General features: G+C 34.0%; 6 protein-coding genes across 7 annotated transcripts; 3 read left to right on the top strand and 3 right to left on the bottom strand.

Moving 5' to 3' along the window:
• The first annotated feature begins 18,845 nt into the window (after positions 1–18,845).
• Positions 18,846–20,949, top strand: LOC147382211 (uncharacterized). The gene is made up of 2 exons (XM_086429107.1): positions 18,846–20,565; positions 20,801–20,949. The coding sequence occupies exon 1, from the start codon at positions 18,886–18,888 to the stop codon at positions 20,551–20,553; it is 1,668 nt and encodes a 555-aa protein (XP_086285233.1). The 5' UTR covers positions 18,846–18,885; the 3' UTR covers positions 20,554–20,565; positions 20,801–20,949.
• A 27,847-nt stretch (positions 20,950–48,796) lies between these two features.
• Positions 48,797–52,286, bottom strand: LOC147382210 (phosphoinositide phospholipase C 6-like). Its single transcript, XM_086428948.1, has 5 exons — positions 52,072–52,286; positions 51,664–51,860; positions 49,907–50,042; positions 49,496–49,645; positions 48,797–49,260 (listed from the first exon to the last, which is right to left on the bottom strand). The coding sequence occupies exons 1-5, from the start codon at positions 52,186–52,188 to the stop codon at positions 49,255–49,257; spliced, it is 606 nt and encodes a 201-aa protein (XP_086285074.1). The 5' UTR covers positions 52,189–52,286; the 3' UTR covers positions 48,797–49,254.
• Positions 52,287–52,363: 77 nt separating this feature from the next.
• On the bottom strand, positions 52,364–54,109 carry LOC147382209 (uncharacterized). Of its 2 annotated transcripts, XM_086428946.1 has the most exons (6): positions 53,974–54,109; positions 53,635–53,873; positions 53,337–53,537; positions 53,165–53,257; positions 52,956–53,063; positions 52,364–52,868 (listed from the first exon to the last, which is right to left on the bottom strand). In XM_086428946.1, the coding sequence occupies exons 1-6, from the start codon at positions 54,107–54,109 to the stop codon at positions 52,503–52,505; spliced, it is 1,143 nt and encodes a 380-aa protein (XP_086285072.1). In that variant the 3' UTR covers positions 52,364–52,502. The 2 variants fall into 2 exon arrangements, with proteins under 2 accessions (XP_086285072.1, XP_086285073.1); XM_086428947.1 differs by lacking the exon at positions 52,956–53,063.
• A 122-nt stretch (positions 54,110–54,231) lies between these two features.
• On the bottom strand, positions 54,232–59,617 carry LOC147382208 (uncharacterized). Its single transcript, XM_086428945.1, has 3 exons — positions 55,187–59,617; positions 55,004–55,103; positions 54,232–54,924 (listed from the first exon to the last, which is right to left on the bottom strand). Exons 1-3 carry the CDS (start codon positions 57,766–57,768, stop codon positions 54,232–54,234), a joined length of 3,375 nt encoding a protein of 1,124 aa, XP_086285071.1. The 5' UTR covers positions 57,769–59,617.
• Positions 59,618–60,667: 1,050 nt separating this feature from the next.
• On the top strand, positions 60,668–61,762 carry LOC147382207 (uncharacterized). Its single transcript, XM_086428454.1, has 3 exons — positions 60,668–60,952; positions 61,078–61,599; positions 61,685–61,762. Exons 1-3 carry the CDS (start codon positions 60,668–60,670, stop codon positions 61,760–61,762), a joined length of 885 nt encoding a protein of 294 aa, XP_086284580.1.
• Positions 61,763–64,934: 3,172 nt separating this feature from the next.
• Positions 64,935–66,578, top strand: LOC147382206 (uncharacterized). Its single transcript, XM_086428452.1, has one exon. The coding sequence runs from the start codon at positions 64,935–64,937 to the stop codon at positions 66,576–66,578; it is 1,644 nt and encodes a 547-aa protein (XP_086284578.1).
• The last annotated feature ends 5,511 nt before the right edge of the window (positions 66,579–72,089 follow it).

Below are 72,089 nucleotides of genomic sequence, written 5' to 3'. Positions count from 1 at the left end.
GGGAACATGAGAAATCTGTTCGATTAGAATCAGTTGGATTAAATAAATTGTAGAAAAATCTATAAGAATGTAAAATTGGCGAGATCAATTGTATTTTTCACTGACTTCCATGGGTTTCCACGAAATTTTTTTCAAAATAAACAAAGCGGTTTAAATACTTTTTTGAGAATTATTTTCAAAGAAAATTGTTACCAAAATTATAGCTGAAAAGTTTTCTTCTGTTTTATATAGAGCTTTAACTAATCAATTCTTCAAATTTTTAGGAGTTCCCACAGTCTATATTGAAGTATTTTGAGTCTATTTTCTTAGAAAATTAACCCCATTTCATTATTGATATATTTATTAATTGATCTAGAATTTTTGTCAAGAATGTAAGCGTAGGACAGCAGAAACTGATTTTGTACTATACTTTATTTGTGAATTTATTTAAAAAAAAAGGTTTAGAAAAAATTTCTCTCATGTATTTTTCTTAAAACTATAACTTCTTGAATTTTCCAAACATATAAGCCACATAAACTTTCACTGATAATTGATTATTTTAAAAATCTGCGAACTTGGGGTTACATTTTCTAAAACAGAAATATGGGTTTGTAAATATTGAGTAAAAGATACGTATAAATTAGAAAATAAAAATTATAAAAGTTTTCTGTATTTTTTATTGTTATATAATTGAGTAAAAAATGTGTAAGAAAAAGAATCATGACCATTCGAAACATAAATTTTAGGTCATAGATTTTAGAGTGACCAAAGGTCAAGCTGTGAAAATTTTGTTTTGCGCTTTCTTTCTTTTTTTAGAAGAGAAGTTAAAACTTGAGTATCAAGAATTACCATTGAACTATAATAGTAGATCTCAAAATTTTCTCTCACCCCTGGATTTTGGATTGTGATTTAGACCATGGGTGATGGGTATGAACTTCCTGAACCAAGGGTGTGACACTTATTATCCAAGCTCTTCATAAATTCTTCTATAACATGTCCTACCTCACTTTCAAATCAAATCTCTCTTCCGTTTGATCTAAATAAAATCACATATAACGCTATGTGATTCTTAAGTTCATATAACATTCATCTTCGAAACCACCCAACAAGAATGGTATCCCAAAGAAAAAGTTGAAAGAAGTAAAGCAACCAAATTTACTCCATGAGGAGTGCAAGTATCATTCGTTTTGCTCCACTTGTTGTCCCAAGCCCAAACCACAGTTGGTGAAATAGTGATCCTTGACTCTACAATTTTTTATCTTGGGAATTGTCCGTCTTTTAATATGATAGTGTTGAGAAAGGGAAAAAACTACAATAAAAGTTGGTCTGGTAATAGTCTCCAATAAATTCAAGGGAATTTCACATCGAAGATTGAGATCAAGGAGTATTTCATCACATTCAAAAATAAAGGGATATATCAAATATTCATCAAAATATGGCGGGATATGTCTAAATTACCCATTATTTTCATCCTTGCCTTAATCATTTGAAGAAAATCCTAGACTTATTTACTCAAAAGTCTCTCATTTTCTATCTCCTAAAAAGGTCGTATATTTCATTAAGGTTTGAAGGTTGAAGTAGATATAATATCTTAAGGTTGAAGATGATTGTTTTGAAGAAATTAAATCTAGGGCCGAAGATGTGACTGATTTTGAGGGAAAAAAATAGAAGGGTATTTCAAACCTTAGGACAACATGGTCAAAATTTGTATTTTGCACTATTAATGTCAAAGTCATTTTTAATGTATTTAGCAATGGCTTTTTAATCGTTTAAAAAATAAATTGTGAACCAAAAACACTTTTTTTATTTAATAGTCTAGAAATGTGTATTCTCCCGAATAATAAGATGATTTTACAATATAATTAGATAACTGCTCTCTCTCTCTCTCTCTCTATATATATATATATATATTTAGGGATTGAAGAGCTTGAAGATGATTATTTTTTGTGAAAAGATCATATGTTTTTACTACAAATTAAAAAAATGGCATTATTGTCATTTGTTAGTAGTTTATTAGAGAAGATTTAGATCAAGTGGAGCATGTGATCAGTTTGGAACACAATTGTATTCCAACTATTCTGGAAAGGGAATCTTTATAATATTTAAAGAATTGAGGGGCAACCATGTCCTTCTGGGGGGGGGGGGGGCCTTGTCCTGTATAAGGGTATATGAACATCCTCAAACAAAACAAACAAACAAAAAAAAAAAAAAAAAAGAAAAAAAGAAAAAAAAGAAGAGTGATTCTATATGGACGTTGTTTTTGGCCAACGCCCCTTTCTCTTTCTTGCCCATAGTGAAAAAAAGCATACTTTCTGATTTGATCACCTTATGACATTCAAAAACATGATCCAATGCAATGGAGTTGTATAGGAAAAAATTATATGAATTAATTTTTTTTTTAAATGGTTATTTTTTACTATTGAATATTATTTTTAAATTTGCGTGCTTAGTTGCTGTCCATTTTGACCACGTTGGATCAAGTTTGAAAAAATAATATATTTTTTAATTTCCTCTCTTTTTACTATGAATATTTTCAAGAAATCTAAAAGGCTATGTTAGATTGTTAATCTGATAATCAATGTGGGTCCAACGACCCTTTTTAAATTTTGAAGTCTACAAAAATAAGTATGTGGGCAGCGGGCAAGAGAGAGAATCTCTCTCTTGCTGATGTCATTGCTGTGATGAGCCAACACATCATAGGGTGTCTGGGCGTTGGTAAAAAACGATGTCTATTTAGCATTTCTCAAAAATAACAAACAAAATAGCCTAAAGAGTTGTCTTGGATGAGTCAAATAAAAATATTAAATTTAAAATATTGCTGATGTCATTGCTACATGTGAGCCAACACGTCATAGGACGTCTGGGCGTTGGTGAAAAACGACGTCTATTTAGCATTTCTCAAAAAAAAAAAAAAAAACATAACAAAATAGACTAAAGAATTGTGTTGGATGAGTCAAATAAAAATATTATATTTAAAATATTTTAAAAATATTAACTTTTTGACATGTCAAGATGCATTTTCGAGCTCATGATGAACAAAGTAGATGAGTTGATTAATTAATTTGTGGCATTGAATTAATGACTTGATTCCATTTAATTTTGGTCCCTACTCACCTCAAAATCCATTCAAGTTAAGTCCAGTTGGAAAATTTATTAGTTAACTCAATGAATTTTAAAACTCTAGTTTCAGCAATGAAATTGTTAGTGAATCCAAAGAATATTTGACATGAGAGGGCACTGAAGCAACCAGTTTCAAATTTTTTTAATGAACATTCACCAAGGATGGGGTAGGTGCAATTGCAATTGCAATGAGGCAGGTAGGCTTAAAAGAGTACTAATGAGGTCTTTCGTTTTGATACATCTTTTTCATGTTTTCAATGCACTTCCAGATTTTGGAATTAGTGTCATATTTTGAAATTAATTAACAAGATTTTTTATTCTAAAGTATTACAGGCTTTCCTTGAGATCTACACCAAAAGGAACATTAAATTATATAATAAACAAAGGTCATACCAACTCCAAATTTAATATTTGTTTTATTTATTATTATTTTTAGATATTTAAAAGAAACAACAACTCTTTTACAAGATGATTGAAGGGAGAGGAAAGTTCGTCTGCCAATTAGGATGTTTTGCGAGAATTTTTTCTAACATAGGAATTATCCTATGCCCTAAAATTTACCTTAAATTCTCTGTCAGCATGAGCTATCAATAATTTTTTTGTCATCCTTTCAAAGTAGGGGTCAAATAGGAAATTGTCCTCAAGTTGGAAACTGGGAAAATGGAGAAAAATCCATTGAATGTTTAGGTCTATGTTATTGAAATGTGAGAAGAAAAAGACTTGCTTGTTTGATCCATCAAAGCAAGGAAAATGACGATCCATTCATGTTTCAATGCAACATCCCATGATGATGATAATATGTATTCATGTTGGGACACGTCGTATCCCACAAAGGGATTGAGGTAGATAAGGCAAAAATCGACCTTATCGCTAGTCTACCTCCCCATAAAATTATAAAGGAAGTCCACTCTTTCTTTGAGCATGCAGGTTTTTACAGGTATTTCATTAAGGATTTTGAAAAGATTTTTAAATCCCTATGTGATTTACTCCTTAGAGACGCCACTTTTGAACTCTCAGCAGTTTGTGTAAATGTGTTTTACAAGCTGAAAACTGAGTTAACTTCAACATCTATCATCTAGCCACCCAACTAGAATATTCCCTTTGAGGTGATGTGCAATCATCTGATTATGCGATAGGAGCTGTTCTAGGGCGGGGAGTTGACAAACTCCCCCATGTCATTCAGTATGTGATTAGAGTCTAAAAAGTAGTTTCTAGAGCCCTTATTGCATGAACTTTATGGATAAATTGCACACTAAATCCTCTCATTAGACATAATGTATGGTTAGTTCATATTTATCATTGATTTTCATTAAATAATGTAGATTGGAATTCATTGTTGCTATTTTCGTGTAATTGAAAAAATTCTCAAAGTTTCAAGGCGAATCAAAAAAATCTGAAGATACCACTGTGATCCAAGATTCGAAATAAGACGAAGGACCAGAATTCAGGCCTATTGGGCTAAATTTTACCGCGGCACCTTGGCCAACGATGACGTCACGGTAATGTCGGTGAGTCAAACCTCAAAATTCACACAAAAGATTTGCGGCTGAATACCATTTGTATTGAAATAAGGTTTTTGAGTTATTATAATTTTGAAAAATTTTCAAAGTATGTGATTTTGAAAAGTCAAACCTCAAAGTAATTTTGAAAAGTTCAAAATCCTAAAAACCCTAATTCTACTAGAAACCCTAATCTAGCTTCTATAAATAAGAAACCAAACCAGAGTCAAAGGGCATCTCATCTCCCTTGAGATCAACTTCTTTTCTTCTATTCTTTTAGTTTTAGGTTTTCATATTTTTTATTTCTTTCTTAGTTGAAGATTGTAAGGAGACTCTATCAGTTTCAGAATCAAGAGCAATAAAGAAGAATTCTTTTCTCTTATCTTTATTCTATTTTCTTTTATGTTTATTTTATTTATTGTTCTTGTGATGTCTATCGATTAAACCCTCTGTTCGATCGATCGAGAAAATCAGAGCAAGCTTTTATTAATATCTTTTCCATTCTCATAATAATGCCTTATCGTTTTATTGTGATAATCTTAAGTAAATATTATTGGATTTAATATTACTTGTTCCTTAGTTTTGATGGTTTATTCTTTGATAAGTTCAAGATAAACCATGCTTTACAGAGAATAGTCAATATATTTATCCAGTAATATCGACTTAATACATTAATCACATACTTTAAATTTTATTTATAATATCACCGCTAAATCTTTCGATCAACAAATATTAGCTTTGTTTAGTGGATCAAGATAAACAGAGGACGGTAAAATTATTGATAGAACTTATGATAGTGGATCCGACTGATCTACACTTCTTCATAGTATTTTATCACTTTTCTTTTAGTGCTTTGTTTTAGATAATTTCTTTAAAAAACTGTTTTTAATCGTTTACTTAAAATTGAATTGGATTTGAAGTAAAATAGAGTATCGGATTAACGTTGTCTTTGTGGATCGATCCTTTCTTGCCAAGGTCTTAGTTTTGTTATTTTATTTTTATTATAATCTACAATTCGAACAAATTGACGCTGTTACCGGGGACAACGATGTAATCCAATATCTTTTATCAGAAAATTTGATTTGATTTTCTATTGATCAAAATTTTTATTTTAGAAAAATTTTAAAAAATTCCGTTGGATTCCTGAAGTCAGTACAAACAAAACCCTTAAATTTGAATGAATTTCATCAAAATTTTATCGCGGCACCTTAGTTAACTAGGGCATCGAAATCGAACCTTGAGATTCGGACTTAAATTTTTTTATAGAATTTTTCTTCAGACTTTTGGATCTCAATGAACATATAAGTTTTTTGAAATTCTAACTTTGATTTTTCTCATATTTTCAGTCGAAGGATTCAATGAGGAATAACGTAGTTGGAAAGTTTTATTCCACCACCCAAATCCGATTCTTTGATGAAGAAACAATGATTTTTCTCTCTTTTTTAGTTTCTATTTAGAGTAGATTTGTAGTAGGATTCTCTTTTAGAATTTTTAAAATTTTAGAATTTAATTTTAACTATTCTAAGAATGCTCGGACTGTAATAGAATTAGGGGAGGACGATAGTGAAACGTAACTGTCTTAGCACCTCAAGTTCGTACATCGAGTTTGATATTGGTTGTCCAAGTCTACTCAACTCGCTAATCCCCCGTCTAGAATGAGAGGTAAGATTTTAACCCCCATATAACTCGTGCAAATGGATTTCTGTATTAACTAGTAAAAATGGCACTCTTACGAGGATGACACAAATAAGATAAGAATCGAATTTCATCACGAAATTCTTGCTCTATTAGGAAATTAATTCAAACAAGCCAAATTTAATTTAAAATCTGATCAGACTCGACCATACGTCTCATCGAGCTCAATAGGCAAAGCTAATCCGAGTTACCCAATTACACTTCTCGATCAAGATCGGTGCCTAAGCAAGATCCTGCCCCGCTATACCCTAATGTACTAGGGGGATAGACTACGTCTATTCTAGACAAAGAGGTGATTTTAGAGTGCCCTTGCTTCGCATTGTGCACCACTTCTCATCTAAGGGTTAAACTGGTTGACTTTGATATCATACAACTAAGTTGGAAACTTAGATTATTCCTTTGAAACAGTTAGGGACTGTCTAGTCTGTAGAACCCATAAAATACTGTGTGAATTTCTCCTTATTTTCTATGCAAGTCCATAGTGTTGTTTATAAGCAAAAGTAAATATAGAATCTTAAGCAGATTTGCATCATTATGGAGTTTAGGAAATAATCATGGACCCCATGCGTCTTATGTGATAATTATGGTCATTCTCTCGAGTGTTGTCCGAATCTGCCTATTGTACGCGTTATGCAAGCCAATAGGTATAATTCTCAAAATTCTTATTACATACCGACACCTAGACAATTGGTTTCCCTAGGATACCATACCTTGTCAAAATGAGTTCACTCAGGGTAGTAACTTTGGCAGCCATGAGGATTTCTATATTCACGATACCTCAATGATAGATCCAACCATAATCCCACAATAATCCTATGATCTTCAATAATTTTTTAATTATAGAGCTGTTGAGCTTGAGTCAACATCCACTCATTCATATTTGTCATTTTCTCTAACTTCATCATTAGAATCCTTCATGATTGAGTTGTTAAATCAACAACAATAGCTCATCCAACAACAACAACTTCATCAACAATAACAGGACATGAATCAAGTTTTAATCAACTTAGAGAAAATTGATTAATTAATCTCATAAATTCCACCATTCTTTCAAAATAACCTTAGTGGTCAGTTCCACTTTTTTGAGGATTTCGATGATTGTCTATCAATAACTGATAACCCCTTCTCAATTGAAGTCAAAACACAAATCAATGAGGTTACAGTTCCAACCAAAGCAACGATGGAAGTCCAACTAGGCCATCTCATTATGCCCTTAAAAGAAAGAAAAAATGGTTAATTTTCAAATGAGATAATCCTCAAGAGTCAAGTTTTATTTCAAATTCCCAATAAGTAAGATGATTGTACAAATTTGGCAAATGATACTGATCCACCATTAGAAGAGAATGTTGTCAAAGAGAAATCAAGGATCAACTATAATTTGTTAGTTACACCAATTCTGAACACTGCCAATCCAACCTCGTACCTCATCTAATATATCCTTTAACAAGATTGTTAAGACCCTACTTGTCTTACAACTTTCATTCTCTTTGGGAATACGATGGTTAAAAACTGTTTTGAAAATGTGATGACATTAAGAACTGAGGATAAAAAAGGAATGTTGATCATTTTACAAAATCAGTTTCATATCCTTATGATGATCCAAATCTGCCTGACCACTATTTAGGGTAAGAAGTCGATCTCCGCGTCCATCAAATTAGATGCTAGGAAAATGCCTAGGAATCAGACTTTTTGATAGGTCCGACTGAAGATGTTAAATTTAGCACTGTTTGAGAGGCAAACCATGTGTTTTTGTTTTTTAAGATGAGTAGTATAGTTAGGATTTTTTTTACTTTCACATAGACTTTAGTTTCCATTCTTTCTCTCAATTTGAATTCACCAAAAACGGGTAAAAGGGTTAAAAATTGTCAAGAATTTTATCGAAAAATTTAATTTTCACTTTGAAAATTTCCTAGAAAATTTATTTTCTTAGGATTTTTCAAGGAAGAAAATTTATTTTCTTGGCAAAATTCAACTTAAAAAATGCTTAAACCCTAATCCCTTTCTGATTATCTTCTTCTCCAAGCCAATTCTCAACCAAACCAATCAATCAGTGTTACTTGAACTGCAGATTGGTCAGCAATTATTGATTAAGTAGCAGAGATAGATAATGAACTACATTGATGAAAAGAAGGCACGTGCAAGTGTACATACCATCTCACAGTTCAAATTCAAATTAGGATGAGTTTAAATTTTAGATTATGATGTTTTTAATTTCTTAGTTAGGTTATTTTTTAATTCTTAGGTAGGATTTCTTTATACAAAATTGTTTCAGAAATTATCATTGTTATAACTTTCATTCTTTTCAAATTAGTTGTAACTAAAATTTGCATATTAATCTATTTCAAGTGCGATCTAACCTTTTTTTTTAATCTATTTCCTTATTGCTTGCATATTGAGGATAATATTTCATTTAGGTTTTAGAGTATTAGGTTAGCTCACAACTGTATTGTTAATTTATTTGTATATTTAAAAAAAAAATTTAATACTTTTGAAATATTTTCTTCAAAATCCCTATATGTAGTGTTTACATATGAATTTCAAATCTCAGGCTTATGTCCCAATTTTTGAGCATGTGTTCTTTTTGTTTCTCATCAAGAAAACCAAAAGATTACTTGAAAATTCATGACACTTCTGATTGAACAAAAATGGGTTTTACGGAACAAGAGTCGACTCTCTTCTCTGTCTAGAGTGTTAGGGGAAATCGAATATAGTAAACTATGACTTATTTATCCTTTGGTTGGCTGGTTAGAAGAAAAATAGAACTGGATTTAGTACGATTTGGACAACAACCATATGGTTAGATTGGATACATTGAAAATGACTATCTACTTTTTGTAAAAAGAACACAAAAAAAGTGGTGAAGTATGAAAAAGTTGAAAAAAAATAAAAATCAGAAAGATGTGAAAAAGATCAAAGTAGAGCAAAAATACTTGAACTGAAAAGGTGCAAAAAGAAAGAGTTCAATGAGATCAAATAGTTTTAGTAGGGTGAAAGCCATCAATGGTAATGTAAAACCCAAATTTTTTATTCGTATCTCGAGGAAGAAAAATTAATGGAATTTTGAGAAAATCTTGAAAGTGGGACTTAGGGTAAAATTGTAGGATTTTGTTCTATCCATTTTTAATAAAATCTGACCTCACCATTGGATTCAAAATGGTCGAAAAACATATTTTAGTCTGTAAGCACGCTCAAATGCGAGTCTGAACAGAAAAATTACAAAATCCTTGATTACTGAGTCGGACCAGGCTAAAATAATGATTTTTTGATAGAGCAAGAATTTTTAAAATTCGATCATGTCATTGGGTTCATAACAAAAAATTATAGAAAATAAAATATTTATTTGTCATTTTTGGAGCATAGAAAGTCGAATTATCGTCAAAAATGAAAATGACGTCAATTTTAGGGTCCCATCGAGCCAAAAACGTAAATTTTTGTTAGAGACAGCATTTGTAGAAATTAACTATACCATTAGATCCAGAACAAAAAATTATACAAATTAGAGTATTCACTCGTTACTTTTGAAGTCCGGACGGTCAAGTTATCGTCAAACGAAATAATATGCAAAATACCGAAATTATCTCAAAAGTTTATCTAAATAAATTTTAAATTTTTTTTACTATTCATCTTTGTTTTAAACAACCCAAAAATAGTCTACGAATTTTTTTTATTTTTAAATTTAAAACTCAGATCCGTCGCGAACGGGCCATCGTTGACTTCCGCCGAACAAAGGAAAAAGGTCCGCAGCCTCGACATATACAAAACCCACTCAACTTCTTTCGTTTCATATTCTCTTTCACCTTATATCATCAAAAATCATTCGTATATATATACGGGGGTTTCGTAACTTCGATCTCGGATTTCGCCTGTTTCGGGGTCAAACCGTCCTTCGCCGTAGAAGGAAGAAATGACAACGACATCGAGATCTTCGTCAAATATAGAGCTGCAGAGCTTGAGTCAACATTTAATCCTCTCCGCCAACTTCATCATTAGAGTCTATGATGTCTGAGTTCTTAATTCAACAACAATAGTTATTAAATCAACAACAACAATTCATCCAATAATAATAGCTCCATTAACAACAATGGGATATGGGTCAAGTCTTAGTCAACATAGGAACTCAATTGAGTCACCTAGCACTATCTTTAGAAGAAAGAAAATTTGATAAATTTGAAAATGAGGATATCTCAGTCCCAAAAAATCCACCATTCTTTCAAAATAATCGTAGCGACCAATTCCACTCTTTTGAAGATTTCGATGATTGTCCATGTATAATTGATAATCCTGTATCAATTGAAGTTTAAATTCAAATCAATGAGGTTACAGTTCAAACAGAAGCAATGATAGAAGTCCAACTAGGTCAGCTTACTATGCCCTTAGAAGAAAGAGAGAATGATCCATTTTCAAATGAGATAACCCCTGAGAGTCAATCAATGTTTCGAATTCCTAATAAGCTAACCAATTGTACAAATTTGACTAAGGAAATTGACCCACCATCAGAGGAGACTGTTGTCCAAGAGGAATCAAAGCTCAATTCTAACTTGTTAGTCACACTAATTCCGACCACTAGCGATCCAACTTCATACCCCATCCAGCCTATCCTTTCACAAGATTATAAAGATCCTACCTCTCTTATAACTTCCATTCTCTTAGGAAATATGATGGTTGAAAACTGTTTCAAAAATGTGATGATACTAAAAACTGAGGATAAATGAGGGATGTTGATCATTTTCAAAAATTATTTTCATGTTCCAATGATGATCAAATCTGTCTACCTATCATTTGGAATTGAAAGTCGATCGTTGTGTCTGTCAAATAAGATGCTAGAAAAATATTTAGAAATCAAACATTTTGATAGATCCAGCTGAAGACGTTAAACTTAGTGCTGCTTGGGAGGCAACCCATGTGTTTTATTTTAATAAGTAGTGTAGTTAGGAAACAAAATTTTCTAAAAAAAAAAAAAAATTCCAATCCTAATATCTTTCTCATTCTCTTTCTTTTCAAGTCAACTTTCAACCAAACCAATCAATCAGCGTTACTAGGACCGCAGACTGGTCAACAGTTGTTGATTAAGTAATAGAGACAGATGTTGGCCTATATTAAGGAGATGAAGGCACAAGCTACTGAAAGTTCGGATTCAGATTAAGATGAGTTTAATTATTAGATTATGATGTTTTAAGGTTATTTTTTTTTAATTCTTAGGTAGGATTTCATTTATGCAAAACTATTTCAGAAATTATAATTGTTATAACTTTCAATCTTTTCAGCTCAGTTGTAATAAGATTTTGTATATTAATGCCCAATCCATTTAAGGTGTGATCTAACATTTTTCTCTCTTTCCTTACTGCTTGCATATTGAAGATATATTTCATTTAAGTTTGAGGGTATTAGGTTAGCTCACAATTGCATGTTTAATTTATTTTTAAAATTTAAAAAAAAATAAAAAAAATAAAAAAAAGTAAAAATATTTAACTATTTCGAAATATTTTTTTCAAAATCTTTGTATGTACTTTTTACATAAGAATTTCAAATCTCAGGCTCATATCCTAACTATTGATCATAAGTTCTTTTTTATTATTCCTCATTAAGAAAATCACGAAAAGATTATATTGAAAAATTCACTTATGATTGAGTACTTGGAAAAAATAAGAATTTGTGGAAATAGAGTTGACCTTCTTATCTGTCTAGAGTGTTAGGGAAAACCTAGTCTATTGAACTATGACTTTCTTGTCCTTTGGTTGGTTGGTTAGAAGAAAAATAGAACTGAGATTAATATGGCTTGGACAACAACCATAGGATTAGACTGATTACCTTAAAAAGGGCTACCTGCTTTTTGAAAAGAAACATCAGAAAATGGTGAAGCGTGAAAAGTTGAAAAAATAAACAGAAAAATACAAGAAAGATGTTAAAGATGGCTAGAATTGCAAGAATGAAGAAAAGTCAAATGAGACCAAATAGTGCAGTAGGGTGAAAACCGTCAATGCTAAAAACGTGAGTAAGTTGGAATATCACAGATAAAGCCCCTTAGAGGTATTAAAGTGAACATACACATCTCTCACTACCTCAGACATGATGCTTAGTTTCGAGTTATAACTTAGGTAGAATCGACTATTCTTAACAGTTAGAAGGTGTAATCTTGTTCCTAAAAAGAAAAAATATTTTTAAAATAAAAAAACATTTTGCAAAGGCATTCAAGTTATTTTTGAAAATTTCTAAACTGAGGAATAGAAACTTAGAACTTTGTTCAAACGTAAATGACCTTTGACTGATTTGTGAAATATCGTTATGTTAGCCTTACATACTTTAATTTTGATTTTGATATTTATGTAAAGTATTGGAATTTTATGGGTATATTCTCTGTAAATTCTCACGAGTCAAACTCGTCCATTAGGGGTAACTTAGGGGTTTAAGGGCTTATTATATATGCTAAATGCAGTCGAGAAACTTACGAAAGAAGAGTTTTATTTAAGTTTAATTTTTCTTAGGACTAGCAGACACTGAGGAGCAAGTATTGCGTACTAAGACAACCTTTTGGTTAAGGTGCTATGGAAACATCACAATTCAGAGGAAGCTATGTGAGAGTTAGAGTACGAGATCTAAATCAAGTATCCATCTCTTTTCGATAATCAAGGTATGTTTTAATTTTGAGGGCAAAATTTTCTTTAAGGAAGGTAGGTTGTAAAGCCTGGCCCAAATTATGGGTCCAAGTGAACCATATTATTTTAATTGGTTACTTTCTATAACTATTAGTGTATGTGACACCCTTTTTTATTTATTTATTTATTATTATATTATTTTGAAGAAATCTAACATAGTCCAACAAATAGATGGCATTTCTAATATAAATACTAGATGATTGAGGGGTAGTTTGATCAAGGGCATTTAAGTAATTTTCATAAGTTTATTTTGTGGGTGGAGAAATTGAGGGACGTGCCTTATTTGTAGTTTGAGGAGTAGTCACCTAAAGTGTAGGCACTCATTATCCCTAATCTCTCCACTTTTTCAATTTTGGATATTAAGTTTGAGACACTTCTCTCTATTAGAATGTTCATGACTTTTAACAAATTTATGAAAGGACTTGATGAAGACACTTGACATTAGAGGTTAAAGTCCTTGAGTAAGTTTAAAGAGAGATTGAGAGATTTGACAAAATCCAATCGAAGTGGTGTTTTGGTAGACCCATGTTTCCAAAAATACAGTGATTTAGGAGAATTGGATTTGAGACAATGGAGAGGGATTAAAATATTTTTTTTATTAATACATTTAAATCACCTTTTCTTTTTATCACATATATTATCCTCCTCTTCGTTCTTCAATTCATACTATACTTCTAATATGTGGCTGAAATTATTTTTAGAAGATGAGCGGCTTAAAACTGTAGCGAACGCGTAAACAAGTAAAAATTTTCCATTCCAAAAAAATTAGGTAGGTGGCTTCTTTCTCTCTAAAAATTATGTTCTTAGTATGAAATGGGTGTGAATCAAACAATAGAATGTAGGATTTTCTCTGATTTCTTTTTTTTTCATGAGAATGTTGTTGTTGTTTTTTTCTTTAGTTTTAATTTTTATATATGTTTATATGTGTGTTTTACAAATACGTTTAATTACTTATGAGGTTGAGGATCTTTGAGAGGAAATATTCACCATAAAGGGAATAAGTTGCATAAAATGTTCTTAGATAAAAGAAAATACCCTCGAGGAAGATATCGTGTTTTGGGATTGGGAGTCTGGCGGAATTGGTGTAAAAATTGGCAAGGAAAGCTTGGCCGAACTGGTGTGAAAATCAAGCCTTGTACATTTCACTATATTTATTTTTAGAAAATAATTAAAATTATACTTATTTTTGTATTGATGATTTTTATGAATTTATTGAATACGTTCAATGTGTTTTGAAGCATGCCTTGTTTTCTTAATATTTTTATAGTCTTTGAAAAGAAAGGAAGATCCTATTGAGTCCTAGGACTCTTGGTTGTTTACCAATTTTTTTTTTCCAGATATTAAATAGACGACGATGATGAGCAAGAAGACTATTAGAAGAAATTTCTTGTCCTAATTTTAATGTAGTATTTAAAAATATATATATTTTTTATTTTCATGTATTTCTCTTGGAACTATTTGGTTGTAATAATTAAGTTCAAGAAATTATGTAATAAGTTTAAATTTAATTCATATTGAAGGATTTAATTAGATTCATGATTGGGTGGTATTATTAATAAATTTAGAGACAAGAGTTATTTTGTTATGATCATTTTAAGATTTCTCTTTTTGAATTGTTATCTTTAAGATTTCAATTAAAATTATGGAAATATATCAAAACCCACTTATTAGTATTTGTAGCGTAAATTTGATGGAACATGAGAAATCTGTTCGATTAGAATCAGTTGGATTAAATAAATTATAGAAAAATCTATAAGAATGCAAAATTGGCGAGATCAATTGTATTGTTTCACTGACTTCCATGGGTTTCCACAAAAAAATTTCAAAACAACCAAAGTAGTTTAAATAGTTTTTTGAGAATTATTTTCAAAGAAAATTGTTACTAAAATTGTCGCAAAAACTTTTTTCTTCTGTTTTGTATAGAGCTTTAACCAATCAATTCTTCAAAATTTTAGGAGTTTTCAGAGTCTATATTGAAGTATTTTGAGTCTATTTTCTTAGAAAATTAACCTCATTTCATTTTGATATATTTATTAATTGATCTAGAATTTTTGTCAAGAACGTAAGAGTACGACATCAGAAACTGATTTTGTACTATACTTGGTTTGTGAATTTATTTAAAAAAAATGTTTTGAAAAAAAATTTCTTCTGTATTTTTTTTTAAGACTATAACTTCTTGAGTTTTCCAAACATATAAGTCACATAAACTTTCGCCAAGAATTGATTAGTTTAAAAATCTGAGAACTTGGGTTACATTTTCTAAAACAGAAATATGGGTTTGGAAATATTGAGTTAAAGATATGTATAAATTAAAAGATAAAAATTATAAAAGCTTTTCTGTATTTTTTATTGTTATATAATTGAGTAAAACATACTTAGGAAAAAAGAATCAAACAATTAGAAATATAAATTTTAAGTCATAGATTTTAGAGTGACCAAAGGTCAAGTTGTGAAATTTTTTATTTTTTATTTTTATATATATATAGAAGAGAAGTTAAAATTTGAGTATCGAAAATTACCATTGAACTACAATAATAGATCTCAAAATTCTCTCCCTTGGGTTTTGGATAGTGATTTAGGGTGTGACACTTATTATCCAAGGTCTCCATAAATTCTTCTATAACATGTCCTACCTCACTTTCAAATCAAATCTCTATTCCGTTTGACCTAAATAAAATCACATACAATGCTATGTGATTCTTAAGTTCATATAACATGCATCTTCGAAACCACCCAAGAAGAAGGGTATACCAAAGAAAAAGTAGAAAGAAGTAAAGTAACCAACTTTACTCCATGAGGAGTGCAAGTATCATTCCTTTTGCACCATTTGTTGTCCCAAGCCCAAACCTCTATAGGTGAAAGAGTCATCCTTGGCTCCACAAATTTTTTTATCTTGGGAATTGTTCGTGTTTCAATATGACTATGTCGAGAAAGGGAAAAACTATAATAAAAGTTGGTTTGATAATAGTCTCCAATAAAATCAAGGGCATTTCTCATCGAAGATTGAGATCAAGGAGCATTTCATCACTTTTAAAAATAAAGGGATATATTAAATATTCACCAAAATATGGCGGGATATGCCTAAATTACCCACTATTTTCATCCTTGCCTTAATCATTTGAAGAAAATAATAGATTTTTTTACTCAAAATTCTCTCATTTTCTACCTCCTAAAATAATCATATATTTCATTAAGGTTTAAAGGTTGAAGTAGATATAATATCTTAAGGTTGAAGATGATTGTTTTGAAGAAATTAAATCAAGGGCCGAAGATGTGATTGATTTTAAGGGAAAAAAATAGGGTATTTCAAACCTTAGGACAACATGGTCAAAATTTGTATTTTGTACTATTAAAATCAAAGTCATTTTTAACGTATTTAGTAATAGCTTTTTAATCGTTTAAAAAAAAATTGTGAACCAAAAACACATTTTGTACTTAATAGTCTAAGAACGTGTATTCTCCTGAAAAATAAGATGATTTTACAATATAATTTGATAATTGCTAGAAAAATATATATATATATATATATATATATATATATATATATATATATATATATATATATCATTAGGATTGAAGAGCTTGAAGATCATTATTTTGTGTGAAAAGATCAAGAGTACAAATTAAAAAAAAAATGGCATTATTGTCATTTGCTAGTAGTTTGTTAGAGAAGATTGAGGTCAGGAGGAGCATGTGATCAGTTTGGAACACAGCTATATCCCATCTATTCTGGAAAGGGAATTTCTATAATATTTAAAGAATTGAGGGGTCTCAAATAACCACTGTAGGAGGGGTATATGAGCATCTTAAAATATAAAAAAATAAAATGAAAAGAGTGATGTAATATGGACGCTGCTTTTATAGCCAAGGCTCCTTTCTCTTTCTTGCTCATAATCAGAAAAAACAAACTTTTTAATTTGATCACCTTATAACATTCAAAAACATGATCCGGTTCAATGAAGTTGTAGATGATAAAATTATCAAAACTAATTTTTAATTTTATTTTTTTAAGTGATTATTTTTTACCATTGAATTTTATTTTTAAATTTGGGTGTTTAGCTGTCGTCCATTTTGAACATGTTAGATCAAGTTTGAAAAATAATATTTTTTTAATTTTCTTATTTTTTACTATGAATATTTTCATGAAATCTAAAAGATTATGTTGTTAGATTGTCAATGTGATAATCAATGTGGGCCCAACGACCCTTTTTAAGTTTTGAAATCTAAAAAATTAAATATGTGGGCAGCGGGCAAGAAAGAGAAACTCTGTCTCTTGCTGATGTCATTGCTGTGAGCCAACACACCATAGGGCATCTGGGCGTTGGTAAAAAATAATGTCTATTTAGCATTTCTCAAAAATAACAAACAAAATAGACTAAAGAGTTGTCTTGGATGAGTCAAATAAAAATATTAAATTTAAAATATTGCTGATGTCATTGCTGTGAGCCAACACGCCATAGGACGTCTGGGAGTTGGTGCGTTGGTCAAAAACAACGTCTATTTAGCATTTCTCAAAAGAAAAACAAAAAAAACAAACAAAATGGACTAAAGAGTTGTCTTGGATGAGTCAAATAAAAATATTAAATTTAAAATATTTTAAAAATATTAACTTTTTTGACATGTCTAGATGCATTTTCGAGCTCATGATGAACAAAGTAGACAACTTGATCAAATAATTTGTGGCGTTGAGTTAATGACTTTGATTCCATATAATTTTGGTCCCTATTCACCTCAAAATCCATTCAAGTTAAGTCCACTTGGAAAATTTATTAGTTAAGTTGATGAATTTTAAAACTCTAGCTTCAAAACAATGAAATTGTTAGTGAATCCAAAGAATATTTGATATGACAGGGCACTGAAGCAACCAGTTTCAAATTTTTTTAACGAACATTCACCAAGGATGGGGTAGGTGCAATTGCAATGAGGCAAGTTTGGCTTAAAAGAGTACTAATGAGGTCTTTCGTTTTGATACATCTTTTTCATGTTTTCCATGCAGTTCCAGATTTGGAATTTGTGTCATATTTTGAAATTAATTAACAAGATTTTTTATTTTAAAGTATTACAGGCTTTCCTTGACATCTATACCATAAGAAACCTTAAACTATATAATAAACAGAGTTCATACCAACTCCAAATTTAATATTTGTTTTTTTTATTATTTCTTTTAGATATTTAAAACAAACAACAACTCTTTTTCTAGATGATTGAATGGAGAGGAAAGTTCATCCGCTAATTAGGATGTTTTGCCATAATTTTTTCTAATTATCAAGAGTTAGTGTCATTTTTCAACAAGCATGAACTTTCAAGAATTTTTGAGTCATCCTTTCAAAAGTAGGGGTCAGATAGGAAATTGTCCTCAAGTTAGAAACTGAAGTGAGAAAAGGAAGAAAAAACCATTGAATGCTTAGGTCTATGTTATTGAAATTTTATAAGAAGAAGGCTTGCTTGTTTGATCCATCAAAAAAAGGAAAATGGTGATCCATTCATGTTTCAATGCAACATCCCATGATGATGATAATATGTATTCTTCACCAGTTCCTTTGATTGGCTTATATACAGTTGCGGCCACTTTGGTATGTTTTCTATTTATGATTTGTGATCTATTAAATGGGTTGCGTTGGAGGAAGCCATGGATTCTTTGTCGATTCTTCTCACTCAACTCACTTACACTAACTCTTCTCACAATAGCGACAAAGCTTCCTGTAGATCTCACTAGTTCAATGCCTTCTGCTCAAGATCAACTATCCAAACTTACTGGCACTGTCTTAATATGCATTTCGATGAGTTTTTTCTCATCTTCAGTTCTAACTCAGAGTGATTCTGAATGCCTTAACAATATGGTTTCCTTGAGCCTTTTCGTAGTAACTGTGATTGTCAATGTTTGTATACAGATTGTCACTGGTGTGATCTTCTCATTCCTTGTAGAACATGTCATAATTATGTTCTGCATGCTATTTTGGCTTGGAGTGTTGTGGTACGGGTTCAAATTTTCTCACCCTCTTGATATTTCCTCATATTCTAACATTGATGATCAATTTAAAAAGAGTGACCCTCTAAATTCAGAGCGTAAGAATATGATACATAGATTGAAATTGTTTTATGTATCACACTATAAAAACGATGCAGAGATGGAAATAAAAAATCACTTAATTTGGATCTGTGTGGGCATGTTGTCCACACTTTGTACACTGGTTCTCTCACAAGCCGCATTTCGATCGCTTTTTCTTAAGGAGGTGGAGTTTCAATGTGGAATTTCTGCTTATAAATGGTCAATGTGGATGGTGGTTGCAACTCAAATTTTCACTGTCTTAATAGGAAGTATAGCCAACGTATTGAGATGGTGGTTTGGATTCAAAATCTTTAATGAGAGTAAAATGACTGAAGAAACAATTTTTTTTGTTATTTACTTCTGGCCTTCTTCCTGGGTTTCATCGGCTTTGATAAAGCTCCGCAGTCTGGCATTCTTCAAAATCTTCCGAATGAGCCTCATGTTTATCTTACAAACCATTGCAAGGAATGGCTTGTGGATATTGGGAACATTTATCATGGCATTGTATGTCTTGGCTTTTCTCTTATCTTTGGTGTTAATGGCAAGTTTGATGGCAATCTCTAAAGTCTGTTTTTGTAAACAAAGAAACAATGAAATAGCCCGTATGGATGTGCATGAGTGGATACAAGGAAACGGTGAAAAAGAGATAAAGAGATGGATGGAGAAACATGAAAGGGATTCTCCGACTCATCTAGTCCAATTGCTTTCTCAAACTACTCCATCTAAAGAGTTAGCTACCAACACAATGTCCAGTTCATCACATGAGAACAAATTCTCTTGTCTTTTATTGGTAATCATGGCAAGAGTAGCTATCGTTGCTCTACCAGATACCCTTATTACTTCTCTAGTTAAAAGCTTAGACGAAGCCTTTGAAATCATTTGTTTCATTGACGAGAAAGTGAATGCCAAAGACAAGAATTGCAAGAGGAGATGTGCAACGGCAAAGGAATTGTGGATGAATAGGGACAATGCAGGCCACTGGTTTCATACGAGATTCATTAAACCCATAGTAAAAAAATGTTATTCACCATCATGTAAAAAATCTATGGATGGAGGTTCTCAATCGCAACTTCAATTGGACATATGTTGTGCACTTGGGATTATTAAAGAGTTAAAAGTGACATCTGATGAAACTTGGTGTTTCATTGATCCAGATCTACATCCAGGAGAAGTAATAAACATCTTCTATGAGTTTATCATCGGACAAGAGCCATGGAGAACATACACATCAATCAAGGAGTTATATGCTCACATGGAACACATATTTGTGGACATATTGCACTTTTTCCTCCCTCAACTCCCACTTGCCATATTCAAACATGTTCTCGAGGGTCCCATTATAGAACGCGAAGAAAGAACAAGATTTGTCTTGAAATTCCTTTGCAAACTTGAACCGTTGGAGCATAAAATTCATTGGTCATTTCCTGATGGAACTGACATTACTAGCTTGATAACATCTGATCCTCCAATAGACACTCAGCGTATCGAACCAATGGAACACAATGTAGATGTTGCTCATACAATGATTGAAGATGGTGAAATTCAAGAACTTGTTTGAGTGACATGTAATGTAAGTACATGTTTTGTTTTTTAGTTTTAATTTTAATTTTATAGTATTGGTCGAACAAATTTCTTCTTTTTTCCTTTATTATGACGATTGTATTGAATATTTTATTTTTCTGATTAGGAAAATCATCAACTCAAAATTTTATCAAGGCGCTTTTGCATAAATGGATTTTTAGTGTATTTAACATTGTTTATTTTAATGAATTATTATATATTTAGTCCCATGGATCCTTTTGCAGGTTGTGGCGTGTGCATACTATTTTAATAGACAGAGTCCTGATGAACATGTTGGAGAACATCGATGCTTTATAAGGCTTTATTACTTTGAGTTCAGTTCGTTCACTCCATTCTATTTCAAGTATGTCAAGGCTCACATGTTGTGCAAAGGTTCATGTATTTTTTATTTTTATTTTAAATTTCATTTTATTTGTGTTCATCATAGCTCCTATAGCTTTCGCTTGTTTGGTCTAAAAGGGAACAAAATTAGGAAACATATTTGAATATTTGTAATGTATAATTGGGTGATGTGAAATATTGGCAATTTGTTTGTCTCTTAGCCATATATCCGACTAGGCACTATGCTACGGTAAATGTTATTAAGTGTGAGAAACCATGCTATATGTGCATGTTTGTTTAATTTCTTTCAAATATATAAATAAGATTTATTTAATATTTTAAAGATTAGTTCTATATATTTTAAAATTAGTTAAATTTTTTTATTTATTTTAAATTATTCCAGATTCCTTGAGATCCATACTAGAAGCAACCTTAAATTATATAATATACAGAGGACATAACAATATATATATATATAGGGTCCGGTTCAGCAACAAACATTTTGGCAAAACATTTTTCAAAACATGGGTTAGAGGCTTTGGAATGGGCTGATTTTTGGTGATGATGATCTCCTCACCGTAGAGATCATCCTCACCAAAAATCAGCCAATTCCAAAACCTCTAACCCATGTTTTGAAAAATGTTTTGCCAAAATGTTTGTCAAAATGTTTGTTGCTGAACATTTCCCATATATATATATATATATATATATATATATTTTTAGATATTTAAAATAAATGTAATTCTTTTATAAGATTCGTTGAATGGAAAGGAAGGTTCATGGACTTATACAAGAATATTTTTATAGAGAAATTCTATTGTCACACCAACTTTTACCAAAAGCACCCAAAGATGTGTGCTAATCTTCATTAATATCATATCATTGGGGTGCTCTTAGAAAAATTTGGTGCGGCATTAGATTATCTCTTTTTATAATATACAATGATCAAAATACCCTGTAAGGGTACTTTGGGTGTATGATATTATGAATTTTTTTTTTTGTTAGTAATCTTGACGCCTGCAACTCCTGCACAAGTAAATTAAATTTTGGAAAGCAAATCATTTTAGATGAAATTACAAAATACACTTAATTGGAAATTTGCTCAAATTGCCCTTCCATCTTGACTTATCAAGTCAAATCAAGTTAAAATTCGAAATATATTTGAAACCTTCACATATCACAGAGAAACTAGCTTCAATATTTCTCAGTCAGACCTCATATATTAGTTTTGATATGAGGTGAATTGGCTTATGGTTCTTGGTTCGTATTTTGATAAAGTATTTGTGATCTCTAAGGTACATAATATTTTGACCATCCTGTCAAGACACATATCCTACTTTTAAGGGGGGTGTTGAAAAATTTTCACCCACAAATATTAATTTCCTATTAAGGTGAATTAATAGATGCTAAGTAAAAGAAAAAATCATATATATTATATATATATATATATATCACAAATATTTAATTATTAAAAGTAGATTATTTTGTTTAAAAAATAATTAAAACCAGATGACTTGGCTAAATTTTCATAAACTTCTTCGAGATTTTCAAAATATCATCAGGTGTTTCATCTTGGATCTTGGGTGAGTCAATTTCACCGGTCATTCTCAATGAATTTCTTGTAATCCACCAAATTGTCATGGGCTCCTAAAAGTTTCAAAACCATGGCATATGAACACTTAGAAATATTGCTATGTGATCCACTTTGGTTCTTTGTCGCGAAAAATAAGGAAAGTAAACCAAATTCCTTCTTGATGAATGTAAGTGTTTGTTCTATAGAAATCATTGAGATGCTTATTATAGACAAGGTAGTAGATATTGTTATTAATTAACTTTTTGAATTGTTATTATAATAATCAATCTAATTTACTGTAACGAAATTATGCCCATTTGAAGTTAATATTGAGCGAATATTTATTCCCCCCCCCCTTAAATTTCTTATTGTAAAGCCTGACCCAGATTATGGGTCTAAGTGAACCATATTCTTTAAATTAGTTACATTATAACGTAAATACTGGATGATTGAGGGGTAGTTTGATTAAAGGTATTTAAGTAGTTTCCATAAGTTTGTTTTGTGGTTGGAGAAATTGAGCCCTTTTTGTAGTTTCAGTAGGAGTAGCCACCTAAAGTGTAGGCACTAAAAGGAAGTATAGCTAGTGTATGAGGTGGGGGACTTGGATTCAAAATCCATAATGAGAGGAAATTGATAGAAGAAACAATTTTTTATGATATTTACTTCTACCCTCCTTCTTGGGGTTCATTAGCTTTGATAAAGCTTCCTAGTCTGGCATTCTTCAAAATCTCTACGATGAGTCTCATGTTTATCTTACAAACCATTGCAACGAATGTCCTTATCTTTGGTGTTAATGTTGTGTTTGATGTCAATATCTAAAGTCAATTTTTGTAAACAAAGAAACAATGAAATAGTTCGTATGAATGTGTAGTAGTGGATATTGGGAAACAATGAGAAAGTGATAAAAAGATGGATGGAAAAAACTTGAAATGGATTCTCAAACTCATCTAATCCAATTGCTTTCCCAAACTACCAATCCATCTGAAGAGTCAACTACCAAATTTTCTTTGTCTTTTATTGGTAATCATTGCAACAGTAGCTAAGATAAACCATTATCTGCCCCTGACGATGTTCGTTAGGGTCCTCAGGGTCGTTATAAACTCTAATAGAAATAGATGACGTAATCAAATGGGATTTGCAAAACTTAATTATGTTGAGGGCCATTGAGATCAGAAATTGAAGCTAACAAGAAAGGAAAGAAGGTAAGAAAAAGAATTACCTCTTACTGAAAGAGAGAAAGACTCGTAGCTTAGTTTATTCAAAAAGTTTAGAGACAAATAGAAAGACAGAGTTCTAGAAGCAAGGAAGAAGGAAGTAGAGGAAATTTGAAACTCGTGAGACTATCCTATTTATAACCCTAATTGAAGAGGAGGACGTGCATCTCTTAGTAAATATCCTTTAACCTAACCGTTGCAGCTCTAGGGTTTAATGGGGCACTTAATGGGACACATGTAGAACCAGAGATGAAGAGCTCATCATCTCAACCTTCCTAAATGCGAAATGATAGGTTATTAAATGCGATGAAACGTTGAGAAATAGACATAATTATTAGAGTTAAAGATTGCGTACTATTGATGACACCCATTCGGAACAGGGATCATTTCTGGAGATGGAGGTGAAGCTTTGCGCCTTCTCAAGAGGGGTAACTGTAAATGATAAAATTGGTATTTCATCAGGACCCTACACGTATCCTGATGAAAGCACGACTGAAGAGCAACATATCAACTGTTGATGACAAGTACTACTCGACGAAGGCCAATAATCCAGTTATGCCCAGTAGAAGGGAAGTGCATAGATAAATGTTTGCCTTGCTATTAACAGGGTAGACTAAGTTAATATATTGGTACAGTCCTATAACGAGCGTACCAAGCTTAAAGAATCTACAGCATGATAAGGAAGATTTCAATTTGGTGTAGGATCGATGTGATCGTGGCATTCCCCATGATCAAATTTCGAATAAAGGGAAAACCCTGATCTTGGGGAAATCTTATGTATATTTAAGGGATAACACAAAGTGGGGGATCTTTTTTTGTTTTTTTGTTTTTTACTCCCTCTCGATTATTGACAGGTACCACACTGGTGCTATCATTGAGGTGCAAGGAGCATTTTCTTGGAGTAGCAGAACATAGTATGTTGAGGTAAAACACGAAATAGCCTCTACAGTTATATATCCAATTTAATAATAATTATTATTTTAATGATAATTTGATTTATTTGATTTTTTATTTTATTTTATGTACCCTTGAGTTGAATGTAAGTGTTCGGGAAAGGTGATTGCATAGCCTTTTATTGATGAATTTACCTTTATACGCTTGAGTTGAATGCATATTCATAAGAAAGGTAAATAAGTGAATAGAAAATGAGATTGTAATATATATATATATATATATATATATATATATATATATAGGGTCAGGTTCAAGGGACATATGAGAAAACATATGTAAAAATAATGTAACATTTATAAATTTTCAAAATATGGGTTAGAAATTTTGGATTGAGCTGATTTTTTGTGAGGATGATCTCTATGATGGGAAGATCACCTGAAAAAGAAAAATCAGTCAAATCTGAAACTTCTAACCCCATTAAAAGTGATTTAGAATGTGGACCGTCGATTTTTTGCCAATTTTTTTCAATAATTTGTAAATAACTTTTGATGGATTTAGAAGTTTTTGATTGAGCTGATTTTTTGTGAGGATGATCTTCTCATCATAGTGACCATCCTTGCAAAAAATCAGCTCAATCCAAAACTTCTAACCCATATTTTGAAAAACCATTGTTTTTTCATATGTTTTTACATATGGCCCTTGAACCACCCCCATATATATATATATAAACAATTTATAATGTAACTAATTAATTTACCTCTATGTTTCTAAATTGATGAAATGCCCCCTAGTCCTTGGTCTTCTCTCACAGATTAATTCTAAATGACCTAAAAACCCTAATCTTTAATCTCTAACTTAAAAATCCTTAATTTTTCTTCCCAAATATGTTATCATCAAGCCAAATTTATATGTAAATTACTTTTAATACATTTAATCTTATCTTTAAGAGAAACATTTTCCTTACTAACATACTAAAATTTTAAGCCTTACTAAAGGTCATTTGGAATAAAATGGATTACCACAACAACAATCCAACACTACAGTTTTCCTCTTAGTTTCCTTAAAAAAACTCAGTTAATATATATATAAGGACAGTTCATGAGACAATAATAGTGACAAAATCTATGACAATGGTTTTTGTCTTATATGGGTTAGAATTTTTGGAATTGGCTGATTTTTGGTGAGTATGATCTCCTCACCATTGAAATCATCCTCATAAAAACTCAGGTCATTCCGAAACTTTTAACTGATCAATAGTGGTTTACAAAAAAACAATGACGGTCCATAATTCTTCAACTTGTAAATTGGGGTTAAAAGTTCTGTAATGGGCTGATTTTTTGTGAGGATGACCTCCTCACAATAGAGATCGTCCTCCTCAAAAATCAGCCTATCCCAAAACTTCTAACCCCATCAAAGGTGGATTACAATAAACCAGTCATATATTTTTTCACAATTTTTGTCCCAAGAACTGCCCCCTATATACCTTGATACAAGGTTTTGAATATTGACAGCTGCTGAACTTCCACGTAAGAATCAAAATCATTTTCTAGAAATCACTAATAAATCTAATTCTCTTTGTGAACGTTCACCGAGGATGGGGTAGTTGAAATTGCAATGAGGCATGTTGGCTTAAAGATTACTAATGGGGTCTTTCATTTTAGTACATCTTCATATTTTTGATAAACATATTTTTATCATATATTGTAATTCCAGATTTGGACAAATACCAGATTTGGAATTTGTGTCATATTTTAAAATTAATTAACAAGATTTTTTATTCCAAAGTATAACAGGCTTGCCTTGAGATCTACACCACAAGAAACCTTATTTTATAAAATGGACTAGGTCATAACAAACACAACTCTTTTACAGGACTAATTAAATGTAGAGGGAAGTTCGTCCGCCAATTAGGATGTGTTATTAGCTTTTGCCAGAATTTTTTCTAATATACAATGACCATAAACCAAAATACCCTAAAAGGGTACCTTAAATTCTTTGTCAACAAGCATGGACTATGAAGAATTTTCTAGTCATCTTTTAAAAAATAGGGGTCAAATAGGAAATTGCCCTTAAGTTAGAAACTGAAGTGGGAAAAGGGAGAAAAAGACATTGACTGCCTGATCAATGCTATTGAAATTTGAGAAGAAGAAGAAGGCTTGCTTGTTAGATCCATCAAAGAAAGGAAAATGGCGATCCATTCATGTTTCAATGCAACATCCCATGACGATGACAATATGTATTCTTCGTCAATTCCTTTGATTGGCTTATATACAATGGCGGCCACTTCTATATGTTTTCTATATATGATTTGTGAGCTATTTAATGGTCTGTGTTGTAGGAAGCCATGGAGTCCTTGTCGATTCTTCTCACTCAACTCACTTACAGTCACTTTTCTTGCAAAAGCAACAAAGCTTCCCGTAGATCTCAACACTTCAATGTCTTCTTCTCAAGATCAACTATCCAAACTTACTGGCACTTTCTTAATATGCATTTGTATGAGTTTTTTCCGCATCTTCACTCGTTTCCTAGAGCATTTTCTTAGTAATTGTGATTGTCAATGTTTGTATACAGATTGTCACTAGTGTGATTTTCTCATTCCTTGTAGAACATGTCATAATTATGTCCTGCATGGAGTGTTGTGGTCCTTGTTCAAATTTTCTCACCGTCCTACATTCTAATATTGATGATCTACTTTGAAAGAGTAGCCCTCTAACTTCAGAAAGTAAGAATATGGTACAAATCTTGAAATTGTTTTATGTATGCCATTATAGTAATAATGCTGAGCTGCAACTCAATAATAACATTGTTTGCTTTGCTATGGGCATGTTGTCCACAATTTGCACACTAGTTCTCTTACAATCTGCATTTCGATCGCATGTGCTTAAGGGGGTGGAGTTTCTGCTTATAAATGGTCAATTTCCACTATGTTATAATGCGCAAAAAATGACTACCCAGGATAGTCGTTTTAAAAGGGGTAGTGTTTTAATTGCGACGGTCTTTGACGGTCGTTTATTTATGATACGACAATCAATGATTGTCGTTGTTGTTTAATTATAAATAATAAAAAAATATTTTTAATAGGTAAAAAGTGCAAATTGAGGCAGCACATATGTGTGTAATACCAGCCGATGGTTGACAAAATGGGCTTGGTTGGAACCATCTTCATGAATCCAGCTTCACCATTCTTCAAGAACATGGGCTCCTTCTCGATCTCCTTGCCAGATCACCTGTCAATCTTGGTCCATTTCCAATCTGACCCTGGTGATTCATGATGATGACTTGGGATGTGAAATAGGCAAACTCCTTGGCTGGATCGTCCTTGGAGTTGGAGGCGACGAACCCACGCTTGAGATCCTGTCGAGAGCATCAAAGATGGTTGGGCTGTTGTACCGATCGAGGTTGGTAGACGTCTCAATCATGTGTTACCACCCTCAAACCCAGAGGTGGGGACCAAGGGGATCTTGTCAGGATTATAAACAACCTTCATGTACGATGAGACTTCCTTCACAAGTTCATTGTATCTGGCCTTGGAGTACTTTGGTGGGGTGGCATCCATCGACAACAAAATGGAGGAATACCCATCATACAAAAATACAAATCAATACAAAAAAAAAAAAAACATGAAATACAAATGCAACAGACCAAAGAAGTTACCTTGTTACAACAACAAGTCATCTGCTTAACACCAAGAGTAAAGGCGCTGAGCGTGCTCACGGGTCTAACCGTCCTTGGAGATAGCAGCTTCAAAACCACCAGTGGTGGAGTCAATAATGATAACGATAGCACAATCAGTCTGAAAAGCACCAGTAATCATGTTCTTGATGAAATCACGATTCCCAGGAGCTTCAATGAGGTGCGGTAGTACTAGGTGGTCTCAAACTTCCATAGAGCAATATAATTGGTGATACCACGTTCACGCACAACCTTTAGCTAGTCCAGAACCTGGGCATACTTGAAGGACCTCTTATTGATTGCATTTGAGATGCTAGCAACCACCTCAATTAGGTTTATTATCAGCAATGTTGTTGGAGGGATTAGCAAAGTGGTCCATTTAAATGCATATAGTTCTGCAAAATCTGCATCATCTCCACCCTTTGATGTCACAGTGAAGGTTTTTTTTTTCATCGGTAAGCTGAGGCTATAAAGGGCCCCACTTATTTAAAAGCTGCTAATGCCGAATGTAACAAACATTGATATCCTCCAGGAGGATATGGTTAAGATCCATAGGAACATTTAAACATCTAAAATACAGAATTCCTCATTCAAAGCTCCTCTTCTTGCTACCCAATCAGCTGCTGTGTTTGTCTCTCACCAAATGAATTCTATAGTAGCTGAGTTAAAACACCGCATCGCTCTTCTAATCTCTCTAATGATGCTATTCAATTTCCAAGGCGTACTCCATTCCTCAATACACTTTACAGCTACTAACGAATCTGAATTCACGATAATGTTCATATGCCCCTGCATTCTATGATGTTGTAAACCTTTGAGAAGTGCATCCAATTCAACAGCGATAATATCCGTTTGATTTGACCTCCCCATACCAGCCGTAATCATTTCTCCCTCATTATTTCTTGCAATAAAACCGATATCAGCCCCTGTTTCTGACATTGACCCATCCGTATTCAATTTGATAATACCCATGGAAGTGGTAACCATTGCATAACTAACCTTTCCTTCACTTTCAGCGTTTCATGACAGCCCCATAGATTAATCAAATTCAGCATTTCAGAATTTGAAGTCGTAATACCTTCCATCCTGCTGCACACATCTGCCATAATCAATTGACATAGCTGCTGCCCATTCAACTCTTTTTCATCAAAAATACGACGGTTACGCTCCCGCTATATATGATACAAGGTAGTACAGAGCATAAGGCTGAGAATTGTAAAAATCAGTTTACTTTCAATGCTCCCAATTTCATCTTCATGGTTCCCACTGTTTCTCTCTCTATTGCAGCCCAATGCAGCACCATCTTCCAGCACTCGCTACTGTAAATGCCCCTAAAAAATAGGTGCTCATTATCCTCCACATCCATACGACACAGCACACATCTAGAGAGCAGCAATAATCCTCTCTTCCTTAAATTTTCGACTGTTAGCAGACTTCGTTGCATTGCAAGCTATGCTATAAAAGAATGCCGTTGTATTCTCCACTTATTCCAGACGACTTTGTACCACATCACCTCTGTATCATGGACTCTATTTGCATTCCACTTAGATTTCAAAGTGAACTCCCTTTCGCATTATCCTATCATTCTCGTTTGGCCACGGAGGATGGTGAGCTTCAACTAAATCTGAATACCTGCCAAAACTCTCAAAAGCCCTTAGAAGTTTGCAAAGAGATGAGAAGAAATACCTGTTGGGAAAACTACCACACAATGTGTAATATAATCACAACGAAAATTAAACCCTTTCCCTCTTTGAGTGACAAAAATAAGCTAAAAATATCCAACCAATATCAACACCACCATTATACCGAATAATACCAATCTAAGTGCAAGATAATCTAACTAAGCAAAATAAACAACCACAAGCAACAACACAAGATTTTTAGCGTGGAAAACCTTCAAAGTGAAGGTAAAAACCACGGAACTTGTCTCGGTAGTCCACACCCAAGTCTTCCACTATCAACAATAATGGGTTACACCAAAGTTCTCTCAAGATCAATCTAGAGGCTCACAAGATTACAATCAACATCAAGAATACCTATTCTTGGTTTAACAATACAATAAATATCATCTAATAAAGATGGATTCCACAAGAAAACAAAAAAGGAGAAAGTTTAGGTCTCACCAATGAAATCTCTCAATAGAGAAGAAAAAAGATAAGCTAATCTGGAAAAATAAATCGGTAGAGTTGTAGAGTTTATTGCAAAGATTCTCCACTCTAAATTTGAGCCAAATCGAACAAAGTTTACCCTTTAATCTTCTTGCCCTAACTCTCCAAAGTCCACTCCCTTTCTTTTCTCTTTCTTTCAACCTTGCTCTTTTCTTTTCTCCCTTCTTGTAACCCAAAAACAATAGCCCCAACTAAAGAACCAGCTGCTGCCCCTTTTCCTTTTTTTTTTTTTTTTTAAAGTTGAATGGGCTTTGCCCTTACTCTTTTGGGTGGCCCACATGAGGTGGACCCAGCCCAACAATACCACCAATGACCCAAAATTGTTCATTCCTCCACCATTCATCGGTACCAACACCACTCCATCTCATTTCTAGGATACTTGTAGCGAAAATACAGATGAAAAGTGACAAAAACCATAAGCCTGCAATGTTGCTTAGCTGCATTGGAAACAAAATAAAGAATATTAGGACCATCATCTGTAGGGAATTCAATCCGAAATTCCCAACCTGTGAGAAACAAAAATAGAGAAAAACACACATCGAAAAAGAAAGCAATCACATGCACAAAACATTATTTACGTGATTCAACAATTTGCCTACGTTTACGGAGTTGCAGGGATTTCACTAGTATCGAAAAGAATTATAAAGTGCGGCTCAAGTCTCAAAAACGATGACCAACACCTTAAAAAACCCTAATCACCAAAAACAACTTCTATATATTGCGCATAGGATTCACAATGGGTTATAAAACGGGCTCAAATTTTTTTTCCCCGGGACATTGCCCCTTGGGCCCCTAGGAGACTTGTCCATGAGTGCTCCAGCTTGGGCCTATCGGCCCAAGTTTCCATTCCATGGACTAAGGTTCAGAAAATTTCCCATTAAAATGCCACGCAACATTATTCGGGTCGGATCGGATCGTCAACCGGATCAAACATAACTAGGTTCCACAAAGCCCAATAGTTACCAACATCAAATATGATGGGTTAGTGAACATCTTATCAAAGTTTAAGTGGTATTCACCTAATACTAGAATTCTACGATGGGTAGAAAATTTAGTATCCTCTTTTATAAATAGATGGTCGTCCCCCCTACCCCCCTCTCTATACATGCATATTATTTTACTATTGAGATAGAGGTTCCCATCACCAAAGGTGTAAGTAGAGTTGGGATAACACTCCTATTCTTCGAAGATCAAGATCAAAATATTCTTCGCAGATAATCAGAAAAACGAATCCAGGTATTTTACAATTATTGTTTCTTCGATTCGATTATTCTGTTTTTTGTTCAAAATCAAATCCTAGATTCATGTCTATTATGTTCACAGTTTTTTACAAACAGTATCATTCCTTTTGCACCCAACATCTTTTTTGGTGAAACAATGATAGGGTCCACTACCAATCTTTGTATAACATACCAATCCTTTTCAAAGTAAAAGTTGGTCTGTCAAATTGGATGGTTATAAATATATTTGTATGGTATTTATCACCATTGATAGCGCCTACTGGGTATCCTTTTCAGTCCTGATAAGAATTTCATTATAGTAGTTCAAAGGAAATTACCATATGAAACTTGGTTCAGTCGATTGGATTTCAAGGCGACAACCTTAATACTGGATGGTTTGTGGAGAACAAAACATAACTATATTTCTGTACCCTCAATGCACTTTCTTTTTCCTCTTTAAAGATCATAACAAAAATAACTACTTAGAATTCGGTATTTATTTGGGCATTAAGTAAGACCTTGTGGAGGTGGTTCCTAAAGTCTTGGGTTCAAACCTCTTCAACTCCTTCTTACGCTAACCGCTAACCACTAACCCCGTCTAGCCCAAAAAAATAAAAAATACTAGATGTCTAATATTTTATTTCGTTTTATATGAAAAATTAAGGAACCCGAGGAGATTCTCTGGCTGAGACTTGAGCCGAGTTTGTGGTTGAGTCGACAGGAGTCTTCACAAACAGGGACATGGCTGCTGCCCACTTGAAGGTTTGATATAATCTCTCTTCTAGATTTTATGGACAATCTAATCTGTTTTTGTGGTAGGTGAAAGTTTTTCCACCTCCATAGGGATATTACGATGGAAAAAATTTCCGTCGCTAAACTTATAGCTACCACAAAGACACAAGCAGATTTTGTTCACTAATCCTGCTCTATAGACCTTATTTCTTGTATTGAGATTGTACTTCATATCTCACTTTCCTCACGTTGAAGTGTGTAGGAACCATAGATGCTTTTCATCAAGATACAAGTGTAGGAATCCCCTTTAACAGCTGTATAAAATTAGTTTTTTAATTGGGGAATCTAAGTACAGTGTCTTTACCCTTTACCCTGATTCAGATTATATACGGAGGAGGAGAAGATGAATAACAAAATTACTTATTAGCTAAACCAGAAGAAGGAAAAATGGGGAAACCATTTTGTTTGAATGTATTGTCGGATGAAGAAAAGTATTCTTCCCCGATGCCGGTAATTGGCCTATACATAGCGGCAGGTACTTTGGTATGTCTTATATTTATAATTTGTGATGTATTTCCTGGATTGTGTAATAGGAAGCCATGGATACCATGTCGATTCTTCCCACTCAACTCCCTTACATTAACTCTTCTGGCAACCGCTTCAAAACTCCCAGTAGAGCTCACTACTTCAATGCCTTCTGGTCAAGACCAATTATCCAAGCTTAGTGGCACTGTCTTAATATGCATCTCTAGCTATGAGTTTTTTCTCGACTTTGCTCATAACTCATAAAGTGATTCCAAATGCCTTTCAAACATGCTTTCCTTGAGCATTTTTGTAGTAACTGTGATTGTCAATGTTTCTATACAGATTGTCACTGGTGTGATCTTTTTGTTCATTGTAGAACGTATCATAATCATGTCCTGCATGCTACTAATGCTTGTAGTGTTGTGGTCCCTCTTCGATCTTCATCATCCTTCTGTTATTTCCTCTTCTAGCATTGATGATCAACTTAAAAACAGTGACCCTATAAATTTAGAGAGTAAGTGCATGGTAATAGATTGAAATAGTTTTATGTATCCACTTATAAACAGAACACTGACTTGGAACTCGATATGTCCCTGTTTGGATTCAATATGAGCATTTTTTCCTCACTTTGCACACTGGTTCTCTCACAAGCTGCATTTCGATCCCTTGTTCTGAAAGAGGTGGAGTTTCAATGTGGCATTTCTGATTATAAATGGTCAATGTGGTTTGTGATTGTAAATCAGATTCTCATTGTCCTAGTTGGCAGTATAGCCACCATACTCAGATTGTTGTTCGTATTCAAATACATTATTGGGAGTGAAATAAGAGAAGAAACCAAATATTTTGATGTTTACTTTTGCCCTCCTTCCTGGGTTTCATCAACTTTGTTCAAGCTCCGCACTCTATCAATCTTCAAAATCTCTAGAATAAATTTCATGTTAATCTGACAAAGCACCTCACGAAATGTGTGTTAATATATGAAATACTGACCTTGAAAGTGTCAGCTTTATCTTTAATAGCTTGGGGGTTTATGGTTTGCATGGTGGAAATCACTAAAGTATGTTTTTGCAAACAAAGAGACAATGAAATTGTTTGTATGGAAGTGAAGGAGTGGATACAAAATAACTGTGAGGAAGACAAAGAGATGGATGGAAAAACATAAAAGGGATTCTCCAACTCATCTAATCAAACAAATTTCCAAGACTATTCCAACTCAAGAGTTGATTACCGACTAAATTTTAGCTGCATTAGAAGAGAACAGAGTATCTTGTCTTTTATTCGTAATTTGTACAAGAGTAGCTGTCGTTGCACTACCAGATTCCCTTAGTGCTTCTCTAATGCATACCTTAGATGAAGTCTTTGAAATCATTTATTTCATTGATAAGAAAATGAATACCATAAGCTACGAAAACAAGAAGAATCACGCAATGGCTAAAGAAGTGTGGATGAATAGGGACAACACTTGTCATTGGTTCCATAGGAAAATCATTAAACCCTCACTAAAGAAATTTTATTCACAATTATCATTTAAGAAATCTTTGGAACAGGAATTTCAACAACAATTAGACTTACTTTGTGCACTTGGGATCATTGAAGAGTTAAAAAAAAAGATGCAAAAGAACTTCATTTCTTCGTTTTGTCAGAGCAAATTATGCAGTTGATGGAATAAAAATCATCTATACATTTGTCATAGGACCAGAGCCAAAGAGATCACACACATCAATCAATGAGCTATATCATCACATAGAGCAACTATTTGTAGACATGTTGCACTATTTCCTCTCTCAACTCCCACTTGCCATATTCAAGCATCTTATTGAGAGCCCCGTTATAGAACGGGAAGAAAGATCCAAACTTGTCTTGAAATTCCTTTTCAAACTTGAACTATTGGAGGATAAAGTTCATTGGACATTTCCTCAAGGATCTGGTATCGCTAACTCGATAACTCCTCGAGTTCCCACCACAGACACTCAACCTTATCATTCACTACTTTATGGAACTGATGTCACTAGCTTGATTACCACTCAAGCTCCAGCCATAGACACTCAACATATCGAACCAGTGGAATGCAATGTGGATGCAGATGTTGCTTGTTGAATGATTGAAGATGATTAAAAAAAACATTTAATTCTTTGTTAGCATTTGTTAAACCAATTTCTTCTTTGAATCCATAGGATCTTTCTTTTGAATAGTTTGTTTTCTAATTAGGAGAATCAACTCAAAACTAATTGTTGCTTCGGATTACCTCATCCTATTATTGTTAGGATAATTCCTTTAGTTGTATAAGTATTCTGTTAATGCCAAAACAACTTTACCAGCACTAACCAAGGGAATTTTTACCAAACACGCCTCTCGAATGCCATATGACGATGTTTCAAGACCAGTAAGGCAGTGACGGTCAGCCTACTCCTTTCTGGCACATCAGAAATCAACCTCTAGTGCTTATTTTTTTTTATTTCATGGTTTAAGTAACAAGCCTTGAGTGGCTTCGAAACCAATCATGGAAAATATGTATATATGAGACAGTTCAAAGGCCAAACAATTTTGCAAACGTGTTTCGTCCTACATGGATTAGAAGTTTCGAAATAGGCTGTTTTTTTGTGAGGAGATCGTTTTCATAAAAAATCAGCTCATTCTAAAACTTCTAACCCCTTCAAAACTGGTTTACAAATAATTGATGATTCACGATTCTTCAACTTGTAAACTAGGGCTAGAAGTTTTTGAATGAGCTGATTTTTTTGTGGCTATGATCTCCTCACCATAGAGATCATCCTCACAAAAAAATGGCTCATTCCGAAACTTCTAACTCATATAGGATGAAACACGTTGGCACAATGTTTGGCCTTTGAACGTCACCTATATATATATTTAGGGGAGAAGCCAATGTGCATATACATGTGTGTAATGATATTGTAACTCAATTTCCTAACATGCTCTCCTGAGCATTTTTGTAGTAAGTGTGATTGTCAATATTTCTTTACAGATTGTCACAGGTGTGATCTTCTTACTCATTGTAGAACATATCATACCAAAACCACTTAGGGTAGGTGAACTTCAATAGGGACAAATTTGACGCATTTGACTTTGATTCCCAACAATTCGAGTTGACTAATTGACTCATAAGTTAACTTTGTTGAAATTAATTTTAGTAAACTATAAATAATATTTTATATAATAAAATAGGTTCTAGATTTGTTTTCGAGAGATTCTATTGTCACACCAGCTTTTGCTAACGCCACCCCAATTCATATGTAAATCACCCAAGAATTAGCACACATCTTGGGGTGGCATTAGCAAGAGTTGGTGTGGCAATAGAAGCTCTATCTCTTTTCTTGATTCTGAAACTGATAGAGTCTTCTTACAAACTTCTATAAAACTAAGAAAAATAGAAAATAAAATTTAATACTACTAATTTTCTAGATGCTTTTAACTCTTGGTCTGCTATCTTATTTATAGAGAGATTAGATTAAGATTTATTGTGAAAATTAGGGTTTCAAAAATATTCTATGAACACAAAAATTGTAAAACCCTAGTTCAATGCGAATAATTTTTCGTCGCAAAGCTTCTATACAAATCACGAGGTTTGACTCACCGACATTACTGCGTGCTCACGTTGACTAAGGCGACGTAGTAAAATTTTTCCAATTGACTTGAATTTTGGTCCTTGGTCTTGTTTCGGATCCTGGATCATAGTGGAAACTTCAAATTTTTTTTATTCATCTTGAAACTTTGTAAATTTTTCCTGTTACACGTAAATACAGTAATTTATTCCAAAATACATTATTTAATTAAAATCTATGATAAATATAGACTAACCATACATTATGTCTAATGAGAGGGTTTAGTGTATAATTTACTAATAAAGTTTATGTAATTAGGACTCTAGAGACCACTTTCTAGACCCTAATCACACCCCCAAACCTAGATTTTGCTAGTCCTGAGCAAAATAAAATAAAAAAACTTAAAGTACAGATCACTTTCGTAGGTTATACAACCGCATTTAGTGGATGCAGTAAGCCCTTAAACCCCTAAGTTACTTTTAGTGGACGAGTTTGGATTGTGAGGGTTTATAATGAATATACCCACAAAATTTCAACACTTTACAGAAATATCAAAATCAAAATCAAAGTATGTAAGCTGAACATAACAACACTTCACAAATCAGTCAAATGTCCTTTACATTTAAACAAAGTTCTTATTTTCATATCTTTGAAAAATTTCAAGACTAATTTGAGTGCTTGTGCAATTTTTCTAATTTTTTTTAAAAACATCTTTTCAAGAATAAGATTTCACATCCTAACCGCTAAGAATAGTCGATTCTACCTAAATTCTAACTTGAAACTAAACATCCTGTCTGGGATTGTGAGATGTGTGAATATTCACTTTAATACCTCTAAAGGACTTTATCTGTGATTTTTCAGCTTACTTACGTTTTTACCATTGACGATTTTCACCCTACTAAACTATTTGGTCTCATTGGATTCTTTTCATTTGTGTACTTTTTCAATTCTAACATCCTTATTTGATTTGGTATTTTTCTCATCTTTTTGCTTTATTTTTTAACTTTTTTATACATCACCATTTTTTTGTGTTCTTTTTTCAAAAATAGGTAGCCCTTTTAAAGATACCTAGTCTAATCCTATGGTTATTGTCCACGTTGTACTAGTTCCAATTCTGTTTTTCTTCTAACCAGTTAACTAAAGGACAAGGAAGTCATAGTTTACTAGATTCGATTTTCCTTGACACTTTAGACAGAAAAGAATGTCAACACTTATTCCATAAAATCTTATTTTTCCAGTGACTCGATCAGAAGTGTCGTGAATTTTTAAAGTATTATTTTAATTTTCTTAATGAGGAATAACCAAAAAGACTTATGATAAAAAAATTAGGACGTGAGCCTGAGATTTAAAATTCATATGTAAACAATACATAGAAGGATTTTGAAGAAAATATTTCAAAAGTATTAAATATTTTTTATTTTTCTCATTTTTTTTTTCTGAAAACATGAACTTAAACTAGCAATGAAATGTAATGCAATTGTGAGCTAACCTCATAACTCAAAACCTTAATGAAATATTGTCCTCAATATGCAAGCAGTAAAGAAAGCAAAAAGATGTTAGATCATACCTGAATCAATTTTGGCATTAAAAGCATTAATGTTACATTGATCTGCATAGATTGAACATACATGTAATCGATAGGTAGTTGTAGAAAATGAAATACTACTTACAAAAAGGAAGATCATCCTAACTAGAATTTAAAAACAACCTAACTACGAAAATACATGGTACTCAAGAATGGGGTCTATGTGGCTGCAAACACATGTTGCAAGCCTTCTAATTAAGGGTTGCCTCTTGGAAAACGCTAAGTTTATTGTCTTTTTGATACATAAGATCTCTCAGAAAGGAATTCTTTTCTTGTGGTGGGAGATAGAGGAACAATTTGAGCTTTTAACCGTTGATCTGAAATATACTGCCATCCGTGGGATTGACAATCTCAATGTTGCCATGTGAATGAATTTTATGGACCACAAAGGGTCTTGTCCATCAAGATTTTAATATATTGGAAAAGAGGTGGAGGCGAGAATTATAAAGCAACACTTACTAGCCTAATTGGAAAGAATTTCACTGAATGTGTTTGTCATGCTAGGTTGTTGTACAATCCTTGTACAATTTAACACTATCATATGCGTCGTTACACAATTCTTCCAACCCAAAGAGTTGATATTTTCTGTGTTCTCCTACCTTAACAAAATCAAAATTGAGATATTTGATAGCACAATAGGCACGGTGTTTGAGTTCTACCAAGAGGTGACAAGCTTTCCCAAAGATGAGACGATAAGGGGACATGCCGATTGGAGTTTTGAAAGTTATACGATAAGCCCACAAGACATCTCTTAATCGCAAAGACTAATCCTTTCTCGAAGGATTTATTATTTTTTTGAGAATGGTTTTAACTTTGCGATTGGATATTTTGACTTGTCCACTCATTTGAGGGTGATAAGGAGTGGCGACCTTGTGAGTAATAGCGTGTTTGCGCATGAGGCTTTCAAAAACTTGATTGCAAAAATACTTGCCTCCATTGCTAATGATAGCTTTCGAAGTACCAAAACTAACAAATATAGTATTTTTAAGAAAGTTCACAACGATTTTATGGTTATTGGTTCGACATACTGTTGCTTCTACCCATTTGGACAAGTAGTCGACTACGACTAGGATATATTGGAATCCGTGCAAAATGGAAAAGGGTCCCATAAAGTCAATGCCCCAAATATTGAAAATTTCGATGATTAGAATAGGTTTTTGGGGTATTTTATTCCTTCATCCAATCTTACCTAAATGTTGGTATCGATCACATGATTTAGCAAAGATGTGAGCGTCATGAAAAAATGTTGGCCAGTAAAAACTACATTACAACATTTTTACTGTTGTTTTCTGACCTCCAAAGTAACCACCACAAACGTGATTGTGGCAAAACTCAAGAATATTTTTCTGATCATAGTCAGAAATATACCGACAAATTATTTGGTCTAGGCAGTACTTAAACAAGTATGGATCGTCCTAGAAAAATCATTTAGCTTGGGCGAGGAATCTCATCCTCTCTTGTTTCTTCCATGAGGTGGGTATTTGTCCTGTCACCAGGTAGTTGACAATGTCAATGTACCAAGGTGTATCCAGATTGGAGATAGGCATTAGTTATTCATCTGAAAAATTCTCAAAGATGGGGAGGGAATCAGAACTTGTTTCAATTACCAATTTGGATAAGTAGTTGGCAACCACATTCTCGTATCTTTTCTTATCTCGAATTTCAATATCAAATTCTTGTAGTAAGAGAATCAATTGAATTAACCTTGCTTTGGTATCCTTCTTAGAGAGAAGGTATTTCAGTGCTATGTGGTTAGTGACGATTATTACCTTAGATCCTATTAAGTAGGAGTATAATTTATCCAGAGCAAATACTATAGCTAGTAGCTCTTTCTCAGTTGTGGAATAGTTAAGTTGGGCATCGTTTAACATTTTTCTCATAACTAGATGACATGGGGGGAGTTTGTCAACTCGTTGCCCTAGTATAACACCTATTGCGTAGTTTAAAGCTTCACATATTACCTCAAAGGACAGATTCCAATTGGGTGGTTGGATGATAGGTGTTGTCGTCAACTCAGTTATGAGTTTGTCAAATGCGTTTGAACAGGCGATGGATAGTTCAAAGTTTGTGTCCTTAGATAGCATGTTGCACAAGAGTTTGGAAATCTTTCCAAAATCCTTAATGAAACGCCTATAAAAGCCTGCGTGCCTTAGAAAAGAACGAACTTCCTTCATAGTTTTAGGGGGATGTAGATTAGTGATAAGATCAATTTTTGCCTTATCTACCTCTATCCCTTTGTGGGATATGATGTGTCCTAACACAATCCCAGAAGTGATTATGAAATGGCATTTCTCACAGCTTAGTACCAGATTCTTTTCGTGGCATCTAGTTAAGACTAACTTTAGGTGATGCAGACAATTGTTAAAGCTAGATCCGAAGACTGAAAAGTCGTCCATGAAGACTTCAAGAAAATTTTCTATCATATCAAAAAAAATACTCGATATACATCATAGAAAGGTTGTAGGAGCATTGCAAAGCCCAAAGGACATGCGTCGATAAGCAAAAGTCCCAAAGGGGGTACTTGAACGTTATTTTTTCTTGATTTTTAGGAGTGATCGAGATTTAATTGTACCCCGAATATCCATAAAAAAAGTAGTAGTAGGCATGTCTGGTCAGGCATTCTAGCATTTGATCTATGAATAGAGAGGGAAGTGATTTTTTTGTGTCATTGAGTTTAATTTTCTATAGTCGATATAAACTCCCCACTCTATTTGGATGCGAGTCGGTACTAGTTCATTGTCCTTATGGGTCACAACTGTGAGATTTGATTTCTTTGGGATCACTTGAACTAGACTCACCCATTTACTATCTAAGATGGGATATATAATATCCACATCTAGAAATTTGAGGACTTCTCCTCGAACTACCTCATATAAGATCGTATTCAGTCTCATTTGTGGTTCTCTCAATGGTTTGTAGTTGTCCTTGATGTGTATTTGGTGCATAACCACGAAATGATTAATGCCCTTGATATCAGTTATGGTCCAACCTATAACTTTCTTTTATTCACGTAGAATATCTAGTAACTACTCTTCTTAAGACTTTTCTAAGTCAGGTGATATGATAACAAGGAAAGTTTCAGCCTTCCCAAGAATGCATATTTCAACGTATCAAGCAACTGTTTGAGTTCAGGTAAAGGTGGGAATGAGAGAGTGGGGAGACTCTCTACTTTAGGCTACCAATTTTGAAAATCCATCTCAGTGACGGATTCTAAGAGGGAGTTTACCTATATGATGAATTATTCTTCATTGAAATCGAATCCAAAGTAGCCTAAGTACTCTTCTAGTGGATCTATGTTCTTCGCTTCCTAGAATGTGTTGTTGACTAACGTGTCGATCATATTGACCTCCTCCATATCATCCATGTCATTGGATTGGAACTTGTTGTGAAAGACATTCAATTTTACTTTCATGTCTTCTAAGGCTAGGGTCATGATCTCGTTCCTACGTTTGATAATAGCGTCAGATGTGACTAAGAATGGTCGGCCTAAGATGACCAGAACATGATTGTCTAGATTCATTATAGATCCAATTTCAAGAACCACAAAATCAACGGGAAATAAAAGTCTTTCATCTTGATTATTACATTTTCCACTATCCCTTTGGGAATCTCAACTGATCTGTCTACTAAGCTGAAAGTGATATCCGTAGGTTTGAGTTCCCCCAAACCTAGCTGTTTGTAAACAGAAAATAGCAGAAGATTCACTGTTTGACCTCTAGATCTAGCAGACACTTCTTGATCATAGTTTCTCTTGTATGTACAAAGATTGTTGGATAACCTGGGTTCTTGAATCTAGGCACAATTATCTGTTGAATTAGACAAGAGGATTGGGCAGACATTGTAGCCTCTCTAGGCACAAGGTTTTCTTTTCACTATAGTGAGATCTTTGAAGAACTTAGAATATGAAAGGATTTGACGGATAGCGTCCAGAAAAGGAATATTAATCTAAACATTCTTGAAGACTTCAAAAATACCTTCTAATTGCTTGTCTTTTTTATTTTCTGTTAATCTATATGGAAATGGGGTCTATTTTTCCATTGGTGGAAGAGTTTCTTTTTGTTGGTCATCTTCTTTTGTTGAAGGTGTACTTTGGGTGTTCCCTTGTGTTGGGACCTCATTGGGCATGTGCACTTGGTTATCCACTAATTGACCAAAACATAGTATGCGACTGCTTGTACAGAGTCATTAGAGGGATCTGGATTGACTTGTTATTTTAGATTGTCCTTTTGGGATAGTTCTTCTTGGGTTGGGCACAGGGCTAATTGGCTTAGCTAAACCTCAAGCTTGTTAATTGATTCTGCATTACTTTGAGTCAACTTTGCTTAGCTCGACATGAATTGCTGCATTTGTTGTTGTTGCTTTAACATATCTACTATTATTGTTTCTAATACAGAATTCATTTGTGCAACTGGGGGAGCATAGTTGGTCATGGGGTCGATGACAATCGTTCTTTGATCAGGCGTATGAGGTGAAGAGTAAGATGCTTGTAGAACTAAAGAGAGGTTCGTATTGGATTGAGATTGCCTATTATAGCCTTTTTAAAAATCAAGAGCACCACCTTGTTAGATAAGTTCATTCTAACGATAAGAAAAGTTGGGGTTAAACCTATTGTCGAAGTGGTAAGTCTAACTATATGAATTTGGAGTGGGTTTCCTAAAAGTGCTATATGACCAATGGCATTACAATGTTCTACATGCAGAAGGTATCTCTGTGGTGACTAGTAATACAAGGTGAGTCTCTCGTTGGTTAGTTTTGATGCTAAAAGCATCAAACTTCTTATTTAAGCTTTGCATAGTACTAACTAAATTAGTCATTATGTTTTTGAGATCAAGATCACTTTTGATCTCATACATACTTGGTTTATTGGCTCCAAAGTCACTCCTATTAGAGTCTCTTAAATTGTTACTCCAATTTTGAGCATTTTCAGCGAGTTCTACGAAAAACTCATAAGCTTGATTTGAAATCTGATTCATGAATTTTCTTTTGTGCATAGACTCTAAAAGGATACGTTGGGCTGTAGTAAGACCACGATAGAAAAAATTGACCAGTTGGACTTAATTAATCCCATGATATAGGCATTTTACAAGTAGGTCATTAAATCTTTCTTAGGTTTGAAATTTTTTTTTATCGGGTTTGCCCTTGAAGTTCCTAATGACATTTTTTATTTGTTCTATTTTTGCCATCGAAAAAAACTTGGCCATGAATTTTCTTGATAACTCGTCCTAAGTGGTGATCGAGTTAAAGGCCATAAAGTTCAACCATGCTGTTGCATAATCTTCGAGAGATAGAGGGAAAAACCTCAATTTAACATTTTCCTCATCAAGGTAACCATTTCGAAAGGTTTGACACAAGGTCAGAAATTTATTCAGATGGTTATAAGGTTGTTTGCTCTCGAAACCATGAAACTTAGGGATCATATTGATGGTAGCTGCCTTAATTTTGAATTGTGTCACATTGGTTATTGGCAAGGTAATGCATGAAGGGGAAGTGGTTGTAGTGGGGGCGAATAACTCATTTAGAATTCGTTGTTCTTCTTGGATCCTTTGAGGTGGGGCAATTGGTTGACTCATCTCAGGTGGCTAAAAGATACGTGAGGAATCAAATTCTTTCCTAATCCCTTGAAGTGTATAATATCTTGTAATCTCGGGATTAAACGGTTCAAGCGGATCCTTTTGAGATCTCTTACTTAACATACATTAATTGACAAGGTCCCATAAAAGTTGTCTTTGGGACCATAATTACACAAGGATTATCAACACCTAATTGCTATTTGTCTCAAATAAACATAAATTGTATTAATTTGCTAAATTATTAAAACTAATAGATTTTCTTACTATTTGTAGGTAAAAAGAGCAAAATTTATAGGTAAATATTTTTGTAACAATTTTTGTTATAATGTACAAGCCAAGAGGAAGCATCCAACCAAATCTCGGAGTAAATCATCGCTATGTCACCACGCAACGGTAGGATGACTTACAAATGTTGATTTGATATCTCTAAGTTCTTTACATTATTTTCAATCTCTATTCTTTCTCTTATTTAGATTCTATTTCACTTCTTAGTTGTAATTCTTCTAATCTATTTTAGAATTTTATTTTCAAAATTCTGTTTTGGTTTCAATTCGAAAGAAAAATTGAATCTCCATTGTCCCTGTGGAACGAATCTTATTCCCAAATTTTTATCTCATTATTTGTTCAATCTTACATTTCTACATTCTACAAAGCATCGATCACTAATGATAAACACAGATAGTGGAGAGGAATTTCACACGTGCTTGATGGGTTCCTATTAGATTAGATAACTCTTAACTGTTTCAAAGGGATACCTTGAGCCTCCAACCCAGTTATCTGAAACTGAAATTAACCAATTGAATCCCTTGATGAGAGGTGGTGCACAATACTGAGCAAAGACATTCTTAAATCACCTCTTTGTTTATAATAGACGTAGTCTATCCCCATAGTACAACAGGATAGGATTGCAATTAGGCACTGACTTCGATCAAGAAGTGTAATTGATGCAATTCAGGCTAGCTTTTCCTATTGAGTTCGATGAGACCTATGGTCGAGTCTAATTAGATTTTAATTAAATTTGGCTTAATGTGAATTACTTTCCTAATAGGGAAATAAATCGGTAATGAAACCCGATTCTTATCTTATTATGTCATTCTCGTAAGGGTGTTTTTTTTACTATTGTGCAATCGAATATGTGCAATTAACTCACTTAACTTCAATATAGAAACCCACTAGCAAGAGTTGTGTGGGGATTTTGAGTTTTTCCTCCCATTTTAAACAGGTGTTGATCAAGTTGAGTTGACTCGGGCCATCGACACTAGTTTCAGTGTATGAATTCGAGGAGTCGAGACAGTTACATCCCACTATCATCCTCCCTTAATTCTATTACAGTTCGAGCTTTCTCGGATTAAAATTAAAATTAAATTCTAAAAATAAATTAAAAATGCTAAAGAGAAAATAATAATATAGTTTTATTCTACACATAAAGAAATTATTGTTTCTTCATCAAAGAATCGGATCCAGGTGGTGGAATAAAACTTTCCAACCATGTTGCTCCTCGTTGAATTCTTCAACTAAAAATAGAAGAAAAATCAAAGTCAAAATTTCAGAAAAATTATATGGTCATTGAAATCCAAAAGTCTGAAGAAAGATTTTGTAAAACTTTTGAAGTACGAATCTCGAGGTTTGACTGCAGTGCCTCAATTGACTCAGGCACCGCGAAAAATTTCTGATGAAATTGGCTCAAATTTTAGGGTTTTATTTGTACTAACTTCAGGAATCAAATGGTAATTTTTTTTTTGAATTTTTCTAAAATAAAAATTTTGATCGACAGAAATTCGAATCGATTTTTTGGATAAAAGATGTTGGATTACATCGTTGTCCTTGGTAGTGACGTCAATTTGTTCGAGCTGTAGATGATAATAAAATAAGAACAAAAGAAAGAACCTTGACAAGCAAGGAGTCGAACCACAGAGACAACGTCAATCCAGTAAGCTTTTCACTTTAAATCCAATCCAATTTTAACAAACGGTTTAAAAACAGTTTTCGAGATGGAATTATTTAAAATAAACTACTAACGAAAAAGGTTTAGAATACGATGGAGAAGTGTAGATCAATTGGATCCACCTTCACAAACTTTATCAATGATTTATGATTTTCTATTTATCTAGATCCACTAAACAAAACTAATGTTTGTGAATAGGAATATCAAACAGTTATAATATAAACGAGATCAAAAGTATGCAACAAATTAAGCTAAGATTATTAGACAAACATTAATTGTTCTCTATGAAGCATGGTTCATTTTGAACTAATCAAAGAATAAATCATTAAAACTTTGAGAAACATTCAATGTTTAATCTAATAATAATTACCTAACAACTATCACAATAAACTATGAAGCAATTACGAGAACAATAAAAACATTGACAAAATATTTCTTCGGCTTCCTCAACCGATCTAATGGAGAAGTTAGCCAATAGTCATCGCAAGAATAATAAAGTCAAAAATTAAACAAAGAGAACATGAAAGAAATAGTAGAGATAAGAGAAACATAAATTTTTATTGCTTTTTTATTCTGAAACTGATAGAATTTCCTTACAAACTTCTGTAAAAATAAGAAAAATAGAAAATAAAATCTAAATACTACTAATTCCCTAAATGCCTTTAACTCTAGGTTTGGTCTCCTAATTATAGAGTGATCAGATTAGGATTTCTTGTGAAAATTAGGGTTTCAGAAACATTCCATGAACACAAAAAGTGTAAAACCCTAGTTCAATGCAAATAATCTTCCGTCGCAAAGCTTCTATGCGAATCTCAATGTTTGATTCACCGATATTATCATGGCGCCCACATTGACCAAGGCAGTGTGATAAAATTTTGCCCAATTGACTTGAATTTGGGTCCTTGATATTTTTTCGGATCTTGAATCACAGTAGTAACTTCGGATTTTTCTGATTCGCGTGAAACTTTACGAATTTTTCCTGTTACACGTAAATACAATAATTAATTCCAAAATACATTATTTAATTGAAATCCATGATGAATATGGACTAACCATGCATTATGTCTAATGAGAGGGTTTAGTATATAATTTACTGATAAATTCTATGTAACTAAGGCTCTAGAAATCACTTTCTAGACCTTGATCATATAATATAGACGAAATGACCCCCAAAATATTTGATAAAGATGAGCCTCTATCAGGTAATTGGCGTCCAATTAAAAATTGATGTTGAAAAAGACTGAAAATAAATTTAAGGAGAAAGTTCCAGACTCATCAAGATCCACAACATAAAGTCTTCATTTATTTCTATTATGAAGCCAAAACTCTATCATTAAACAATCATTAAGTTGCAAGGTTCCTTGATTCATATTTCTATTATGAAGCCAAAAATCCGTCATTAAACAATCATTAAGTTGCAAGGTTCCTTGATTCATATTTCTATTATGAAGCCAAAACTCCATCATTAAACAATCATTAAGTTGCAAGGTTCCTTGAATGTAAAGGAAGATTGGTTGGTCGACCAGGATGTGTTATAAAATATATTATAATATAAACTAAATGGCCCCCAAAAAATTGAAGTTTAAATTTGAAAAGGATGAGCCTCCATCTGGTAATTGGCATCCAATTAAAAATTGATGTTGAAAAGGGCTGGAAATAAATTTTCAAATTAAATATAATCACTTTATGGGATTGGGACAAGTATGCCCCTCATAAATTTTGAAAGTTATAAGCATACCGTCAAAAATGCAATTTCAACAATATTATATTAATATCCATTGATGTGGTGGTAGCCTTTTGGTGTAGCATTTGGGACAAGTATGCCCCTCATAAATTTTGAAAATTACAAGCATACCCTCAAAAATATAATTGAATAATATTATATTACTATCCATTGATATGATGGTAGCCTTTTAGTGTAACGTTTAGATTTGAATTTCTAGCTCCCTCAATTGTTCACTCAATGATTTTTCCATGAGGGTTCTAATCATGGTTGAAAGTTTCTTCTTGCAAGTTTGATGTTAATAATTACATACAAATTTACTATCCATTGACGTGGTGAAGCTTCTTCATATTTTTAGTGATTGTATATATTTGCTGACAATACCTTCCATTTGTTTATAATTATTGGGTGTTTATATAAGTTTTATGGATAAAAATAATAACTACTTTTATTTCTTTTGGGGTATAATTTGTTAAGTTATAACGTTAAAAGTAGTAACTGATACTTATAAACACTACTAGAAAAAAGACCTATACCGACGGTTAGATCCGTCGCTAAATCCTCTTAAATCCGTCGCAGAATATTTTACCGACGGATAGATTTTTCGTCGGCACTCGTCGGAGATAATCGCGTCGGTATTTGTTTTAGCGACGGCGCAATATATTTACCGTCGGTATATCCGTTATTTTCTAGAAAATTTTTTTTTGTAGAAATTTATTTTTCATTAGTATTTACATCTTTTACCGACAGTACTTTGCTGTCGCTATAGCTTTTACCGACAGACTTTCTAAGTCCGTCGGTATATGCCATTTTGTTAAAAAAAATATTTTACAGAAACTAGCCCAGCCCAGCCCATACATCAATAAGCCTTCCTGTAGTGTTTGCACTAATTATTGTTTTCCTGCAATTAAAATCAATGCACACCTCCACACAATAAACGAAATGAAAATGTTTTAATGCAGACCCAAACAAGCAAATAAAGGTGAACCATAAATCCTTTGCAACGTTAAAATGAAGAACGTAATGGCCATTTCACCGATAATGGAAAGTAAAACAGGGGGTACTGGAGACATATATCATCTGTTCTTGCTAAGTTGCAATAATACCAACTTGAAAGATAGTTCTATTGAAACCTCTGATCCAAACCTTTGTCAATAATTACTAGTAAGTCTTGGTCCCCCACACACCCACTAGTATAGATCAAAATAGACTAATCAACCTGCTCTAATACAGTACTCCTATAATCCAACCCGAAATGCTGCTTTAATACTGACTAATCAACTCACTTGAGGCCACCATGGCAACCTAAACTAGGTCCCATTTTCTTGCCAGTTGGGGAAGTGATGTGACCAATCCAGGCCATTCATCTAATAGAGGATCCTATGCATTTACTAAGTGGATATTCCATTGTCCATTTCACATACACACCCTACCTTGTTTCCCTTACAAATAACAGCCCTTCGTCATTTTAATTATCAATTAGAAAAAAGGAGAAAAACCTGCATTTTTGTTTGCAATGATGTTGGCTGAAATGTGCCACATGGGAAGAGGATGGTCTGGCAAAACTTTTGGGACTACTACCTCATTTTCCACCGGTAAAGTTGCTTCGACCTTGCAGGGAACCTACACATATTACTGCCAGCCTAAAGAACTACGTAGTGAATGACAAAAGGATTGTGCCAATGCAGGTGTACATCCTCAATGCCTAAATAAGCGTGGAAAAAGAATTCAAAAGGGTAATAGTTAATAAATATAATCAACAAAGCAAACCTGCATCAAATCCTCCAGAAATGAGAATCATATCTGGATTGAAAGCCCTGGCAATAGGGATCAAAATATGATCCCATACTGCGAGGTAGTCCGCATCACCGCACTTCCCATGCTCCCAAGGGACATTTACATTAAATCCCTCACCTAAGCCTTCTCCAACCATAGTGCAAGAACCATCATCTCCAGATGGATAAAATGTTCCAAAGTCAAACCTGCATGAATGAGAACAAGTCTGTGAAAATAAAAAAAATGGCACCAGAGAGCGCCGAAGGCATACTTAGAATCAAGGGCATACACAACCTAGTACTGTCAAGAACACTAGGGAGTGTAATAGTAATTTTCTTCGCTATCACTTTCGCTCTATAGCCAAAAGAGCAAAATTTGAAGTAAGTGATTGGAAGATATTAAGATGGTAAGTGTAATGAGGTATTCCATTTCTTAGCATACCTCTGAATCTACATCAGGTTCCCATGCTTCTTCCTTGGTTGAATCCCTGCCCTTGTCTTTACGATTTTTCAATGCTTCTGGTGAAGGGAATTCCTCAAAACACTCAGACTCGGGGTAAAACAGCAGGTCACCGAATATGTCAGTGACCATCTAAAAACAAGAACAATTTGTCATCATGAAAACTGAATTCAAAACAAGTCAATCTGTTAAATATTTCTTTAAAAAAAAAAGGTCCTTTACGAGAATGGGTATGAACTTTGTAAAAATTACGGAACCGGTGCAGTAAAATACCCATTTTCATAAAAAAGATATTTACAAAAATTGGTATACCTGATTCTGTAATTTGTAAAACACCCATTTTTTGTAATTCTCTCTCAAAACAAAAAGATAAAATAAAATACAAAATGTTACCTTAGCTACTCGAGCCTGAAGATCTGGAGTAACGTGGTCTTCTAGAGTTATTATGACAGGGTATGGAGATGCAAAAAAAGCATACTCTTTAATAGACCTCAAGCAGTGGATGAGTGCCACTGGAGTAGTCAAGGTCCTACAATTATAAAGAAGACCCATATAACTACAAAACATTTTATTAGACTAATCAACCTGTGAGTGTTGATGTCACGACTCAGGTTCTGGTATGAGTTATTTTCCAACCTCTCAACCCAATCAGGATATTTAGGTTTCCGTAAATAGAATATTAAGAGAGGCCTACTAAGAAAACATACATTACCTGTTGCTGAAGAGAAAGGGTGACATTGGGGCAAATTGCCTGGACTACCTCCTAAGAGAGGCCTACTAAGAATATCAATGAGCTTGTGCAATACATAAATTTGAAGCTTGGGAGGGCGAACAATAAATCCAGGAATCACTCAAGCTACTGTTCTCTCTCCCTGTTAGATAGATATTCAATGCATTGGAGATGGGATGGGACTCAAAACCTCCTAGAGGCCTTACCCCCAACAATTTGGGGTCGACTTTGCAAAATCATTCATACACTTGACACTATCTAAATCCACATTTTCTGTGACTGCATTTATGTTCATATCCTCCCTTGGTACTCAAATTGCATTCTTTTGGGCCTTCCTTATGCTCTTCTAGAAATTTCAACTTGCACATTCCTTCTAACTGGGGCTGTAATTGGCCTTTACCGCACAAAACCATCTCAATCAACTTTTGTCAGTTTAACGCTTATTTGGGCCACTCTTACATTCTCATGAATGCGTTCATTTCTCATTTTATCTTTCTTTCCATTGCTCCATCTCAGCAGCCTCATCTCATAGGTGAGAAAAAAATGCACTTCGACTGGGGGACAGACCAAACTGTCGTGCCCGGCACATTGATGAGAGCCATTCTTATGGCACTGGTAAGGGATGAAACATGCGGATCTGAGAGAAATATGTCAAATGGTTGCACCATTTTCAACTTGCCTACTTTACTTCTCCAAATATCAATACTCTTCTTAATGGAAAAGGCAGCTTTGGCACACAAACCAGGAAGTAGACTACGAGGTATTCGACCATTCTGATCACCATCAAACTGCTTTGGGGCCCCACTGTTATTGTGTACACAAATATGATAGCTTGAGCCAGAATCAGAAGCAATGGAAGATAAATCAATATGCATCAACAGTGGCACATCCCAATATGTGCCAAGCTTATCAACAAAAAGTCCAGGCCACACTGCTTCCACAGTTAAGTTATGCTGTGGAAACTGCAATCATGTAAAAGGATTGAATCTAGTCAAGAAATATCTTGACATAAATAAAAAACAAAAGACTACGGATGTTAAAAGATATCTCATAAATAAATATTACCAATAAAAATGATACCAAAAAGGACATTGCATATAAGAGCACATAGGTATATCAGAACACAGAAATAAAAAAGTAACAATGGGACTAAATTAAACAAGGCACCTAAAGATGCAGATATGTTGCTAAAGTGAGACAGCATAGCAAATTAGTGTTTCATCAACCCAAATGCAATTAAAGCTTAGAAGAGAGAAAATTTGACATGATTCGTTTAGCAGACCTAAATCTTTGGGATAAGGCTTTGTTGTTCATTCAACACTCAACATTCGTTTAGCAGACCTAAATCTTGTGAGCCCTGTTCCCTATTTTCCCCAAATTTTTTAAATGTTAGTTTGATCTCTTTGCACAAACTCAGTACCTTCCATGAAGAACATTCACATCATCTTCCGAAGAATTTGGCCATAAATCCAGCTCAATTACTCTTACCCCACTCTTCAGTGCCTTTATGATTGGGACATCACGGCAATCACTGCTGAGCTGATTCCCTGTCAGATAGGAATTGTGGCCTGTATATATGAAATAATGGGGCAATGGAGCAGTCATATCTTGGTGAACCTGTAATAACAAGGATAATTTCAAGTTTAGAACAAAATGGGTCTCCAAACCGAAATAGTTTAAAAATTCTGTCTCAACAAAAACCATATACTACAAGAATCAAGAATTCAAAACAGAAAAATCCATAAAGGCAATAGTGTTCAAGATTAATCCATCAAAGATTCAAAGTGAAAGAAAATTAAAGGTAGTTGAGGTGAAGTTATCAACATACCTCATGCTGATGGCAGATGTAACTGTATAAGCAATCCCTGTCCCATACAAGCTCACTTGTTGGAATACTCCACACACCCATATACTCTTCTTCCCTGTACTCACCACTCACAAACATTGCACCAATAATTATACGAGAGAAAAATACCTAGAACTGGAGACCCCAAACTCACAAACATGACATACCTTCTCCCTCCTCCTTTATCCGGGCTTGGGACCGGCTATGTAAAACGTTAATTTTACATTGGCGGAGTTAAAAAGGTTTTACCTAATACATACAAAGTTAAAAATGTTTTACTTAATACATGCAGAGTTAAAAAAGGTTTTACTTAATACATGCAGAGTTATCTAATATAGTCTAAGTATTGTACGAAGATAATACAAAAAAAGCTAAATGTCATGGGAAAGACAAATAAGCATATAGAAAAAGTCTCATAATCCCTGGCTAGGAGGATGACCGTCTGGAAACATGGTGCGGAAGTACTGCGCTATTTGCTCTTGCACCTGACTCTGGATTTGACTTTGCATTTGATTCTGCATCTCAACAAACCTCTCTTCATGTTCTCTTTTATTTTCCTCTAACGTTTGTTGTAGACTGGTCAACTGAGATTGCATCTCGGCATAACTAGGACGAGATGAACGAGAAGAGGAGCCAAAAACTGATTTCGGTGTCGGGCCTAGACCATAAGTACGCACTCGACCATGCCCATCTGGTCCAAACGCGTCAGTGAATATCTTTTCGCCTATAGGCGTAGAATCTGATCCACCACTTTTTTCGTGATCCATTTTCATTTTAGCCTATACAACAAAAATGAACTAATTAGTATGAACTTATTAAAATTTATTTATTTGGTATTATATTAAAATTTATTTAAGATTACATACCATAAGCTCAGCCGACTTAGGATCAGATGGTGACCCATTTTTTCTAGTATGGGTTTTCCTAAAGACTTCAGCTCGAGTAGGTAAATTACCTGGTTCTCTACCCTCACCCTTTAGTAACACAAACATAATCATATTAAATATATGTCATAAATCACATTGAATATTAGAAGATAGTGATATAATCAAAATGACCGATATTAGATACGCACCAATTCATGACGATATTGAGCACAACTTTTTGTCCCCCCAACATATTTGATTACTTGATTTTTCCTATTCACACTGTTCCTCTTGGATACAACCTACACAAATTTCATAAAATTATAATAATATCATTCATTTTAAAGGGTTGTTAATTAACAAATTCTTAATAATTTATACCTGAGCGTCAGGAGTACTCCAATAGTGGACGAGCCAGGTCCAATCGGCTTCTGAGACGTCGTTAGGAATATTGAGCAATCTTTCCTCATCCGTATCGAATTGTCGGTAGTTCTGTTTTAAGTCATTCTTCCAATCTTTATATTTCATTGACATGGATAGCATTACCCAATCTCTTTTATCATCATCAATCTCGACAAATCTCTAAAAAATAAACATTACAAGAAAAATAATAAGCATATATCATATTGTTAAGGAAAATATGAAACAATACTTAAAATATAAAGTAATCTACATTTACCTGAACCTCTCGCCACAAGGAATCTTTTGCATGCTCTGGAACCTCAGTCCATGACTTGAATTGCAATGGGGCATGACCAGAGTGCCTCACAACATATCCTAGGAAATGTGTAAAATGGCTAGAATTCTTTCCTATTGGCTGACAATAAGCATTCCAATCTACTAACATCTTCTGCCCTACTTTTTGTCCAAAGTTTCCTACGCCTCGCGTAGGCCCTCTCCTCCTAGTGCTGCTAGAAGCTGTTTAAAGGGTTAAAAAAATATAACAAAACAAAAAATATGTCAATGAAAACTTATTTAGACAAACATTGTATAAATAACTTAATAAAACATATCATACCTGTATTACTACTCCCATTTCCACCTTTCATAGATGGTCTAGCTATGCTAGATGATGCATCTGAGACTGAATTTGAGGGGTTATTTCTCCCCTGTGTCTGTTGGACCACCTGTTTGGATGATTTTCTACGCAACATATCTAACCAACAATTTCTCAGATAATTAAAATCAATATATTCATCAAATGACAGAGTAATTTCATTTTATTAAAACGAACTATTATTATAAAAAAACAACAATTTACACAATCAATCATATACTAAATGTAATTGTCATCATCATCATTAATGAAGCCTTGATCATCATCAACATATCCTTCGACAAGTACTCCTTGGATATCGTTCCTATTCCAAGTGATAATATCATCATTTGTATCGATTGCATTTTGATGCAACCCTGACTCATTATCTTGGAAAGGTTCTGCTACTACATCATCTTCCGGCTCCATATTGTATAAGTCTCGTGGTTGTGTATTTATTACAACACGCCAATCACAATGGGTGTTGTCTTTTATATAAAAAACTTGTTGTGCTTGATTTGCAAGAATGTATGGTTCGTTGGTGGCTAAGGTCCGTGTAACATTCACACACTTGAAACCATATTCATCTTGCTTGAATCCCCCACGGTTTATGACATCCCACCAATGACATTTGAATAGTATGACTCGATTCCCACCTGGATACTTCAGTTCTAAAACATCATTTAAGATGCCATAGTATCCTACATTACCTGTCACCGAATTAGTGTCCTTAGCGCTTGCAAAACTATGTGTTTCTGCAAAGACAAATACTCCACTATTTTGAGTTTTTCTCCGACTATCTCGTTCTTTGGTGTGAAATCTAAAGCCATTTACAATGAAGCCCTTAAAACAAATCACATTATGAGAAGGGCCGAGAGCTAACTGATAAATTTGTTCATTTACGTCTTCACCATTTAATCGCATTTGTGAAACCTATTAAGATCAAAGAATGAAATTAATACATTTAAAACTATATTTAAGTGGGTTAATTTTGATGATATTTATCACATACATGATGTTTAAACCATTCGGCGAACTCCTTCACATGTTTTCGCTCCACATCCCTAACACTCATGTGATTATGAGTGTCTTTAATCATCTGTTTGTGTTGTCTGTACAATAAATAATTTCATTGATTAAGGACTACTATCAATTATGAATATAAATAAAAATGTTTTAAAATGATTTATCTTACCGAACAAATGGAGCAATTTCATCACAGTTGTTTAGCACGTATAGGCGAGCTTGTTCCCACTCACTCCGTCCCAACATTTGTGAGATTGCCTTTCCTATAACACGGCCATTTTCTTTGAAAATTGACAATTTTTCACTTGAACCATCATCAACAACATCGTTATTACGCACTGGTCGATTGAACCTCGTTTCAATCCCATGCAAGTACCTCGAACAAAATGTCAACGATTCTTCACAAAGATACCCTTCAGCAATAGAACCTTCTGGATGATTTTTATTACGCACATATGACTTTAGCCTGTGCAAGTACCTTTCTATTGGATACATCCACCTATATTGCACTGGTCCGGCCAACTTGGCCTCACCGGCTAAATGAATAGGTAAATGCACCATAATATCAAAGAAAGCCGGCGGAAATATCATTTCCATTTTACAAAGTGTTAGCGCAATCTGAGATTCAAGGCGTTCTAACTCCCCTATCCTTAGAACCTTACAACATAATTGTCTGAATAATGTGGACAATTCAATCAAAACCAAACACACATTCCTAGGCAAGATTCCTCTTAGTGCAAGTGGAATAAATTGTTGCATTAGAACATGACAATCGTGACTCTTGAGCCCTAATATCTTGCATTGTTTGACTTGAACACACCTTGAGAAATTAGACGAATAACTATCTGGTACCTTTATATCCTTCAGGCATTCACAAAACTTCTTTTTCTCAACTGAAGACATTGTGTAACATGCAGGTGGTAGTAACAACTTTCCCCCATTCGATATCGGGTGAAGTTCTTTTCTTATACCCATTAATTGCAAATCAAGACGGGCCTTCAAATTGTCTTTTGTTGAACCCTCAATGTTCAATAATGTTCCGATCACATTCTCACACACATTCTTTTCAATGTGCATAACATCCAAACTATGACGCAACAAAAGATCTTTCCAATACGGTAAATTGAAAAAAATGCTCTTCTTCTTCCAATTCTTCGGTAATTTGCAATCATCCCTTTTTCTTTTCCTCCCATCCTTATCTTTATCTGCCTTACCAAATATGATTTGCTCGTAGTCACGTAATTGATCGAACATTTCCTCACCTATCAACGATTTTGGAGCAACTCCTAACTCATTTCTGCCATTAAAGGACATTTTATTATGTCGGAATTTATGATCAAGTGGTAAAAATCGACGATGTCCTAAGTAACATTCTTTATTTCCTTTTTGCAATCGTATTGAACAAGTATCCTTGTGGCAGGATGGACAAGCAAGTTTTCCTTTAGTGCTCCATCCTGACAAGTTAGCATATGCAGGAAAGTCGCTGATAGTCCATAAAACCGCTGCATGCATTCGAAAATTTTGTTTTGTTGCTGCATCATATGTTGTAACTCCTTCTATCCACAATTCATGCAATTCATCCACTAATGGCTGTAGGTAAACATCGATGTCGTTCACGGGAGCCTTAGGACCAGGAATAAGCAACGACATTATAAAAGATGTTTGCTTCATACACATCCATGGCGGGAGGTTATACGGAATCAGAACAACGGGCCATGTACTGTGAGGAGTACTCATGTAATTAAAAGGAGTGAACCCATCAGTGACTAATCCAAGTCTAACATTCCGAGATTCAGAACCAAATGATGGGTATTTATTATCTAAAGCTTCCCACGCCATAGAGTCTGCTGGATGCCTCATTACCCCATCTTTTATACGACATTCAGCGTGCCATTTCATATGTTCAACTGTTTTTGAAGACATAAACAACCTCTTCAACCTAGGAATCAACGGAAAGTGACGCAAAATCTTTGCAGGTATTTTCTTCTCCTTTGAAGACGAATCAGAGGGATTTTCAACTGATTGGCATTTAACAGTTTTCCACCTAGACTCACCACATACTGCGCATTCATTTGCATTCTCATGTTCTTTCCAAAATAACATGCAATCATTCGGGCACGCATCTATCTTATTGTAATGTAAACCAAGTCCTCGCAAAATCTTCTTCGATTCATAGTAATTCTTTGGTAACTTTTCTCCAACAGGAAATGCATCTTTTAACAACTCAAGCAACATATCAAATGATTTATTACTCCATCCGTTAAGACATTTCAGGTGTAACAACTTTACAATAAAAGATAGTTTTGAAAATTTAGTGCAACCCGGGTATAACTCAGTCTCAACATCCTTCAACATTTCATAAAACTTGTTTGCATCATCGTTTGGCTCATCCGGACCATCATCATTTAACTCATTAACCTCTTCATCATCAAAATTAGGGATTCCGAATACATCTTGTAACATCCCTTGCATATCATCACCCTTTTCAGACTCATCACTATTATCTTCATCTTCAAATATCTCACCATGGTAAGTCCAACGAGTATAATGTTTATTCATCCCATACCATAATAAGTCACCATGCACGTTATCTCGATCCTTTAAAATCGCATTGAGACATCTGACGCATGGACACTTAATCATGTTACCAAACCTTGAACGAGAAAATGCAAAATCTAAGAACTTAATAACTCCTTCATCATACTCAAGGGTACTTCTAGGCAACTGAATCCAACTTTTATCTATTGGCATGTCCACCTTACGACGACGTCACCTTTAAACCAATAACACATAGTCACATACACAAAAGAACATATCACAAGAATGTTAATTTGAAACGAAAAAGAATGCAAATTTGTGAATCGGAAGTTCAGTAATTAGTACAAAACAACAATCGAAGCTGATTTTTTGACCAAACCTGTTCAATTTCTAAAACAGTTGACGTGAAGCAAAACCAAGGAATATTACCTTAGGAAATCCCTAGGAAACTTCCCATCTCATTCAACCACACAATAGACACTGAAATTTTCCTTGAAACATGTATTGGTCCACCAGAGAAATATTCTACTTTAAACTTTAAAGGCTTAAATTATGTGTACCTATGAGTCCATGAACCAAGGTATCATGCCAATGTACATTCACGGGTACCAACCGAGTTTACTGAACAGGGTATCAATTAATATATTCATACTGAACAGTGCCAATGATTTATATTCATTAGGTACACCTCACTAATAATATTATCTACTTTAACTGTTAAGATTACTAGTTTGAGAACCGTAGTTATTTCTGCTTTATGGTTGTCTTAACCTGATATTGCCTTTCATTCCCAGTGCAGTCAGGGGGGAAAACAACCAAATTATTATAACAGATCATCATGAATTTATAGCTTTTGTCCAGTCTCTCTGAAAGGAGTGCCCTACCTTCTTATGAGACTGAAAATAAGTGTAGAAAGGAACTTGTGTATGAGATTGCGACACGATATCAAGCTTACGTACTGTAAAATTTATGCTGTAAGATACTTTACAATGTGTTACTAGATTCACAAAGCCTTATGCCTGTGAGCCATCAAGTTTACCAAAATATCCTCCAAGCAAAGAAATGGATGCGAAATATGTTTGTTAAACATTCAATTATGAGAAGAATGAAAGAGGGCCATCCTTTTCTTCCACCCTAGACCTACTAGAGTAGAGTCATTCATTATTCTATGATTGGTTTTATGTTAAACCCATAGGCCTCTTTAAGTAGAAATATGAGTTAGTCAGACTTCAAAACGTGGTTAAGGGGGGTGAAATTATTCTATTGAAGCTATTTATACCTAATGTGCATGAAGGAAATAAAATTGTTGAAATGATCTATCGGAGCAATTTATATTTAAGTGTGTACGAAGAGTTCAACTTGTATGCAGAACAGAACATATGCACAATATAAGTAACCATGAATTGCGCCTAGTGCTAGACTGCCAACTGCCAACAAGCATGATGACTAGCATCCGCCTTGAACACATACACACAGTATTTAAATATAATGTAATCCATATAGACATACAAATGGATGATATTTCACCATATAGCATCTATAATGATGAAGAAAAACTATTAACCATCCATGATGAAAAAACAAACAAGTAATCTTAAGATCCGGATCTACTATTTAGATTAAACCATAGAATTTGACCAATCATGTTGTTAGATTACACAAAAACAAAACATTAAAAGACCCGACTCCTTTGTACTTGAGACTTTAGAAACAAGTGAGCTAAAAAAATTTGAGAATCCAATCGAACCAGTAGTAAAATCAAACATGTTGAGACGATTCACAATGTCTATCTCGCCCAGGTGTTTTAAAGACAGAAACTATTGGACATTATGGTGGCAGACCCTAATTTCTATTCGGACAAAGTCGATGGCTTCTCATTAATCGATCACTTCGTGCCTTTCATTTTCTCCTCCTCAGAAGGGGAAAAAACGAACATCAACCATTTTCCCTCTCTCTCTCTCTCTCTCTCTCGCGCTCGATCTAACTTGCTCCAAAAAATAAAAATGGCAGTAAAATAGAGCCATTCGATTTAAAGAATCTTCGATTGAAGTTGCTAACATGCGCCAAAAATGTAAAAAAAAAAAAAAAAGATCTTGTCTGAGAAGAAGCAAAGAGACCGATCTTTAATTTCGACTCACGAAAACTTAAAAAATAAAATCAGATTAAATGCTTCTAAATCTCAGATTTTAATCAAGAAAACTATTAGAAAATAAGCTTAAAAAGACAGAATCTAAGTAGAAAATAAATCAAAATAGGATTTTGTGTTTTATTATAAAATAAAATAAAATAAATGCAAGAAGCATTAAGAGACCTAAGAGTTTAAGAGACGATCGAAGAGAAGAGAAGAGAAGAACAGAATGATCTTTAATGCAATAGTTTATAAAAGAGAAAAATAAATCGAAGTAAGAAAAAGGATAGATTACCGATCTTTGTTGTTGCTTTTGAGAAATCTGGCTTTGAATCTTTGTCTCCAGCAGTAACAGAGCTTGAAAAGGAGAAAACGAGCTCGAAACAAGAGAAGAAGAAGAGAGAGAGAGATTTTGTATTCAAGGGAAATAGAAACGAAGGATGAAAGGAGAGGGAAAAAAAGAATCGCTGTTTTCGTTCGGTTGGGAAAACAGAGAAATAAGGTTTTTCGTTTACATACAGAAAATGAAAGGAGATGGAAAAAAAAATCAGGAAAATCAACTCTTTACCGACGAACTTATTTTTGATCCGTCGCTATAAGTCTTCTACACCGACGGATGAAAATATACCGTCGCTAAATCCCGTCGCTATATACCGATTTTCCTGTAGTGAAAGGTATTTTGGTCATTTTAACAGAATTCAAAATAGTTCCCAAACACGAAACTCTATCAAAAGTACTTCTAACAGTACTTCTCAAAACATACATCCAAGAAAACATTAGGAATCTTAAATGCTAGTTTTCCCGAAGATCTAGCCCGTGATTCGTTAGTTGGTCCCAAAGCTATGGTTTCAGCCATCATTAGGAATGGTAGTTGGAGCATTCCTATGGGGAGAGAGTCCCTTTTGTTCGATATCTCTCCCTTCCTTGGTCAGATTCCCATCATTGATGGAGTTCCGAATCGAGTAATTTGGAAGGGCAATGCAGATGGCTTATACTCGGTTAGTTCAGCGGAAACATTTGTCTTCCCATTCTAATCAACCTGTTTGGGAGAACATGGTTTGGAACAGTAGCAGCATTCCTAGACAGAGTTTTATAGTTTGGCTTGCCCTCAAAGGTAGACTAAAAACCTTCAAGAAACTCAAATTTTGGGGCTTAGCTGTTGATGCGACTTGTTGCCTTTGCAGAACCCAAGAAGAAGACACCAACCACATTCTTAGTGGCTGCCAATTTGCGAAATGGATATGGACCGAAATTCTTAAGAAGTGCCTAGTGAGTAGAGTGGTTGGAGAGTGGCCGATGAAGTAGAGTGGGCTGCCATAAGCTTTAAAGGAGGTGCTCCTATCCAAAGAATTAAGAAGGTGGCCTTTTGTGCATTTATTTACCACGTTTGGAAGGAAAGATGTAATAGGATCTACCAAGACAAATTCAATGGCCCGGATCAAGTGCTTCGAAAAATTGTTGAAGATGTTCAGATTAAGTTTGAAGACACCTTGACCGAGATAGAAGACTCCGACTACAACAGATCCTTCTTGAATGCATGGGGTACCAAAGCCACATTTGTTCACAAGCCTATTATTTTTTGCTCTTGGTTGAAACCAAATCAAGGAGTGTATGCCCTTAACACTGATGGATCGTATTCAAAAACTAGAGGAGGCTATGAGGCGGTCATTCGAGACCAAGATGGTGAGGTTGTGGTTGCTATAGCTGGGTGTGAAGACCCAAATTCGGTTATTTACCATGAGATGCAAGGTATTCTTCATGGGTTACAGTTTGCTAGATCCAAAGGATTCTCTAAAATTCAAGTTCAATCGGACTCCATTATGGCTATTAAGATTCTAAATGGTAGATGGAACTCCCCTTGGTACGTTCAGCACTTGGTTGTGTCAATCAAGAGCTTATTAGCTGATTTCAATGATGTTAGTTTTTTGCATGTTTTTAGAGAAGCCAACAAGGTGGCTGATTACCTTGCATCTTTTCTTTTTTTCTTTGGGTTGTTTGAAGATTGTTTGTGGATCTTCGCCTTCCCTCGTTTCTCTTCTTTCCCAGGATAAAAGGGGTTGTCCTTTCCTGAGGTTGTAGCTGGTCTGGGTCTGCCTTAACCTTGTTGACATTTCAAAAAAAAAAAATTATCCACCTACTCCAAATAATACTTCAAAAAGGTAAATTTAAAAATAATGTAACTCAAAATTCCATAGACTACTGGCCGAGTTTATAAAGACAAATTTAAAGAAAAAGTTTCAGACTCATCGAGATCCACAACATATTCAACTTAGTCTTCAGTTGTTAAAACCAAAAGATATTCATATTTCTTTTATGAAGCCAAAGCTCTAATCATTAAAAAATCATCAAGTTGCAAGGTTTCTTGAATGTAAAGTAAGGTTGGTTGTTCAACAATGATGTGTTATAAAATATAATATAATATAGACTAAATGCCCCCCCAAAAATTAAAGTTTAAATTTGAAAAGGATGGGCTTCCATCAGGTAATTGGCATCCAATTAAAAATTGATATTGAAAAGGACTGAAAATAAATTTTTAAATTAAATATAATCACTTTATGTGGAAGGGAAGACTCAAAGGTATGACAAACCATTAGCCCTTACCATCTCAGCTAGTCCCTGGTGGGTTAAAATGCTTTGTCTCTATTATATATGTACCAAGTCTAAATTGTATATGATCCATTAGACGGAAATGGATAACAAAAAATTATTTGTTGAACCCAAGTAAGGTAAAATGGGAAAACCATTTTGTTTGAATGTAATGGATGATGACAAGTATTCTTCCCCAGTGCCGATAATTGGCCTATACATAGCGACAAGTGCTTTTGTTTGTCTTATATTTTATGATATGTGATGTATTGCACGGACTGCATAATAGGAAGCCATGGATACCTTGTCGATTCTTCCCACTCAACTCCCTTACATTAACTCTTCTCGCAATTGCTTCAAAACTCTCGGTAAAACTCACCTATTCAATGCCTTCTGGTCAGGACTAATTATCCAAGCTTAATGGCCCTATCTTAATATGTGTCTCTATGAGTTTATTCTTGACTTTGCTTGTAAATCAAAATTATTCTGAATACCTTTCAAACATGCTCTCCTTAAGCATCAATGTAGTAACCGTGATTGTCAATGTTTGTATACAAATTTCACATGTGTGCTCTTCTCATTCATTGTAAAATATGTCATAATCATGTCCTACATGCTACTATCACTCACAATGCTTTGGTTCATCTTTGATTTCCATCACCCATTTGTTATTTCCTCCTCTTCTAGCATTGATAATCAACTTAAAAGGAATGACCCTCTAAATTCAGAGGGTAGGTGTATGATACAAAGATTGAAATCATTTTATATATTCCCTAATAGATACAACACTGACATAGTACTCGACATATCCATGTTGAACTGTGGTATTAGCATGTTTTCCGCACTTTGCACACTGATTGTCTCACAAGCTACATTTCTGTCGATTGTTTTTAAAAAAAGTAGCGTTTCGATGGGGTGTTTCCAATTATAAATTGTCAATGTGGATGGTGGTTGTCACTTAGATTCTCATTGTCCTTATAGGTAGTATAGGCACCATACCAAGACTATTGTTTGCAGCCAAATATATTTTTGAGAGTGAAATAACAGAAGAAACAAAATTTTCAAAATTTTTACTTTTGCCTTCCTTCTTAGGTTTCATCAACTTTGATAAAGCTTTGCAGTCTGTCACTCTTTAAAATCTCTAGAATGGGCCTCATGTTAATTTTTCAGACCATGAAAAGGAATGTGTTTTCTATATATGAAATTCTAAATTTCATAGTGGTTGTTTTAAGTTTTTGATCGAGGAGGATCATACATAGCCTATAGTAATTTGGGCATAACTTTGTCATACAAACTTGGAATTCAACGATTCCAAAGGCATTGGAAAGATGACTCAAAAGGCTATGGGACTAAAAGAGTTTTGAAATCGTTTATAGAATCTTTGATCGCAAATAACTCTAATTCGGTTATGATGTTGAAGTTGTGGCAAAAGAGAGTGTTAACATACTTAGGATTCTTAATCCAATTAGGAAGTAATTAGGACTTCACTATTTTTAGGATTAAGCATCCAATAACAATTAGATGGCATAATGTGGGACAAGAAGCAATGGATTGAAATTTTTTAATGACATGCTAAGCAAATAATGAAGAGAATCCTATGCATGTCTACAACACATCATTTCAAGCTTCATTGGAGAGGTAGCTTCATCAATTAGGGCATACATCATTGTGAATTATCCAAAACTTGACAAGTTAATGAGTCATTGATGTAATTGAGTTGAGTTTGATAGTTAGCTAGAATTTATTTTTCCTATTAGTGGTGAAAAAATTAATCGATTGTCCTTAATAAGCATCTCTATGATTGTGCTAGTGCAACAGCAATGTAGAGGAAAAGGTGTATGCTAGAAAGGGTTTTGCTTTAACTTTAGTATTAGTTTCGCTTATGGAACGTGCGGTGGAAATCATTAAACTGTGTGTTTTTGTAAACAAAGATGCAATGAAATAGTTGGTATGTATGTGGATTAGTGGATACAAAGAATCTGTGAGGAAGACATACAGAGATGGATCGAAAACCACAGAAGGGTGCCAATTCATCATCTAATCACTCTGCTTTCCAATTCTATGACATCTCAAGAGTTGAGTTTTGATCTAAATCTTGCATTAATAATTAATTCCAAAAGAAAAAGGAGGAACAAAGAAAACAAACTACTTACCTTTTCCAATATGCAGTTATAATTGTTGGTAGATATCAAAGGAACATTAGATTTTGAATAAAGACATCTTTATTGCAGAGCTGTCATTGGATCGCATTCAATCAAATTGGAGTCGATTTAAGACCAATCTGATCTGATGATATTTTGATCAGGTCAAAATCAGAAAAAATTAACCCCATTTGATTATATCTACACAAAATTCATATCTTATAATTTATATATATATATTAATAATTTCTCACATGTTACTTGTTAGATTATAAAATGGAATTAATACTTAAAGTTATCTAATTGGAATGGATTGAATTTTAAGTGTAATCCAATCGATGGACAGCCATATACACCTATTGAAAGGAATCCCCTCTAACAGCTGTACAAAATTAGTTTTTTAATTGGGGAATCTATGTACAGTGTCTTTACCCTTTACCTTGATTCAGATTATATAAGGAGGAGGAGGAAGAGGAGAAGATGAACAACAAAATTACTTATTAACTGAACCAGAAGAAGGAAAAATGGGGAAACCATTTTGTTTGAATGTAACATCGGACGATGACAAGTATTCTTCCCCGATGCCAATCATTGGCCTATACATAGCGGCAGGTTCTTTGTTATGTCTTATATTTATGATTTGTGATATATTTCATGGATTACGTCATACTAAGCCATGGATACGATGTCGATTTTTCCCACTCAACTCCGTTACAATTACTCTTCTTGCAATTGCTTCAAAACTCCCTGTTGATCTCACCACTTATATGCCTAGTGCCCAAGATCAACTATCCAAATTGACTGGTACTGTCTTAATATGCATTTGTATGAGTTTTTTCTCCCTTTCTCTTGCAACTCAGAGTGAATCTGAACGTTTTCCAAACTTGATGGCTTTGAGCATCTTTGTAGTAACTGTTCTTGTCAATATCTGTATACAGATGGCCACTGGTGTAATCTTCTCATTCATTTTAGAACATGTAATAATCATGTCTTGCATGTTACTATTGCTTACTGCGTTGTGGTTTGCTACTCCTCACTCTTCTTTTACTGCTGATCTTGAATTCTTGAAATCACAAAATTCTGACTGTGAAAGTATGATTCGTAAGATGGAGTCATTTTATAAGTCCAGCCATGAAAGTGGCCCTCAATTTGAACTCCTTGTTTCTTTCTCATTTTGCTTAAGTATTTGCATGCTTTCTGCAATTTGTGCAATAGTTTTATCAGAAGCTGCATTACGGTCCGTTGTTCTTAAGAAGGTAGAATTTCAATGTGGCCTTTCCGATTATAAATGGTCAATGTGGTTGGTTGTTGTGACTCAGTTTCTCACTGTCTTGGTAGGGAGTATAGCCACTGTATTGAGATGGTTGACATCATTTAAAGTGTTTGAGTACAACCCATTTGGAAAGGACACTTTTTATGATGATTATTTGGTCCCTCCTTCCTGGGTTCTATCAACTTTGGACAAGTTCGACATTCCGTGTTCTTGGGTTTTATCAACCTTTTCAAACCTCCACATTCTGTCATTCTTCATGTTAATCTTTCAAACTCTTACATGGCTTGCGGATATAATAATCAAGATATTGATGGTGTTTTCTGTAATCTTAAGTTTTTTATTCAAGATGCCCTCATGCCTGCTGAAAATCACTAAATTCTGTTTTGGAAGAGAAAGAAACAGTGAAGACACAGATCATGTAGATATGTCAGAATGGGAAAAGCAAAACTCTGTTAAAGAACTAGAAAGATGGGAGAAGAAATGTAAAAGAGATTCTAAGTCAACTCATCTCATCCAACTCTTTTCCGAAACTGCTCCATCTCAAGAGTCAATTATTATTACCTACAAAGATATTCATTTAAATAGAATATCTTTACTTTTAGTGGTAGTCTTTATAAGAGTAATCACCATTGCACTACCAGATATCTTGACTGACTCTTTAATTCGTACCTTAGGCGAAGTTTTTGAAATCATTTGTTTCATTGAAAAGACACTATATTCAAGGTATGGCTCTGATAGAAGAAAACACGAAATGGCAAAAGAATTGTGGATGTTCAGGGAATCCAACTGTCATTGGTTCCATACGAAATTCGTTAAACCATTGGTAAAGAAATCTAGGGATGGTCTCAATCTCAATTGGACTTATGTTGTGCACGTGGGATTATTGAAGAAATAAAAGAAATATCCATGAGAACTTCCTTTCGTTCGATTTTTGAATGTGATGATGTAATTCAACATATACAAATCATCTGTAAACTTATCATGGTACAAAATCATCTATCTCAGGGGCAGATAGAGCAATTATTTGTGGATATGTTGCACTTTATTCTCTCTCAACTTCCAGTTGCCTTATTCAACCATCTTGTTGATAGCCCAATTATGCAACTTGAAGAAAGATCAAGACTTGCCCTTAAATTCCTTTACAAACTTAAACCATTGGAGCATTGGGGATTTCCTCTATTTCCCGCCACACATACTCAAGCTCTTCATTCACTACTTGCTGATGGAACTGATGTCACTCAAGTTCCAGTCATAGACACTCAGCATAATGAACTAGTGGAAGGCAATGTTTATGAAGACATCGAACAGCATGGATTGTAAGTACATTTTAACTCAAAACTTGACACATTGGAATGTAACTTTCATTGGATATTTCCTGATGGAACTGGTATCACTAGATTGATAACCCCTCAAGTTCCAGAAATAGACACTCTGTGTATTGAGCCAGTGGAATGTACAGTTGATGAAATCCAAGAGCATGTTGTTTGAACAGCATGGATTGTAAGTACATTTTATTTATTTTAGTAGTATTATAGCTAGAAAATTTTCTTCTTTAATTTGTACTTTGGACCATTGTTTTAAACAATTCCATTTCTGATTATGAGAATTAACTCAAAACTCCACTAAGTCTAGTTGGCTTAGTTGGATCTAATAGGCATAAGATGCTCACTCAACCAATCAAGCCATATATGAAATCAGAAAGCTATCAAAATCAATTTCAAACTTGATCCAATCAAGCTGTATTAATTTAAAATTTTTCAATTTTCGAACTATGGCTAAAACATAGAATTTATTTTATATAGTTTGGTGAATGTCATTATTTGTATAATTATTCAAGAAATAAGTTTTCCAAATTTTTAAGCATTACTAAGAAATACCTCATCTAATTAATGTTTGGTGAATGTCATTATTTGTATAATTATTCTATTAAGGCCACCTCTCTAGAATGGGAAAACGATTCACCTTCACTAATGGAGCAAACTTGGATTTGGGAAATAATATTTTGTGGTTCTAATGAACAAGCCTAAGTTTTCCTACAAGCCAATGAAATGAACAAATAAACTTGAACCCAATGACTAGAAAATAAGAAATATGACTGATTTTCTCTCTAATTTTAGGCTTTAAGCATCCAATACCAATTAGATCGATGGCATAATATGGGACAAGAAGCACTGGATTGAAATTTGTTTCTTGATGTATTCAAAAACAAAAAAGAGATAGATATAGCAGTGGTTGCCCAATTTTAAAGGCTTCTTACTCCACATGGTTCAATATTACAGGAATTGGATTTTTATTATTATTATTATTATTATTATTATTGTCAAATATGGTTGGTGTTATATGTGAATTGTGTGTATGTAATGCTTATTTTCATTTTATGTATGTATATCTTCTTTTAGTTTCCTTAACTAGTCTATGGTTCTAAAAATATTGATTAATAAACTAACTAATGATTCTGATTACATGTTCAATCTCTTTTTTTGGGTGGGCTTTTTGACAAAGGAATGGAGAACATGCCAGAAAATTTTGTTTATGACATGCTAAGCAAATAATGAGAATCCTATGCATGTCTACAACACATCATTTCAAGCTTCATTGGAGAGCTAGCTAGCTTTATCATTTGGGACACGCATCATTGTGAGTTATTCTAAACTTGGCAAGTCAATGAGTCGTTGATGTAAATTAGTTTCAATTTATTTTTCCTAGCTGTTAGTGGTGAAAAAGTAATGGATTGTCCTTAATATGCGTCTCTAAGATTGTGCAAGTGCAACAGCAAGGTAGAGGGAAAGTTGTATGCTAGAAAGGGTTTCGTGTTAATCTTTCAAGCCATCAAAATAAGTGTGCGTTTTATATATGAAATTCTGAAATTCACATTGTTTGCTATAACTTTAGTATTAGTTTTGCTTATGGAACGTGCGATGGAAATCATTAAACTGTGTATTTTTGTAAACAAAGATGCAATGAAATAGTTGGTATGTATGTGGATTAGTGGATACAAAGAATCTGTGAGGAAGACATACAGAGATGGATCAAAAAACACTGAAGGGTGCCAATTCATCATCTAATCACTCTGCTTTGTCGAAGCAAATTATGCAGTTGATGGAATAAAAATCATCTATACATTTTTCATGGGACCAGAGCCAAAGAGATCACACACATCAATCAATGAGCTATATCATCACATAGAGCAACTATTTGCGGACATGTTGCACTATTTCCTCTCTCAACTCCCACTTACCATATTCAAGCATCTTATTGAGAGCCCCCATTATAGAACCGGAAGAAAGAGCCAAACTAGTCTTGAAATTCCTTTTCAATCTATTGGAGGATAAAGTTCATTGGACATTTCTTCAAGGATCTGGTATCACTAGCTTGATAACTCCTCAAGTTCCCGCCAAAGACACTCAACCTTATCATTCACTACCTTATGGAACTGATGTCACTAGCTTGATTACCACTCAAGCTCCAGCCATAAACACTCAACATATCGAACCAGTGGAGCGCAATGTGGATACAGATGTTGCTCGTTGAATGATTGAAGATGATCAAATTGAAGAGCTTGTTTGAAAAGCATGGATTGTAAGTATAAAAAAAATTAATTATTTGTTAGCATTTGTTAAACCAATTTCTTCTTTGTATCCATAGGATCAATTATTTATTATTATTATTTTTTTTAGTAGATTGTTTTCTAATTAGGAGAATCAACTCAAAACTGAGCGTTGCTTCGGATTACCTCATCCTATTATTGTTAGGATAATGCTATTAGTTGTATAAGTATTCTGTTAATGCCAAAAAAAACTTTACCAGCACTAACCAAGGGAATTTTGATCCACCACGCCACCCGAATGCCATATGATGATGTTTCAAGACCAGTGAGGCAGTGACGGTCAGCCTACTCCTTCGTGGCACATCAGAAATCAACCTCTAGTGCATGTTTTTTTTTTTTTTTTTCATGGTTTAACTAACAAGCCTTGGGTGGCTTCGAAACCAATCATGGAAAATACGTATATATGAGACCTTTCAAGGGCCAAACAGTTTTGCAAATGTGTTTCATCCTACATGGATTAGAAGTTTCAGAAGGGCTGATATTTTGTGAGGATGATTTCTATGGTGAGGAGATCATCTTCACAAAAAATCAGCTCATTCTAAAACTTCTAACCCCTTCAAAACTGGTTTACAAATAATTGATGGTTCAAGGTTCTTCAACTTTTAAACTAGGGCTAGAAGTTTTGGAATGGGCTGATATTTTGTTAATATGATCTCCTCATCATAGAGATCATCCTCACAAAAATAAAATAAAAAAACAGCCCAGTCCGAAACTTCTAACTCATACAGGATGAAACACATTGGCACAATGTTTGGCCCTTGAACGCTCACCTATATATGTAGGGAAGAATCCAATGTGTGTATATATGTGTGTGTGTGTGTGTGTGTGTGTGTGTGTGTGTGTAATGATTTTGTAACTCAACCTAACATGCCCTCCTTGAGCATCTTTGTAGTAACTGTGATTGTCAATATTTCTTTATAGATTGTCACAGGTGTGATCTTCTCATTCATTGTAGAACATATCATAATCATGACCACCCATCCTACTATTGCTTATGGTGTTGCAGCTCCTCCTCTTCTATCATTGATGATCAATTTAAAAAGAGTGGCCCTTTAAATTCAGAGGAAAGGTATATGCTACATAGATTGAAATTATTTTATGTATTCACTTATAGACACAACAATTGGAATTTTGGAAACTTAAAGTTAAGTTCTTTAATTAGCCCTAATTAGGCCTTAAAACATTACAAAATCTTAGATGAGAAAAAAAACTAAAAAGGACATAGACTAGAAACTTAATAACAACTGACTTATTTAACACTCCCTCTCAAGTTGGTGAGTGAATATCAAAGGTAGTTTTACTAATACTTTTAGTAAGGATATCAGCGAGTTGCTGAGATGTAGGTACAAAAAGAGTACAAATCTACCTAGAAACAATTTTTTCTCTAATAAAATGACGATCAAATTCGATATGTTTCGTTCTGTCACGCTGAACCGGATTTGCTGTTATGTTAATAGCTGATTTATTATCACAATAAAGTAAGAACGGGACTAGCACAGGAAGACACAAATTTGCTAGTAAAATCTTGAGCCACAATAACTCATATACTCCAAGTGCCATAGCTCTGTCTTCTGACTCAACACTCTATTGAGAAACCACATCCTGCTTCTTATTACGCCAAGTTATCAAGTTGCCACCAACTTTAGTATAGTGCCCAGAAGTAGAACGTCTATCAATCATTGAACCATCATAATCTGCATCTATCCATGCCTCAACGCGAAGATGTCCATGATTACTGAACAAAATATCTCAACCAGGACATCCCTTAAGATATATAAGAATACGATAGACTGCATTAAGATGAGATATTCGAGACAAGTGCATAAACTGACTTACAACGCTAACTGTACAAGCAATGTCTGGACGAGTCATAGACAAGTAGATCAATTTTTTCACAAATCGCTGATATTGTCCAATATCTGATACACACTCCCCTCAAAATCAGCCAACCTCTGCTCAATAGAAGTATCAGTGGGACGAGAACCAAGCTAACCTAAGTCACTGAGTAAATCAAGGACATACTTTCGTTGAGAAATAAATATTCCGGACTGGGACTGCGCAACCTCAATACTTAGAAAATAGCGAAGATGCCCAAGGTCCTTAATCTCAAACTGATGACCTAAGTAAGTTTTTACCTCAGAAATATCATTAGCATCATCTCTAGTAAGAACAATATCATCAACATAAACAATCAAAGCAACAGTTTTACCTTGGCAATAACGCAAGAAAATAGTGTGATCAGCAGAATTCTGATGGAAGCCAAACTAATGCATAACCTTAGTAAAACGCTCAAACCATGCGTGAGGAGATAGTTTCAAGTTATAGAGAGAACGGCAAAGACGACAGACATGTGTAGGAAAATCAAATGTAAGAAAGCCAGGAGGTTGGACCATATAAACCTCTTCATGAAGATTACTATTGAAAAACACATTCTTGACATCTAACTGATAGAGAGGCCAACTTCTGATAACAACAATAGAAAGAAGAACACGAATGGTGGTCATCTTGGCAACCGGAGCAAATGTCTCCTGATAATCAATCCCATAAGTCTGAGCATAACCCTTAGCCACCAGACGGGACTTATAACGAGTAATAGAACCATCCGGATTATGCTTAAGGGTAAGGACCTAATGACAGCCCACAGCTTTCCTTCCAAGGGGAAGAGGAACAACTTTCCAAGTTTGAGTCTTTTCAAGAGCATTCAATTTATCAATCATAGCTGCACGCCACTAAAGTTGGGTAATAACATATGCAACAGTAGTAGGAGTAGAAACAGTGAAAACTAAAACAAGTAAACTC

This window comes from Akebia trifoliata, chromosome 16 (assembly GCF_017979445.1).
Source record: "Akebia trifoliata isolate Shusen 1 chromosome 16, ASM1797944v1, whole genome shotgun sequence".
Taxonomy (NCBI): domain Eukaryota; kingdom Viridiplantae; phylum Streptophyta; class Magnoliopsida; order Ranunculales; family Lardizabalaceae; genus Akebia; species Akebia trifoliata.
Note: the sequence above shows the minus strand (reverse complement) of the source record. Positions and strands in the feature narration are given on the sequence as shown.

What these genes read in the sequence shown, in the direction of transcription:
- LOC147382211 (XM_086429107.1), top strand. Translation starts at nt 18,886, where the DNA reads ATGTTCTGCATGCTATTTTGGCTTGGAGTGTTGTGGTACGGGTTCAAA.
- LOC147382210 (XM_086428948.1), bottom strand. Translation starts at nt 52,188, where the DNA reads ATGTTTGTGAGTGGTGAGTACAGGGAAGAAGAGTATATGGGTGTGTGG. An exon ending in GTGAATGTTCTTCATGGAAG is followed by an intron (nt 50,043 to 51,663) that starts GTACTGAGTTTG and finishes TTATAATTGTAG; the next exon opens with GACCTTGACTACTCCAGTGG. An exon ending in TTCAGGCTCGAGTAGCTAAG is followed by an intron (nt 49,646 to 49,906) that starts GTAACATTTTGT and finishes TCTTGTTTTTAG; the next exon opens with ATGGTCACTGACATATTCGG.
- LOC147382209 (XM_086428946.1), bottom strand. Translation starts at nt 54,109, where the DNA reads ATGTTGCGTAGAAAATCATCCAAACAGGTGGTCCAACAGACACAGGGG. An exon ending in CCTTGTGGCGAGAGGTTCAG is followed by an intron (nt 53,538 to 53,634) that starts GTAAATGTAGAT and finishes TTTATTTTTTAG; the next exon opens with AGATTTGTCGAGATTGATGA. An exon ending in CTAAGTCGGCTGAGCTTATG is followed by an intron (nt 52,869 to 52,955) that starts GTATGTAATCTT and finishes TTTGTTGTATAG; the next exon opens with GCTAAAATGAAAATGGATCA.
- LOC147382208 (XM_086428945.1), bottom strand. Translation starts at nt 57,768, where the DNA reads ATGCCAATAGATAAAAGTTGGATTCAGTTGCCTAGAAGTACCCTTGAG. An exon ending in GAAATTGCTCCATTTGTTCG is followed by an intron (nt 55,104 to 55,186) that starts GTAAGATAAATC and finishes TTTATTGTACAG; the next exon opens with ACAACACAAACAGATGATTA. An exon ending in CCGAATGGTTTAAACATCAT is followed by an intron (nt 54,925 to 55,003) that starts GTATGTGATAAA and finishes TGATCTTAATAG; the next exon opens with GTTTCACAAATGCGATTAAA.
- LOC147382207 (XM_086428454.1), top strand. Translation starts at nt 60,668, where the DNA reads ATGGCTTATACTCGGTTAGTTCAGCGGAAACATTTGTCTTCCCATTCT. An exon ending in AAATTCTTAAGAAGTGCCTA is followed by an intron (nt 60,953 to 61,077) that starts GTGAGTAGAGTG and finishes CACGTTTGGAAG; the next exon opens with GAAAGATGTAATAGGATCTA. An exon ending in TATTAGCTGATTTCAATGAT is followed by an intron (nt 61,600 to 61,684) that starts GTTAGTTTTTTG and finishes GGTTGTTTGAAG; the next exon opens with ATTGTTTGTGGATCTTCGCC.
- LOC147382206 (XM_086428452.1), top strand. Translation starts at nt 64,935, where the DNA reads ATGGGGAAACCATTTTGTTTGAATGTAACATCGGACGATGACAAGTAT.